This window comes from Perca fluviatilis, chromosome 11 (genome assembly GCF_010015445.1).
Source record: "Perca fluviatilis chromosome 11, GENO_Pfluv_1.0, whole genome shotgun sequence".
In the NCBI taxonomy this organism is placed as follows: Eukaryota; Metazoa; Chordata; class Actinopteri; order Perciformes; family Percidae; genus Perca; species Perca fluviatilis.
Window position 1 is genome coordinate 9,280,810 of NC_053122.1, and position 66,154 is coordinate 9,346,963.

The following is a 66,154-nucleotide window of genomic DNA, read 5'->3' on the forward strand; positions in this document are numbered from 1 at the left end:
CCGAGTGAAAACGTCACCATTCACGTACCTTCCTGTGGGAATCAGAGGTGGGAAACTCGGGCTGGATTTTGCTAATCGAGTTTCCCAGTTGGTGACGCGTTGTTGACAACTGAAGTTTAATGGAGGCGACTTTGGTTCACTGAACATATTTCAATGACAATAATATAAGTTTATTGTGGACAAATGCCTCTCCCAAGAAACATGCACAGACATAACATGTTTCAAATTATTCATAAATAGGCCTATATGTATAAAAAAAACAACACCTTATCCGTGTCTTTTCCCATTCGTTGTCCTGCAGATAACACAAACAAACACATGGCGATGTGCTGCTTGGATGCTCGTATAAGAAAACAGCAGCAGATCTTTTGTTATTGTGGCCTCCATGTTTTCACACACCTGATGCTCTAGGCTACGACCAACTGTTGGTGGCAGTCATGCAAAAAGTTGTTATGCCAAACGCCAATATAACAGAAGAAGAAGAACACGCATCCCGACCATGATCCCGACCATGGGAACGCTGCCAGTAGGAAAAACAACGTAATCATGGGGGCGGTCCCTGTTATTCCGAGGTGGCATGAACGCCCCATATACCGTAAACTCAGATGGAGTACTGAAGGAAAATTAAAATTGAGCGGAAGTACGTAGGAGGGCGGAGCCAGGCTACAAAATAAGAGCACCAGTGGTATAATAACAGGAATGTAGAGGCGCTGATCTTCACCTGATCTTAACAGTTCACTTCAGTTTACTTCAGATCGTTTTTGTCCCACAAGTAGAAATTTTGCAACAAGGCAAAAACAATAACAAATAATCACAAAAAGACATACAGACATAAAAAGTGCTGCAATACAGAATACTGTTAGGTTCTTGTGAAGACAGAGTGAAACAATAAGAATAGCAATAAGAGGCAGTTGATGGTGTATTAGAACACTTACGGGCTGAATGACAACTTGAGCCTGTTGCACCTAATTTTGGGAAGCGGGAGGATTTCAAAATTCCCTAAAGAGAAGTTTGATTTAGCTTTCCCTGTGATTTTATACAAATCTGGACTTTGTATCAAGTAGAATATCTGAACATTCAAGCAATTGCACTTTGGGACATATTTACATATTTAGCATTTTATGAGAAGAAAAGTGTTACCTACTGTTTTAATAATGAGTTTAGTTGTATTGATGTTGACACTGTACATGAGATGTTGATGATTGTAGTGAAATTTATTTGCGTTTTTAAGATAATTTATACAAAATGGAATGACATAATTCTATTATAACCAAATTAATCTGTTCATAGTTTGTTGGCCAAACTGGAAACACCCTCAACACCAGGCCCCAGTTTGAGGATTTGAGTTTGAGTGTTTTTCTTGTTAAGTCCTTTGTAAGGCCCAGTTTGGAACTGGTTAAGTCCTCTGGGAGGCCAGGTTCAGAACCTGAGTTGCAACAGAAAACAGAAGTCCTCTGGGAGGCCCGAGTTGGACTCAGTTAACTTGTTGTTATACTGCACTGTAAATTTTATTCTCATCTTTTATCTGTTTTGAATTTTTCTAATCGTTTTTAACCGCTGTTTAATGTTTTATGTAAAGCACTTTGAATTGCCCGGTTGCTGAAATGTACTATGCAAATAAAGCTGCTTTGCCTTGCCTTGCCTTGTATATTATTATATTATATTATTATATATTGGACTACACATTGGGATTGGCCTGCAGGCTAACTCAAACAATAGCTTTCTTCTGTTTTCCCCACATTCAAAATGACTAAGCGAGGATATGTTTTTCTTCTTGCCTTTTGCCGTCAGTAGGCCAAAATGAAAGGTTTAAATGCAGTAAGGTGCTGAAGGCCACGCTACATGGTGTTCATGTCAGAGCAGAGCCGTAGACGAACCCAGAGGGGCTTTGGACCCAGCTGACATCTGCTGATCGGAGCCTGGCAGCTCCTGACAGCACCTCATTTCCTCTGGTTTACAAGGTGACAGTAAGAAACAAAAGCCTAAATAAACCGACTTAAAAGTTATGGACTTGAAGGTCTCTGAGGTTTCATTGTATAGAAACATATTAATAATTGAAAATTTGTTGGGGGAGGACAGCTATGACAGCTACAGTATGAGATACAGGGAGGAGCAGCAGCGATACATCAGTGACACTTGAGATGTAAGTATCCTCAACGCTCATTGACAAGGATCCTCAGCACTGTGTACTGTATACTGTGCTCTAGATCACTGTAGCAACATGAAATCAACTCTCTTCTCATAAGTAAGTAAGTAAGTAAGTAAGTAAAGTGTATCTATACAGCACCGTATAGATTCACAGATATAAATCACAAAGTGCTTCACAATAAAATGAAATACAGTAAATAAAAGACATGAGAAGAAAAAGGAAAAACATAAGTACATTAAATCAGACAGCCATAAAAACCCTTGTCTGACTGAAAGCCTATTTGAATAACAGTCTTTAAATGCTTTTGACAGATTCAATAAGGTTATTGACTGTAAGCTAAAGCAAGTATGGCAAGTAAACCCTAACTGCTGATGCCCAATCCTCTTGACTAACACTTCAAGAGGATGTGAGTTAAGAGTTATTTATAGTCATGAAGTGAGATAAAATATTTAGGCTTTTGAGAGAGAAAAAAAAGACTTACTTTTAAATGGAAAATGTTCTTTGTGTGGTGTATTTATCAACCATGTCGAGATAGAGAGGGGTTGATGAGATACTCAATCTTCTCCTTTTTTTCAGAATGCCAACTTTTCCATTATTTGCTGTATTTTAGATTACTTTACTGTCCATTCCCACTCAATTTTACTATCTACAAATTGAAAATGTGCAAAAAAAACTAAATGTAAGCATTTCTATAGCAGCAGCTCAAAATATTGAGGTATGGCCATTGATTTGATGATTGACAGCTGAACACAAGGCTGGCTGCCTTTTTCAGCACGTCTCATGCTCATACAGTACTGCACTACTTTTTGGTCTAACTTAGGCCTATGTTCTTAGTTCTGGCTGCAATTCTTTTGGGTAATAATTACATAATCACTGAGGTAATGGCTGAAATATGGGAGAGTTGATGCCTCTAAAAAGAGGTCTAATGAGACAAGTGCCCTCAGATGATCTAGGTGTTTTAAAGACAACTCTTGGTGAGCCCAAAACTAAAAACTCAAAAGGCAATGTTATGCTTTTTTACCATATGTGGCATAAAAATACTATTCTGTTCCGCTGCAAGTGTTCCCAATCAACATAACAGGCTGCTCAACTGTTATTACATCTTCATGCATCTAAACTTTGTACAAACCAATAGAACTTTATAATAACTTCGGGTGGACAACCCAGAGTTTAAAAAACCCACATCTTAGGCTGCATTTTGGCGAAATGTGTATAAAATTATGCACAAACCATCTACATTCAGAATATATTGTCGTTTGTATATAGAGATAGAGCATCTCAGAAACCCTAATAAATATTAAATGTTGCTCTTTGTCACACAAGGTAAACACTAGAATTATTTTTTTTTTTAATTCATTATTTTGTTTCCCTAATCTAAAACTAAACTCCTTTTAGCTGATAACCTCAGGTTTTATGCACCCCCTCTCTCACACTGGAAAGCTATAATGTCTAAAGGGCTGGCTGTTTTTACCCAGGAGTGGATTGCTGTGCTATGAATCTATAATGTAATCCCCCGACATGAAGAGACACACATCACTCAAATGCTACAGTACATTACTATTTCAACCCATCAGATATGTTGGAAAGCTCATGCATAGGAATCTAAGAACTGTATCAGGTATAGAGAGAGAAAGAAAATGAGAGAGAGAGAGAGACAGAGAGAGAGAGAGAGAGAGAGAGAGAGAGAGAGAGAAAGAGAGAGAGTGTGTGTGTGTGTGTATTTGTTTGCTTGTGCATGTGTTTTACAGTATATATATATATATATATATATATATATATATATATATATACTAATGCATGTTGACATGCATATGGTGCAGCACAGGCATAGTGTGTATATGTTTGAGGTGTGTGCTTGCATGTAGGGTTTATAGTTGTGTGTGTGCGTGTGTGTGTGCATGTGTGTGTATGTGTGTGTGTGCATGTGTGTGTGTGTGCGTGTGTGTGGAGTATTTAAGTCTATATGTGTGTTTGATTGGTTTAGTGCATATGTGCATGTGGTTTAGTGTGTGTGTGTGTGTGTGGAGTTTTATAGAGAGGAACAGTGTGTGGGGGAGGAGAATGTGCAAGTGAATTATGTCTTTTTCAGAGGGGAGGGGTGCATATATGTATGTGTGTATGTGGGGGAAGGGCGGAACGCCCACTGTATGTATGTTCACTAAGTATATGTGGGCTGGTTTGTGGCGTGTGTGTGTGTGTGTGTGTGTGTGTGTGTGTGTGTGTGTGAGGGGGAGAGTGAGAGAGTGTTTGAGAAGGCATGAAAAAGAGAAATTTTATGATATCTATTTGTGTGTGTATAAACTCAGCATTGTATCAGGTTATGTTTCCAAAATGCACGGGTTTTCGACTATTTAGAGTATAATTATGTGTATGTCTGCAGGTAGTTTAAGTGTGAGAGTGGATTTTTACATTTCATATGCATGTGTGAGCATCTGTTGAAGTGTACTGAATGTGTGTGTGTGTGTGTGTCTGTGTGTGCGTGTGTGTGGGTGGGTGGGAGGGAGAGAATCTCTTTGTTTATGTGCATTTGTGTATTTATTTCCAGATAATGGAAATGTGTTGTTCTGTCACTGAAGACCATCCAAACATCCATTCTACTTTGGCTACTGCGTATTAAATAGTCTCTCTTTCTCAAACAGTCTGTTTCATTGTTTTATCTGAAAAAGCAGATTTTACACACAATATGAATTTTGCTGGAAAAATCCCCTGCCTGAAGACCATATCCCAACATGAATCTATGTGATTATGTATGCAGAATAAAATAAAAATGTGTGAAACATAGTGTTCCTCTTTAAGGCATTAATACCAAGGGTGTGGTTATGCACCAAAAACAAGTTGTCCATACTGAGGCTATTTTGCAGCGCCACCGTGGCTCTGTCTGACGCTTAGCGTGACAATGTGATTGGTTTAAAGAAATGCCAATTAACCAGAGCACGGATTGCTGTGTGGACTAGCCAGACCCTCCTCTGCAGCGCTGTGAAGGAAGGTCTGGCAATGCAAGACTATAGATTAAACCCAAACCACAATCTTTTTCTAAATTTAACTAAGTTGTTTTGATGCTTGAACATAACCAAACGGCTACCATTTCACAATGTTAAAGACATGTTTAAAATCACGACCTTTATGCTTAAAAACCGCGACCGACGTTCTGTGGTTTAGATGTGAGGTCCTATTTCCACCACCACTAGGCCTATAGGTGCTATTTTATTTCATGTAAATTAATCTGTTGGGCTTGAAATCAAATGAGGTCTTGGATTGCTAAAGGAACTGTCGACAGGCAGGAAGATGTGGCTCAACAGAGGAACAGTGGAAATGCAGGAATGGAAAAAGATGCTAAAATATCATATATATAACTGAAACACAAGATAGCATGAGCAACAGCTGGATTAACTTGTTAGCCCCACACCCCTCCAGTTGTCTGTGTATATTGTACTCTGTTCCAAATCAAATACAGTGACTACAGCACATACATAGGCCTGTCCTACACTATAAGTTCACTGCAGTTTTACTACGATTTTTGTGGTACTGAATTATTTCTTCTTTATTTAAGTTGATGCAGAATGCATGCACAATACCAACGAAGACAATTGCAAACTTAAAACTACATTTGATTTTGCTGATTGTACTTGGGTGTTATTCATGGAATTGTACAAACATAATAATAAACATACATCTTTTTTTACCAATCCTTTCTTTTCTTTTTTTTTTGCTTCTATTGAATGCTGACTGTTAATTTATAAAACAATCACTCATCCCCTATTATTGAAATACCCATTCACTCACTCAAAGTTCAGTTTATTTAGGCCAAAGAAACACCTGGCTGGACCTTTTTTTGACACTCTCTCCACCTCTAGATGGAGCACATTCTGCCGTTCAGCTCAGCTCCTTTGGATCCTGTTTGTCAAGATTTACGCAAATAGATACGTCGATTACTTTCAAAATAAAATCGCTTGCCGAACAGGATTCTGCGACAATGGCCTAATTTTGGAACCACACACTGCTTAAATGTGTGATTGTAGTTACTGTAATGAGTTCGTGTACGGTTTGAATAAGTTCTGTTTGTTTTGTCCCTTTCAATGTCTTATTTTTCACACAGACATGTGACAGACTCTGCGCTTTTATTTTGTGATAAATTGCACGTCCGGTTTTGTTCGGCTGACTCTTGCTAACTTGACGCAGCAGCTCTTTGTATGACTGGTCCGCGAGGCATCTACGCACCGAGCACACGCGCGGCAGCAGCAGCAGCAGCATCGGAGGAAAATTAAAACACAGAGTCCCAACCAGGGACAGACAGGGTCCAACAACGTCCCATGTCCGAACCAAACACCGCCACCTACAACGTTAAAAGGAGGGATAACGACGCTTTTTAAAGTGCACTATTCCCGGTTGTTTTTAACGCCAGGTATTGAAGAAGTGTGTTCACTGGGAAGTTTACTAACGTTACTTACAGCAGCAGCATGAAAGCCGGTGTGGACAGGAGAGCATCAATCTAAACTTCACTGACTCCGTAAACTCGGTTTAGGTTTATTTCGCCGAACTATCTGCGTGAAACCTGCATTATTTTCCAAAAGAAGCTTGCTTTTTTGGACTGTGGTTGTTTCTCTGTTTGGTCGCTGAGGGACTCGCCAAAACATATAACTTTGTTAAAAAAATAAAAATAAAAATAAGGTTATCAGACATTCACAGAGATAAGAGAAGAAAGACGGAGAAGTGGATGTATATTGAGCCATGGATGTAACAGTTTACCCGCCTCCTCCTCAGTCTCTGGCCGCGTCAGACCACACCAGGCTTGGGCAACTCTCCTACCCTGACCCGGCCTTTGGTACCAACAAGGTAAGCAAGGAAAGAAGGAACCTGCATAGGCTACTTCTGTTTCCCATTGTCTAGAGATGCATTTTTTTGTGTGTGATTACTTTAGCTATCGCATCTCTCTGTGTATTCATGCTTCTTTCCCTGCCAATTAAGTGGTAATTAATTGCTTTATTATACATACTCCACTTATTAACGCAGCTATTGGAGGTAACTACACTCCAGTGTTACTCATTTATTTTGATCACATCCACTCACTGGATGATACAAAGGTTTTAATTTTTACTCCCAGTTGGTCGTCAGTGATGTAATGACACCTTTAATTAAAACTTCACCACTGGTAATTGAAAGGTAATTAAGTTTAAATATGAACCGCATTACAAGAGTTAGGGTTAGAATGAAATACATGGCAAGTAAAAGTGTGAAGAACATGTAGACATTGTTAGATTTGGTATGCTTAAAATAGTTAATATTTACTGAAGTTGCTTACAGTGCCTCTCATTTCTATTTAATGATACTTAGGGTTAATTGGTGTCTGGGAAGCTCTGCTGTCTTTCTTCCTCCGGAGCTAGGTCAAAGGTCTGGGTCAGATTCACGATAAATAGATAGATAGATAGATAGATAAATAGATAGATAGATAGATAGATAGATAGATAGATAGATAGATAGATAGATAGATAGATAGATAGATAGATAGATTTTCAGAGTTAGATGTCTGGGTACCTTAGGGCACACACAATACCAATGGGACCTGGCTCATATGACAGTGATTAATTGCTTAATTATTTAACTTGCTGCTGATGAGTGCAGCTATAAGGGTAAATCACAGATTATTAACCACTCTTCAATCTTAGCGCAGTAAAATGGAACACAGTCATTTGGTTGTTTGGTTGGAAAATGCAATTTCCTAATATTTAATATAGATAGATAAATAAAAATACATTTCTATTATGCGTACATAATGTTTTGAATTTGAACTTGAATTCACTAGTTTTACATGTCAAACTGTGGCAAGCTTAATTGACATGACATGCAAATATATTTGTAGGGATGTTACCCAAATTAGCATCACGTAATAAAGTAAAAAGCTTTGCTGACTGTATACAATTCATGCTCGAATTTATCATTTACATCATTTTAGCACCGTGGGACCCAAACTGAGCCAATTGTTACTAATGTTCGCTGCTGACCCAAGGGTTATTAACATTTACAGTACTTGGGGGACCACTTTCTTCTATTTTGCTGGCTGCTTTTAAATTATAATCTATCTCTGCCATGGAGTTAGTGGATCGAATGATGTCAGAATATACTGTCATCACTGAGTGGCTGGTGTACAATTTAATGATTGATTGCATTATCAACAGGCCGGTTTTCTGATCCTACACTGCCTTCTCACATTTATTAACTCACAGCATCACTACACTACGGAGGAGCTGCTTTTCCTCTGTTGAACTCCTCAGCAACAACAACGTGTTATTGTGTTTCCAAAAACTTTGCCTTAACCAGAGACGCTGGGTTAAAACCGTAGACTGTGAAAATAACGGACAAAGCTTCCGGGCCTGCAAAGTGAAGCCAATGCAGAAGTGCCTTAAACCTGTATTCTATCTAATATAGAAGTCTATGAGAAAATGACCCTACGTCTTGCTTGATTTAACATTTTCATAATGAGTTCATGGTCTCAATCACTACTTCAAGTCTTCTTCAATACAGCATGATTTTCATTTAGTAAATTATGGTCCCTTTTATTTTCAAATAGACGATAAACCAGGGGATTAGCAATGCTAACCATGACACTGTGTACAATAAAAATAGCCGTGAACTTGTTTTTGGGTGTCCATATTTTCATCTTAAACTTAACCCTCTCACTGTGTGTTTTCACTTCATCAAAGTTAATAGCTAGCTACCGCTAACTTTAACTGGTAACTTGGGGGAAAGTTTGCCGGTTTTCTGTTCTGCCGTACACGTTTATGAATGGCGCCAGTAGCTGGAGGAACACCCGTATCGCCAAACTCGAGGCTTCAAAAAGGCAGTCCACAGACCAATAGATGACGTCACGGATGCTACGTCCACTAATTTTACAGTCTATGGTTCAAACTCTGCTAGAGAGCGCCATCACTGTCCTGACTTTGGTTCCATATTAAGTAGGCTACTCATTTTATGCATGTTTGGGGTATGTAGTTTGCTTTTAAGTGTGCTGTTAATGTACACTCCTGTTTGTTACATGTGCAACTATCTCCATATACCTCCTTGAGTGGTCATTTCAGAATAAGAAAAGTCTGCTGTCTGCTTAACAGCTGTAACAAAACAAACATTGAGTGTGGACAGACAGCTCCAGAAAGATCTTGGATAACAAAAATTTAAATTTTGCCTTGTTTGGAAAAACATTTTGCTTTGTGATATGTAATTGCCAGTGACATTCTGAAACAGTTTGATTGATGTCTGACGGAGAACCAATTATGATTTCTTGGATACTATATTATTGAAAAAAAAAAAACAGTTATATAGTAGATACTTGGAATTGGGAGCGTCTGATTTCAGTTTTGTAGCTGACTGGACCTCTGACCTCAATAAGTGCTGATTGGGCATGAACGGTATATCACATCAATGTCTTTATGAGCTATAGTTATTTACTGTTTTTTATTTAACTCTCAGTTAAGGCTGTGCAATTAATCAAAATTTTAATTGTGATTACGATTTTGGCTCCTAATATTACAGATTAAGCGGAAGAAAATTATTATTTTGCACATTACGTTTTGCAAGTGAACTCATATTTTGTCTTGTATTCTGAAAGAAAAAAGGTAAATTTCACAGTTCAAGGTGTTTCCACTGTTGATTTGTTGAACTGTTTCATTGTTGTTTTTTTTAAGTACAGTCATTGCAACACCTTTCCAAAAGACAATGAGTAATGGTGTTAAATAATCGTGATTTCAATATTGACCAAAATAATCATGATTATGATTGTTTCCATAATCGAGCAGCCCTACTCTCAGTATTGTCTGTCGCGTTAAATGACTACACTCATTGTACTGTATACCATATCTGCTGCTTGGCAGAACAACAATTGCTTAGAAAAGCTCAGAATCTAACATAACATGTAAGAAATGTTGTGCATACAGAATCCTACAGTATTGCATTGTGTTGCTGTCAGTGAGTATATTTGTTTCAGAGAGAGGGAGGAGAGATAGAAGATAGACGCTGTGGATGTAGAGAGTGAGCGAGCTGTGTGGTGTGGTTGGGGGTAGGGACTGAAGAGAGAAGGAGAGAGAAGAGGGTTGTTGGGGGTAGGGATGTTGTAGAAGAGAGAGAGAGAGAGCAAGAGAGAGAGAGAGACGGAGAGAGAGAGAGAGAGAGTGGGGGTGGGGCCACTAAGGTTTGTACTATATTTCTCTCTCTGTGTCTTTTTGATTCACGGCTGTGTCAGCCTGATAGAAGAGATCATATTACTGTGTGGGGGAACAGAGAGAGAGAAAGGCATAGCAGAGGAAAGAGAGAGAGAGAGAGAGAGAGAGAGAGAGAGAGACAGGAAGTAGGAGAGTAGAGTACAGAAGAAACTAAATGAGAGAAAAAACAAAGAAGAGGAACAGAGAAGAGAGTGGTTGAGCGAAAAAGAGCGGAGTGAGCCTGTGTGTGTATGTCCTACAGATGTGTTTATGTAAAGACATAAAACCAGTGGTGGGCTACATTTTCTGAACAATTACCTCCGAAAAAGCTATAACTTCACAACAAATGCCTCGTTTCCATTGCATGGTCAGACTCGACGCAACTCACTTTTGGTATAGGCGCTTTTCTCTATTTCATTTTCCACTGTGGATACTACCCCCTCAGTGTAGGTGGGATTCTCAGCTGTTCGCCATTGGGATGCTGCTTGAAATTGCCGTGACAGTCGCTGGATTCTTTTGTTCAGTTTTGCAGGCTGACTTTTAAATTTGTGCCGAGCGAATAAAAAGTTGTGGCTGCTATTGACGGTGGCTTGGCTATTTAAAAAAAAAAAAAAAGGGCAGGTTTGTGCGGGATGTCCCATGTCGTGCTGGTGACAACGATTCTCTCCAATCAGTGGTTTGCAGTAGGGCTGCTCCCTCTTAGTCGATTAGTCGACTAATCGGTCGTTTTGGTCTTAGTCAACTTAGATTTCTTTAGTCGATTAGTCACGTTTGATGCTTTTTTTCATGCTGAATGACTTATTTCCAAGAAACGTACGAGCACATCTCTGGTGAGTGGATGAGTCTTTGCGGAGAAACTCAGATTTACAGATCTGTCGATTAAATCAACTAATCGATTAGTCGATACAATTGAATGAGTGTTAATCGACTAAGAATTTCTTTAATCGAGCACAGGTCTAGTTTGCAGTGATTACCTCCACCTTCAAGTATCGGCTTAGCTTGCCTGGAACATTGACTGAGTGATGGTGGTACCAAAAGAAGTACCAAGTACCAGGTGCTATCCACAACTTTTGCTAGAAAACTAAAAAAAGAGTTTAGAATAGCCGTGCCGTAACATGCAGTTGAAATGCGGAAATAGTGTGGCCTTGATTTGGAGCTATAATAGATACGCTAATGTTGATACATTAGATATACATTAGCCGTTACCATGCTCATCCTCCGCACACACTCAAATATATATAGTATTGCATTGCTATAATTAGGGCTGGGTATCGTGATACGATACAGTGAATTCGATACCGGTTCCAGAGCCATACTTTTTTTGTTTTTAAACTTTAGACTTAAAACATTACACATTACGGTACAATTTTTTATTTTTATTTTTCTCCTCCTTTACACCTTTGTGATGCACACTGTAGTCAAGCCTTTCAAAATACAAACACACACACACACACACACACACGAGCCCCGTCTCTTTGCGTAACAGAGAGTTTTTCCTGCATGCCTCTATGACGTGTAACGTTAGACAGCCAATCATTATAGTATTACAGTATTATTAGATCTTGGTACAAGCATGCTTATTGGCTCACTGACTCAGATTAGATTTACTCATTAGGTATTGAAATTTGGTTTTGAATGACATTTTTTTGATACTCAATACTACGGAGGCAATTCGGTCGGTGCCTAAAAGTATCAAAGTTCGGTACCCAGCCCTAGCTATAATACCTTGTACTATTGCCTAGTTTACTGCATCTGAAGGAAGCTTTAAGAAAGAGTAATACACCGTATTCAATCACTAAAGAAATTACATTATATACTACTAAAGTTCCACTTTTATGTGGTTATGACTCTAAGCTGAGCCTCCCAGACCAGACCCAGACAAAAACGTCATAGTCTAATCATAGTCTGAAGATGCTGGTAAACATGGGGGCAGTTTTGTCAGGCGACCACATGCTGTGTTTAATAAGCTGTGCAAATCTACAAATTATTATCAATGTTGTTCCATTGAAGCAGTTGGTTATTCAAAACATATATGCTATATATATATATATTTCTATAAAACTTTCTTTTTTTTTTGCCTAATGAATCTCTTAGTGATCTTTTAACATGTATGCAATCTTAAAATCATGAATAAAGTGTCAGACTCAGTGTTGTGATGCACATGCACAGTTAAGTCACATAGAGGGCTGGTTGGATGAACTGAAGTGAGTGAGCCCCGCTGAGCTCTGATTGGACGACAGTGCTCATAATGACTCTTCACAGATGTGAATAGGAGCAATTCATTTGATACAGAAGTTAATTGATTGTAACATTGCAATATCATGAGGTGACTTTAGCATCTGTATGAAATTACGCAAGTATTTTAGGTGGAACAGTTTAAATACATAACTATTGAATTAAACCTTGTGAAAGAAAGAACAGAAAGCAAAAAGAAGAGAGGTGAGATGAATCAGGGAGTGTAGTTGAGGAAGGGAAATGTGCAAGAGGGACAGCGAGAGAGCTAGAGAGAGAGAGAGAGAGAGAGAGAGCGAGAGAAAGAGAAAGAGGGCCTAATGTAAACATGATGATTGTGAAAGCTGGGAGAGGTATTTCTAAAGCAAATAGAGAGGAAGAGGGAGCAGAGAGGAACAAAGTAGGCCTTAGTAAAGAACAAGAAAATATAGATTGAAGGAGAGCAGCAGGAAAGTAGTCAGGGGACAGGATGAGATTTAGAAAAATGTACTCAAAACTTGGTAGAGGCGTTACAGCAGGTCTAAAGGACAGTCACACAGTCATCTGAAGTCACGATTTCTTTTCAAATAATGCAAATAATTGTATTAGTTCAGCAGCATGGGGTTTAGATATGTGCATGGCTCTGTAGATGACATGATGTTGGTTTCAGCTGTTTCAGTGTCCCACTGTCCCACTGAAGTTTGGCGCTGTTCATTTTCCATGGGACACTAGTGAATCGCCTCTTAAAGTGTTATGGGATGGCAGGCAGGATGTGGGACTACTTAGCAACACAACAAAGGTAGGGGTTGAAAGTAAGGAAACCTTAACTTCATGCACTTCATTCAGTATTTACCTGCCATCTCCATAGTTACATTAGCCTGGCTCCGCCCTCCTACGTACTTCTGCTCAATTTTAATTTCCCTTCAGTACTCCGTCTGGTTTTGCGGTATATTCTTGTTTTTTTTTCCAATCAGCGAACAGAGGGAGTGGCTGAGAATTATGATGCTGAGGTCCTGCGCTTGTTTGAGTTGTAGTTCCGTAATGGCGGCGGAGAAAGATGCGAGCGAAGCCATTCGGTCTGTTGTGGCAACACTGCCGAATATCCAGAAGTTAAAGCCCGAGCAACAACAATCTTTGCTGAGTTGTGTTGGTGGCCATGATGGCGTGGCCCTCCTCCACCACAGGGTTCAGGAAAAGTTTGATTTTCCAGCTCGCTCCGTTAGTGGTGAAGGAGTTGGCTAAGGCGAACGCTAGCCATGCTAAGCCGATGTCACGACCAAACGTCAGCGATTGGTTATGGCAGATCCAGAGTGGCTCTGGGCAGATCCAATAGTTTTAAACTTCAACAGAGGACCCGCCTTCATGGAAGCTAACACTTGTCAATGGAGAGTGTCCAGACTCTCTGTACAAATGAAATGTACCAGAGTCTGGTAGGACCAGGCTATAGTTACATGACGAAAACTGACAAAGGGAAATGTAATGCAATGGTGTGACAGGAAGTTTAGTCTACCCTAACAGGAGAAGATTATTATACGCATTTGTCACAGAAGATATTTATACATAAAATGATGGCTAATTGCTATTTAGCTGCATCAGTTTCAGAGTCCTGCTATTGTTCACGCTGGTAAACAGTGCTGCTTGAGAAAGTCAGTTTCGCGGCACTGTTTAGACGCGCGTAAACACATCTGGGATTGTGTGTGTGTGTGTGTGTGTGTGTCAAACTCCGACAAACAGCAGAGGACAGAGCAGGGCGCCCGTAAATTACACCAAAACACAGTAGAGACTCAGCCTAATTTTTTATTATTATAGTACCAGCTCTACTCGGCTCGGCTCGATTCGGCCGCGGTGCCCTGTACTCCTTTTTCCATTGCAGATTTAGTACCGCCTCATGTGTGAGGCGAGCGCGGCTGGTCGTCATAGCGCCGCCGCAGGAAACTGCCGTGACCTAACGCGACACACACACACAGAGCGTCGAAGGTGTGTTGTTGTTGCCACAGCCAGAAGACACATTTTGTTTCAAAAGAAGCTGGAGGCAGCAAAAAAAAAAAAAAACACCTGCTGGCTAAACTATTTAAAAACGGCGGGTTTGTTCACTACACCCTGTCTGTCGCTAGCAATGATGACGCAGTGGTTAGTGACGATTCTCTCCGACCAATCAGTAGTCTGCAGGTTTTCACGTCACCTTTTGGTATCGCCTCAGCTCGCTTGGAACCTCGATGGAGGTGATACTAAAAAAAAAAGTACCTGTTGGCAGGTACCAGGGACTTTTTTTCATAATGGAAAACCAAAAGAGGAGAGTAGAGTCGAGGCGAGTCGAGCAGGTAAAATGTAATGGAGAAACACCATTGCTCAGTTCAAAATAGTCGAAAAAGAAAAATAATAGAAAAGAAACGTCCTATTGAAGCCTCTGCCCATTCCTTAGCCGTCGTTGGAAACACTCCTGAAACACTGCTGCTGTTCATATAGCGTTTTCTATAAACCCCGCCTCCACCCCAGCATCCACTGTAAGCTCTGATTCTACGTCACCTTGGATGATTATAATTAAACTTGGGGTTTAGTACCTGCGGGCTACACTCAGTGTTCATGTAATAATAAATCTGCCCCACACTGTCATTTGGCTGACTGCTTACTGTATATTATGATCACTGGCAAGTAGCCATGGCTTTAACAGGATGATCCGCTCGTGTATGAAAAATAATGCACCCTACAATAAACCCTCACAGCAATACTACCATTTTTAAAGAACAATTTTTGTCAGTCAGGATTACAAAAATGTATGACAATGGATTTTTCTGTATATTTAAAATGGCCTGTAAATGTATCAACGACGCAATCAGCTTGTCTGCTTGAACGCTTCTCCTGATGCTATATCTGCAGATCGCGATTTCGATTTTCGAATGTAATGGAGATTTTTTTATTTTGTATGTTATTTATTACTTGTGTTCAAAAGATTGTGAAAGTGCACTACAGCAGTGGATCTTGTTTTTGTTTATTATTTAATACTATTTAAACATTTGAATAGATCTGTTATATTATTTATTTTAAGGGGAATTCAAAAAGGGGAAGGACATTTTGACAGTTCAAGGTGTTTTCACTGTTGATTTGTTTAACTCTTTCAGTGTTTTTTAAGTTCAATAAATGCCACATCTTTCCAAAAGTCAACGAGTAATCGTGGTCAATAATCGTGATTTCAATATCGACCAAACTTGTTGTGATTATGTTTTTTTTCCATAATCGAGCAGCCCTACTCTCAGCTATTTAAAAAAGATATGAAGTAGCCTCCATCAATAGGATCTTATCTTATCCTTTGGCCCCTTCCTGGTGTTTTTTTCTCTCTGTATCACGTACTCCCATTGTCCCCTCCTACAGTTTTCTAACCAGCCAAAGTGTCGGCATCTCATCTAATTATCTATCGGAACACAACCAGTCAATCTGTTTGTCCGTCTGTCCATGTTGGCTGAACAACTAGCCAGCCCCCCCCAACACACACACACACACACTCTCCCCTCCCCTTAAGCTTGCTGATGATTGGGTGACTTTCAGCACTGTTCCTTGTTTTTCGGTGTATCTGAAAGCGTTTCAGTTGGTTGAATCATGGGGACGGAGCGATGAGGGACTCCTGGTTGGTGGAGGGATGCCAAATGGAACAGATGGGCGGAGATAGAGCGCTGTCAGGAGAGACTAATTATCAGGATTTCGTTTCCAAAACAAACATATTGCAATCAAATCACATACTGCAATCATTGCTGCATTGTTCTCTGTTTGTGTGTGTGTGTATGTATGTGTACTGTATTAGTAACAATAACTTGGATCAATTAACTTGTGGTGGAAGAGATTGGATCAGTTCCTGAGGAATTATTCAGGAGTTGTTGCGGCCCATTTTTCTTTAGCACTCCGCTTTTGGTCACGATCATAAAATGATAAGAGGTGGTGTAATGCTAATTACTGTGGCTAGATTCAAATAAATAAGTCACATTTGAAAAGCCCCCAATATAATCCTACCTGTTCTGCTCCGCTTGTGGGCATTTTCAGTCACAAAAATGTTACTCAAGAGTAAAAAGAAGAACTTTGTCGTATTAGGGGGACCAGAAACACTTTAAACTGTGGTTTGACATGAAGTTAGAAGCTAAAAAACCTCTTGCTTACGCAGTCCAGTCCTTAAGCGCACTCCATCACCAAGTACTTGTCAAATAGCTTCTGAACCCTCCTCCCTCCACACCTTTTAGACGTCAGAATTTCGGGGACTGTCTGTAATTTTGCGAAACCAGCAATCCCATATCCACACCCACTTCACTCATTGATTGGCTCGCTGTGAGGTAGAGGGTGACACGTGTTCGAGTGGATTTTCACTCCTGTCCCATCCAACTCCCGTTCCTGTGAAAATAGGATTTCTTCTTATTAGAACTGCATCTAAAAACTGACCTATTGTTATTACGATTCCCGTCTCGCCCGCTCTCGTCTCAGTCACATGATGCAAATTAAAGTGGACTTCCATCCCGCTGGAATCCTACAGGAATCCCGATACCCACAGAATTCCCCCAAAAATGTCAGCCTCTGCTGTGCGTTGGTGAGAAAGTAAGCAGGGTTTGACCTACTCTCTCTAGCTTTCTTTTTTTTGCTCATTAAATTTTTTGCTCATCACATCCCCATATGTAATTATTAATCACGTCTCCCCCCTCTATGACAGTCACAGTTATACCCTCTTATACTTTTGGCAAAGGTAGCAAAGTTGAAGTAAACCAATCGACCTCAGCTTAGTACTTTTTCTAAAACAAATTCACTAGAATATAAAGGAAATCCTCATTATTCAGTGGTGGATAGAACATATTTCAGAAACCCCAAAGACACACGGAGAGCCATTCAGATCAGGCATAGTTCACAAATATTTGAATGAAAACCCTGTCTGTCTTAAGTTAAAGCATTCTTGGGCACTTGTAAGAGATACACACAAAAAGTGTTACCACACACACACACACACACACACACACACACCACACACCACAATCCACACTACTCAGGGTAGACACAGTTTAACCAATAAAACTTATATTGTTTATATTGTTGTCATGGTGACACAGATAAGACAGATAAACAGTTGCTGAGCTGAACTACCACAGCTGTGTGAATCTCTTTTTTTTTTTTTTTTTTTTTTTTTTTTTTTTTTTTTTTTTTTTCTCTTTTTTTCCTTTTTTTTTCTCTCTCTCTCTCTCTCTCTCTCTCTCTCTCTCTCTCTCTCTCTCTCTCTCTCTCTCTCTCACAAACACACACACACACACAGTTGCCCATTAGTCTTCCTCTCTCTTTCTCCATCTATCTCTCACTCTACAGACTTGATTTATGTTCCCTGAGGCCGTTTAGAACAGTCTAGCCAAATAGTTTCAAATGCCACCCAAACCCAAAAGTGATAAAAATGGTCTCCAGCAATTTAACTGTCTTTTTTGACACATTTACACAAAGATAGCCTCACAACCCAATTTCTATCCAACACTCTGTGTGTATGCTATTATTCTGTCTGAGTTAAAGTTGAATCAGATTCACCATTTTACGCTTTAAAATCAATTCCTTTCAACAGTGAGGTCAGATGAGTGCTCTCTTTTCATTTTTTTTCAGTATCTCACCTCAGTGTCAGAATTCTTTCACTTAATAAAAAGATTTTGGGTCTGAAGAAAAAGGTGTAAAATCACACTCATCTAGTTCACATCTGACCCCCGAAACTCACTTTCTCTCTTTACCTGTTTCTCCATCTCCTTATCTTATCCTTTACATTTAATTCCTCCCAATCTCTCCCTCTTTCTCTTCCTCACGCTGCTCCCTTTTTCCTCAATACACTCTATTTCTCTCTTTTCCTTTGTCCTTGTCTGTCATCCTAATAGTCTCTCTCTCTCCCCCTTTCTCCCCCTTCCTCCGACCCTGACCCACTTAGCTGGCTGCTTGTTATTCAAACCATTGCTTTACACACACACACACACACACACACACACACACACACACACACACACACACACACACACACACACACACACACACAGCAGCAGCAGAGATGAGAGAGTGAGAGACAGAGGCATAAAGGGGAGAGAGAGAGAGAGAAAGAGAGAGAAAGAGAGAGAGAGAGAGAGAGAGAGAGAGAGAGAGAGAGAGTAATTTGATTTGACTACAAATCTTGCTATCCTCTTTAGTTCTCTCACTGGCAACACACGCACACGACACGTTACAGCATGATTATTTTCATTGTTGACTAGTCTGCCGAATATTTTATCAAATTAATTGATTAGTCATTCAATTTACTGTCATATGACAAAGAAAAGTAGCAAATCTTGACAAGAAGCTGACACCAGAGAACGTTTGGCAGTTATATTTATTATATATAATATTATTATTAGTCAATAATTTTTTTGACCTACTGAACTGAGCCTGGCTGTGACTTAGATGATCTTATTTCTCTGTGATGGAAAATATGACAGCAGTGTTTTTGGGTGTTAACAGCATATTCAAATTTACAAGGTGGTAAAAACAGTAAATATTACAAAAATTGTTTTTTTTAGAAACCACCTCATCTGTTTAACAAACGCCAACCCAAAGAAGATCACAGGATATGAAACAGGCACGCATCGCGCTAGAGCCCATGCAGCATTACACATGTCCAAACTGTAGGAGAAAAGCCAGAAAGTGCCCTGCTAACTGCTGATGGTGGCTCACAGACTGGTTCTCTTACAACATGCTCCCCATATCTGACACTATGATTGAGTTTTTTTTTGTTTGTGATGAGTACATATTTGTGTGTGCATTATACTGTATATTTTAGATGAACATAACTTTTTAAAAATACCTACAATACTCCAGACACATAGTTGAGAACTATATTTTGTGTTCTACTTATATTGACACTGGTGATGGATCCAAGAGTGTTGTGGCAAGATAACCTGCATTACTGTTTGCTGTACACCAGGGCTGCAACTGACAACTATTTTAAAATTTTAAATGTGGATTCAATTTTCTTCAATTTATTGTTTTGAAATGTAAGAAAATAGTGAAAAATGTTAGAATTTCCCACAGCTCAAGAAGGTGATTCCAATTTCTTTTATCTGACCGAAAAAAACTCATATATATAGATTAATTATTGAATTAACTAATCGTGCAGCTCTACTGTAAACTTCAGTGGTCAGTGTCGTCTTCCAGTAGGAATCAGAACAACCGTTGGACGCATGGCAACGTAACATCTTGGTGAAAGTATTTTTAAATGGATTTTGCTCCTAAAAAAAATATGACATGTATAACTAAACCGGACTTGAACCATTTGCTATATGGCAAACCAGCTATGACTCACATAATCAGCTACACAAACCAGTGGTGTTTCACAGCACATCAAAACTGATGCAACGTTTTGCCATCAAGCATTATTGTCGTTAATGGGCAAGCCTCTAAACGTTCAAGACAGTTTTGGTTGAAACTGCACGATCCCAATCTCAATCTCAATTGCATCCCGAATTTCGAGTGTTGTGAGTCCAGTCATAAATGAAGCTTACATCCGCTGAGATCCCTCCTCTGTTTGTCCGTCTGTCCCTCCCAGGACTGATGAAGAGTGTAATAGGTTCCAGTCTGCCTCTCACACTGAGCGCTTGCTGAAAACAAATCATCACTCTCTCTCTCTCTTATGGCTTTTTTCTCTGTCCTCTGTCCCTCTTATCTCTTCTCTTCTGATAGTTCTTACTGTAGCTCGAGAGCTGTATTTGTCCAGGGGATAGCAGCAACACATTAGCCACTTAGCTTACCATCTACAAATGACTCTATTTTGTAGCCTGATTCAGTTTAAGTTAACATTTGTTAGCATATTTGGCAATATGTATCAATGTCAAATAGCTTTAAAAAAGAATTTTGCGTGTTATCATTTTCTTTCTTTTTTATTTACAGTTATTGATGCTTCAGGCTGACGTTAGAGATATAAACTTAGGCAGGTTAAGCTGGTGTAGGTAAGGGTAGGGGCAGGTGGTCACACTGAAATGTGCTGGTGTGAGGGATAATACATACTGTAGGGCTAAATGGATGCATGTAGCACATAAGGTGGCAGCTATGATATCTGAATCTATCAGCTGTCTCCAAACAGTGACCGGTAGTGCGACAGGTAGCGGATCCGTTGGGATGATGTGTATTACATGTAAGGTGAAACAAGTTACTTTCAAGCAGGCAACACTATAAACATGTTAAACTGCTGTATTTTAGGATACATGTAACCTATATGTAGCCTTTAAAGGTATAATACAGGACTGAAACCCAGAGAGGAAGGTTGAAGATCAGGCATACAGACGAGACAGAGAGGTTCAAATCTCCTCCTCCGCTCTCACCATTCCTCTTACTGCTCTTATTGTTTCATATGTGTATATGGTCCATGTAAAGCATCAAAATATAACAGTTAATTCTATAAGCCACACTGAGTGTGTACTATGTCCGTCGCAACACTGTTTTAGCTTTCTGTTGACTCTGTAAACCGATACCTCATTTGCATAATACCCAACAGCTGGCGAAGGGATAGGGCAGTTACACCTGTCTGTCCACCTGTGTTTGTATTTGTGTGTGTGTGTGTGTGTGTGTGTGTGTGTGTGTGTGTCTGTGTGTCTGTGTGTCTGTGTGTGTGTCTGTGTACACGGCAGTGCTTTGCTTCTACCCACCTGTTCAAATTTTCTTCTATGTGTTTTTCAACCAAGACAATGATTGTGTACCTTGGATACCATGAGTTATTTGAATATGTTTGCTGGTTTGGTTTCCTGGTGTGGGATGTATGGTTTGATCAGAAATAAAGGGCATACTGTATATATATATATATATATATATATATATATATATATATATATATATATATGGTTTCTGCAGCTGATACTACAGTTTTCAGATTGAAGTTACCAATAGCAGTGCCGGAGTTCATCACCTTTAATTTGACTATTGCTATAACAATTAGTTTAGCTTAGTTTAGAAAAGTTATTGCCCTCGGAGAGGCAATTAGTAGAACAGCAAATACACATAGACAGGTCACAAATAAACTACACAGAACTAACGGCAACAACCCGCTGTCATCCCAGCATCCTGAAAGGGGATTAAAAGGTGTTTCAAACTAATGGTAGTCTAGAAAAGAGACAGTGGTTTGCATGAACAAGAGGTCTGTGTTAACTTTATCTCCACTTCAGATTCAATGTAGAACATATGCAATAGTAGAACAGCTGCTATGTTTTGTCGATTAATCATTCGCTTGATCGACAGAGAAGTAACCAGCAACTATTTTGGTAATCGATTGTAAAACCCAGAGAGGGGTTTCACAGTCCCTTATAGATAAAGAGATGCCAGTGATGCCCACTGGTATCTCTTTATCTAAAAGGCTCTTATTGGGAAACTACCACAGTATCAGAAGTTCTCTGTTACTCACAGGGACATTATCAGACTCGTTCTGCTCATGTTCCACGAGCTCTGAACTTGGACAAACTGCTTTTAACTTTAGTGCGTCTGACTCCTGGAACAAATTACAGCGCTTTCTTAAAATGACGTCACATGTGCCTTTTGTACAATTTAGGAATAAACTTGAAAACTTCTACTTGTACTTGCTTTACATAATTTTCTCTTCAATTCAGAAAGTTGTATTGTCTTTTTATCTTTCTTATGATGGTGTATTCTCTTCTCTGTTGTTGTTTTGTTGTTGTCTTCGTAATTACTCAATGCCATTGTAAATGAGGGTCGCCCCTCAATGATCTTTCAAGTTTAAATAAAGGTTGAATGAAGCAGAGATAAGTACTCAATAGTTTCACCTTCTTAAATATGAAGATGTAATGCTCTTTTTTTTGCCATGATAGTAAACTGAATATCGTTTTGGGCTGTTGGTTTGATAGTTCAAGCAATTTTGTAGGACCATCGTCATGGGCTGTTGGATAACAGTATCTTTCACTATTTTCTGACATTTCACAATCCAAATGATTCATTGATAATTTGAGACAATAATTGGCTAACTAATCAAATATGAAAGCACTTATTAGTTGCAGCTCCAAACATATGTGTCTGCATTTGGATGTAATAGGACTCATTAGTTGTTGTACATTTTCATATATTTCATCACTGTGCTTTAGGTCGTAAGTAACAATTAATTTCTTGATGAATTATTTTGTTAATCAGTTGTCTCTGTATGTCAAAACATCATGCCAAATAATCAGCACCAGTTATCAGCCCAAAGTAATGTCTTGAAATTGCTCATATGAGATAATTCAGTAGCCTAATCTTTTCAGCATAACTTGAATGTTGCCCAGCCTGAATGGGATGTGTGTTTCAATGTTAAGCTAGGTCTTCACACACTGGGCTTCTCCCTGACTCACACAGTGAGAGAAATGGAGAGGAGACAACACTTTTGACTGGAGATGGGTCATTATGACGAGCTCCCTTTTATAGTACAAGTACAGTATACGCGTTGACCACAAAGCTAAAAACATCTTGCATTAGCCTGTTTCAACATAGCAAAGCTAGTGTTTGAAAGAGAACTGTGCCAAAAGCAATGTGTTTCTAAGATTGTATGTGTGTGAAAACAAACTTGCAAAAATTAGAAACACTGAAATGATCTCTTCTTCATACTCGGGGCTAAAACGTGGACTAAGACTACTGACATTTCTTTAGAGTTAGCAGCTTTTAAAGGCAGACTGACCAGCTACAAGCAGTGTATTCAGTGGTAGGAAACATCTACCATACATTATTGTCTTTAAGTGAAGACTTAATTTAATAAATTAAAATTAATGATTAACTAAAATGTGTTTCCTGACAGTATATATTGTAACAGTGCACAAAAAGTAACCTTTATCATATCAGAAACGGGCTGCTCAAAGTGAACATGTGATATGGTGATATCAGAAGCTGTCTTGTGGGTACCTATGGCATGCACAGGGACATTCAAACTTTTTTATCAACTGCTGTCTGTCTGTAGTTTAGTGTAATGTATATTGTCATAGTATACAGTTTATTCTGATAGTATACAAGACCGCAAGATCATTTCCTGTAATGGACAGGAAATGATGTTAACGGGAAATTATGTATCATGTCCACTGATTGGTGTCAATCACACTTTAATTTTGGTCATTTAACAATACTGTATCAACAACAGCACAATCAAAAAATAGGATTTACTGTAATATATATATATACTGACAATTTGAGTATTCTTGATTGGGGAACTTTTCCAGCGTGAACGAACTACATATTCCAAACCTGCTTTAAAAAAACAAATGTAGGCATATAAGTATATTTTTTTAGGATGTGTACATTTTGTACACTAATACACATATGTTTGTATAATTTAATCTATAGTTTAATGTATTTTATAGTAGATAGTGTATTGATCACCACTGGATGACTTGAGACTTGTGAGTACTTATTTATTTGCCTGTCATCCCATGTGGACAAGGTAAACTGTGAGGTTCTCTCTGTGATTTTGAGCTGGAATTTGCTTTGCTGCACAATATCCTTCAATCTAATCAGTTATGCCATTATCCTGTTTGGGGGGGGGGGATTGGTTTATGGAGTGGTAAATGGGAAGGGTTTTAGAGGAAAAGCAAGAACTTAACCTGGCTACTAAGCAAATGTGGATCCTGATGTCTGAGATTCTATTGATTCTGTTAATCTTGAATTGTTTGCTTTATAGGCGGTTACCATAAAATGACCTTATTTCAGCCTATGTGTGATGGAGATGGACAAAAAGTCTGTTCACAAGAGACATTGTTTCTGGAAATGAGAGCCAGACCTTTAACAGCCACTTATCACTTAGGTCACAAACAGGGTTTTCAATATCTCAAAAGAGATGGCATACAGATAGTGGACTAATAGTTCATACTGGCTGCTACCCTGTAATCTGTTACCTCCATCTTCACTTCGCCTTGTCTCCTTGCTGGCTGTTTGCTGTGTGTGATTATAGTATGTTGACATTGTTGCTCTTGCGTTTTTGTTCTCTCCAGCTGGATGGGGACACCATGTTCCTGGGTATGCCAGAAGCAGGCCTTGACTTTGCCTCAACTAATCAGGTTAGTGTGTGTGTGTGTGTGTGTATGTGTGTGTTAAGCTATTTTCTAAATGGAACTAATTACATTTAAAGGTGTTGAAACATTTCCCAACTGAATTGGATGTGCTTCACACGCGCAGATATTACTCTTTGCGCACCAATTCAACAATTGAGAGTTGTACAGGCAGCTGCGAGTGTGAAAACAAAACATAGGGAGAGGGAAAGAATTGCACCTGGCGTTTAGGGCTGTCCCAAATGATTATTTTTTAAACGATTAATCTAGCGATTATATTATTTTAGGTACAGTTAAGGTGCCCCTAGAACCCGCGTATCCAACAGTAGTTCCGCATTACATTAGTTCCACATTACATTAATTAATTTGCACGCAAGTTTTATTTATTTATTTTATTTTATGTAGTGATGCAATCGACGAATCGTCCCAGCCCTACTGTGCGTATCAAACGAAGCAGCACGCCGCACACGCACAGAGCAACCACCATGCACCCGCGAGTGTCTGCTATGCAAGCACTGGAGGGCATACGCGCTCTCGCAGGTAAATTCTGCTCTCCAAGTTGATTTCTGCTCGCCCGAATGAAACTGACTTTTGACATTTTGGTGGCGGAGACCAAGGGAGGCAATGGCCCTCCTATGATTGGTCACTTTCAAGGCGATCCCACCCACAAACCTCCTTTGTCTAACTTGATTGACAGCTATCGTTCAGGAAGCCCGGATTTGGTGTCCTGGCCAAAGAAGTGTGTTTTGGTCTTTATTAATGATGTAGCGCAAGATAGCACCGTAAATAAAGGACTGTATAAGTGTCTCTCAGCTGTTCTGTTGTTGGGATATGTGCGAATAAAGAAACCAAAACATGTGATATTTATGAATGAATGTGTTGAAAGAAACAGTGAGACAAACCATGTTGTATCACCTGTCAGATACCTGACAGGTGATACAACATGATACCTTAGATGTGATCTCTGAGGCATTAATAAACTACTTTCTATTGTGATTATATATACCTTACGCTTTCTTTGTGTTGGAATTTTAAACTGCGGTGGATATGTGAGGACTATGGTTAACTGCTTCTCAGATCTCTGCAGGGTAAATCCAGACAGCTAGCTAGACTATCTGTCCAATCTGAGTTTTCTGTTGCACGACTAAAACAACGTTTTAACGTACACACGTTCCACCAAAACAAGTTCCTTCCCGAGGCTATTTTGCAGAGGCACCGGGGCTCCATGCGGCGCCTAGCACTGCCCAAGATGATTGTGATTGGTTTAAAGGCATGCCAATAAACCAGAGCACGTTTTTCTCCCATCCCAGAATGCTGTGTGGATATACAGTACAGGCCAAAAGTTTGGACACACCTTCTCATTCAGTGTGTTTCTTTATTTTCATGACTATTTACATTGTAGATTCTCACTGAAGGCATCAAAACTATGAATGAACACATATGGAATTATGTACTTAACAAAAAAGTGTGAAATAACTGAAAACATGTCTTATATTTTAGATTCCTCAAAGTAGCCACCCTTTGCTTTTTTGATAACTCTGCAAACCCTTGGTGTTCTCTCAATGAGCTTCATGAGGTAGTCACCTGAAATGGTTTTACCTTCACAGGTGTGCTTTGTCAGGGTTAATTAGTGGAAGTTTTTCCCTTATTAATAAAAAAGCAAAGGGTGGCTACTTTGAAGAATCTAAAATATAAGACATGTTTTCAGTTATTTCACACTTTTTTGTTAAGTACATAATTCCATATGTGTTCATTCATAGTTTTGATGCCTTCAGTGAGAATCTACAATGGAAATAGTCATGAAAATAAAAAAGAAACTCATTGAATGAGAAGGTGTGTCCAAACTTTTGGCCTGTACTGTATATTACTATGTATATTGTACTTGACAGTTGGGAATGCCATTCAAACTAGGGATGCACGATATATGGGCAATCATTTGGTATCGCCGATGTCAGTCATTCATTTTATACATCAGCATCGTTCCGACGTAGCTGCCGTTGTTTGTCAGGGCGAGGCTGGTGATGTGTGTCTGTTTTTGGTTGGTGACGCAGCACAGGATTTACATGCTGAAGACAAAGCATGTCTAAAAACACTGAATGTTTTTCATGGTGAAAAAGGAAGACATGCGAATTGCAGTATGCAGTATGTACAGAATATGATATATTATGTTTTATACAGATCATATCGACATCAGTAAGTATATATAACAGCAATGTTAATATCGGTTATCGGTATCGGCCAACATTTTCATATTGGTGCATCCCTAATTCAAACCCAGAGCTCTGATGAAGAGCCCTTCTGAAATGTCAGTAGTACATCAGAGAGGAGAAATAACATTACCATTATGCCCATGTTCAGATGAATTTACAGTGCAGTGCATTAATGATATTATTTTACAGAACATTTTTATTGATGCTTTCTATATGATCATTTGATCATGCCATACTGTATCTTTGAGCTCACCTTTAGCTATTTCAGTCTTTACAGTGATTTCCGGTTGCCTCAAACCAACTTTTCCTCCCATCCTGTTTCACAAATCAATATCACTTACTGCACTCAACCTGAGGCACAGAAAGCATTACAACGATTTTCTATCTTGAAGCTTTCTCTTTTCTTACACAAATAGAGAACTCCTTCAGTACTGTGTAGGGTTATTGAGCAGTATGAGTGGATTGCCGCAGGAGATACTTACTAAATGCAATTCCGGCTTTAAAAGTATTTCCTTTATTTGGGATGTTTGCAAGAATTAGTTTGGTTTTAAAGCAATTTACTATTATTTGCCTTTAAAGCCTTGAAAAATGGTAATCATTAAGTGCTGAATATTGTTTTTGATTGTATCTTGTGTCGCGTACACTTTTAGTTTCTGTTCATTTACACTTAATTGTAGCACAAATAGTTTATTTTTGATTGAGGAATGATGAAAAATTTTAAATAAGGAAAATTTGATTATTTGAATTTTATCTTCATGTGATAAACAACTTTACTATTCGTTACTATGTGCTGTATGTTTTTTTAATTATTTATTCATGTATTAAGCTCTGAGCACTAATCCTGTACTGAACACTTGCCAGTATGTCAGTCAGAAATCACTGTGACTCACTGACCCCATTCACACAAAGCTAAGAGTAAATGCATCTAAGAAGCGTTCAAGACAGATTGAAATCCGAGACGCATTCCCGCCAGATGGTGAAAAAGTGTAAATGCATCTGCCTCTCTCCAAGACGCACATATAATCTTTATTCCCCCTTTGGGTGTGTAACTATGTCAGTAAGCAGTCTGTGGAAATAACCACTTACTGTCTGATTTTCTGAATACATCTATGATCTGTCTCCTCTGTCCTCAGGAGCTAAAGTTACATGGAAATTGCACTTAAATGAGTATCTGCTCCCTGATCCGTTCAGACACTGAATGACTAAGACCCACTACAGCTTTAAGTCTGTCTCTTCAATGTAAACTGCAGCACAGTTAAAAGAAAGAAATTCATTGATCTGTCACTGCTTAGGTCCCAAACCCCTAGAACTTAAACAGTGAGCTGGGCTTCCTTACAGACTTCACCATCCTTATTTGCATTAATTCCAACATTGAACATGTACACTACAGAAGTGGCTATACTGAACACAACGGATATTAATCAAACTAAGAACATTGGGTAGACTTTTGTTCAACATGGCCTATGGTTAACAATTAAAACGTTAATTGTAGGATTCTAATATTCATCTCTAATTAGAAAACAACATTATTTTCAGCCCTAGCTTGCATTTTGACTGAATGAAAAATGGTAAGTAACTTAAGTGGTTATTTCTAATAAAGTTTCTTTTTGTTTTTTTTAACCGCCCAAATGCCAAATAAGTGCAGATTAATCCCACTGAGACGCTAAAAAAATTTTTCCCCCTGTTTGTGGAAAAAAATTTTTTTTTTTGGGGGGGGGGGGTGTCCCTCCTTTTTAAAAATTTTTTTTTTTTTAATTTAAAAAAAATTTATTTTTTTTTCCTAAACCAATGTTTCCCAAATTTTTTAAAAAAAAAATTAAAGCCCCCCCAAAAAAAAAAAAAAAAAAAAAAAAAATGCACTTCACATCAATTCAGACTATTATTATTACCATATCTGTGTCTAAAACGTCGGAAAACCTAGAGCAGATAATAAATAAATAACACACAAAAAGCTTAAAGACAAAGCTTTCTAAAGAAGTCCACTGGGGACCAACTGCAATCATTAGATCTGCGTCAATAATCATTGTTATTTAGTTCTGATGCTCACATTCATTCGGCTTAGGTGGTGCCCAAAACTGCCTGGGTGCTGTGCCTAAGCCTTATAATGGTAGGGAAAACTCTGTAAACAGAACAAGAAGTGTAGAGAATGGATACATGGATAGGAATTTCCACTAGAGAACATTGCGTTCATTGCATAAAGTGAAGTCAACGTGTAAGGGTAGTTGATGGTGTATGTACAGCTGTCGCGTTACGTCACCACAGTGAGATGACCAACGTATTAAAGATCAGCTGTTTTTAGATTACTAAGCAACAGTCCCAGAACAGCACTATGCAGCATAGCTGTTTTATATGGCTGTGGGTGTAACTGCATTTACTGTGTAGTTTCCAGAGAACCTAGAGAAGCCTCTAGAGAGTAAGATGTGTGTTTGTTAGCACATAATTACCTCACCGCCAAGCAAAGGCCATATTAATAAGAAACAGCACTAGAGATGCATTATTCATAGAGCACAATGTAGAGAATATTGTGTGGTATAGGAATCTATGATTTGATGTTTTATTCATAGTGTTGTGCCATAAGACGATGGGGAGTGGTGTGTGGAATAATAATTTATGGTTTTATTATTGAAGTACCATTGCTTTCATAAAGTCAGAGGTTGGTGTGATGAATGTGACCAGTATTAGTCCAGTCTGACCCTCACTCTCGTCATATTTTCAATTGTTAATGGAGCAGCAGTGTGATATTACTGATCTTACCCTGAAACAGGGAGAACGAGAGGTGGCATTACTTTAAAAGGAAGAGGCTCGATGAAACAATATCAGGGTTTTTCCTGCATAGAGGAATTTTTGGCAGGCCCAATAGGTTTTAGCCAGGCCCAAAGGAAAATCACCACCACCAAAATGATAAGAATTGAGATCAAAAATAGCAATTCAAATCCTCTTTGACTGTGTTTAATAGCAATTTACCAAACAACCGTTGAAAAGCAGAACCTAAACTTGAATAGGAGCGCTTATCTCAGTTTTATCATCCAGGTTTTATTTACTCAAGTGTAATCAACATTTCTGTTTATCGAATTTTCTGTCAAATAAGGTAACACAAACTCATTGCCTTTTACTGTACGTGGACGGATCCTGCTTACTGTCGTACGTAGTCTCAAATCAGCATGACGGCAGCACACCCAGAGCCATTTGAGCACACCAGGCTCATAACCTAAAATATAATTCTGCCATTTCCATGTCAGCTTTACAGAGTTGAATTCAAAACATTTGCGTTAATGAAACTAAATCAGGAACTACAGTGGAACCCACAGAAACTCTCCAACATATTTTATATAAAGTCATTCATCGGATTAAATGACTCAGTAGTTTATTGGCATTTCTTTAAAGGAACACGCCGACTTATTGGGAATTTAGCTTATTCACCGTAACCCCCAGAGTTAGACAAGTCGATACATACCCTTCTCATCTCCGTGCGTGCTGTAAGGCTGTCTGACGCCACCAGTGGCATCAGGCCAGCACAGAACATGCAGGTGAATGGTTCCAACTAGCCTACTGCTCCGAATAAGTGACAAAATAACGCCAACATGTTCCTATTTACCGTAACCGTAAACAAACCGGTAACTATATTCTCAGACAGGTTGTTGCAAAGCAAATCATTCTGCCAAAGTACTATATTCTTCCGCCTGAGAATATAGTTCCCGGTTTGTTTACGGTTAGAAGATGGCTGTGTCTCATGTTACGTTGTTTTTTGTACACGCTGTGACTCTACAAATCACAACATGTAAATAGGAACATGTTGGCGTTATTTAGTCACTTATTTGGAGCAGTAGGATTACTGGAACCATTCACCTGCAGGATCTGTGCTAGGCTAAGCTAATGCTGGAGCCGTCAGACAGCATTACAGCACGCACAGAGATGAGAAAGGTATGTATGGACTTGTCTAACTCTGGGGGTTACGGTGAATAAGCTAAAGTCCCAATAAGTTGGCGTGTTCCTTTAAACCAATCGCAATCGTCATGGGCGGCGCTAAGCTCTACACGGAGCCGATGCAAAATAGCCTCAGGAAGGAACTTGTTTTGGTGGAACATGTACATTCAAAAGGTTGTTTTAGTCGTGCAACAGAAAACTCAGATTGGACAGATAGTCTAGCTAGCTGTCTGGATTTACCCTGCAGAGATCTGAGGAGCAGTTAACCATAGTCCTCAGAAATCCACCGCAGTTTAAAATTCCAACACAAAGAAAGCGGAAGGAAAAGGACATCGGCGAAAACACATGCATCCAGCGGAATTTCCTGCGGCACCAGAGCAATCCCAGAAGTGGAACGTCGAGGATATAGACTAAATGGGGAGCGATATGCTGGACTATTTCTTGAGCCTCCGCTGGTTGCCTGAACAGAACCCTGTTTCCAGTCTTTATGCTAAGCTAACCAGCTACTGTCTCCAGATTCATATTTAATGGACAGATATGAGAGCAGTATTGATCTTGTCATCTAAATCTCGGCATGAAAGCGAATAAGCATATTTCCCAAATATTGAACTATTCCTTTAATCAATAAAGTGTCTGCCCAGCTTTATAGAGCTGCTCAGCGGTTACTGGGAGGCTTCCAGGTGTGACTGTATAGACCTTAACAAATGTGCACGATGGTGGTGTTAAAAAAGAACATGGTGATCACCAAACTTCTTCCTAAAGAAAAATATACCCTAAAATAAAACATGAACTATGTAAACTAATTAGCCTGTTACTGCCAGTGTTTTTGTGTGCTTATGATGTTTGTATGTGTTTGTCTTTCTTCCTCCATTGTGGCTGTACAGTACTCAATGTAACCTTTTCTTATCAGGGATTAGCTGTGGAGGGAAGCAATTTATTTACAGCCTCTCTCTCTCTCTCTCTCTCTCTCTCTCTCTCTCTCTCTCTCTCTCTCTCTCTCTCTTATCTCTTTTGTTCTCTAAATAGCTCTCTGACTCTCATTTTATTTCTCTCTCTTTCTTTCATTCTGTCAATTCACTTGCAGCTGTTAGTTGGTGTAAAAGTAAAAGCAATTTTACCCAACTATAAAGATAAAATATAATTTTGACCTGTGTGTTGGAGACTGTATGCGTCTGTGTGAGCAAGGGCTTGTGTAGAATCTCTCTCTCTCTCTGTCTCTCTCTCTCTCTGTCTCTCTCTCTCTCTCTCTCTCTCTTTGTCCTTGCTCCTCTTAATGACCTCTGACCTTTTCCCGGCTTCTGCGTCCATTTGAACTTTTGTTTGTCTTTGTTATTCTTCCCACAGTTTCGTGTGCCACAGCCCCCTCACCCTCTCAGCAAGATGAACCCACCCTCACAGCACTGGAGGAGGGACACACACATGCCTGACACACACCGTCTGCCTTGGGTAAATGCACACACACTTACAGATTACAATCCAGGCAACACTGTCTTTAGGATGATTTTATATAGGGGTGAGCTTGAATAGTCAACTATTTGAGGATTCGATCTTAGAAGACTACAAGTCTCACAGTGGCGATAAAATGTGGTTATAAACAAAGAGCATTCCATAATATGGGGTTTGTCAATGTCTGATTTTACATATCATTGCTTGGTTTCTCTCAATAAATCATGTTATACAGCCTATTTTCAAATACATTTATCAATTAGAGCTATCACATAAAAATGTAACACTAGCAGAGCGCTAAATATTTTTTTAATTAATGAATGATTCTCTGTCAAAATCAGCAGGGGAGGCACATATAACGAGCTGTTTCCAGCTTTCATTTCGCTCTCTCTCTCTCTCTCCCTCTCTCTCTCTATCTCTCTCTCTTGTTGATTGTCCCTTCACTTCCCTTTCGTTTTCCTTCAGACTGTGGATTGCTACAATGGGGGGAAATGGAATTAGGGCTGAAAGGAAAAGCAAGCAGCATAAACTGGAAGCCAATGTCCCAAATGAGAATATGGATCAGTGTGCAAAAAAAAAAAATCAAATCACAAATCCGATATGACAGGGACACCCCTAATTTTATAACACTAAAACTCACACATAAAAACTGAGCTTAAATGGGCACACAACTGTAGCAATTACACTTAACTGTGTCATTTTTAATAAAAAAAAAAGGCCATTGATTAAATGCCCCAGATGGCAGGTTCAGCCAGTATCATCTAAGTGACAGAACAGGACTTGAAGTTCTAGTCCAACCTGCACCACCTGCTGTATAGGGAAGGTTTACTTAGGTAGCAGCAGTTTAGACCTGCAGATGTAAACAAGCTGATGTGCACCATATATAGGGAATGAAAGTAAAAAGACTCTTTAGCGTTGACACTTGACACATGAGTGTTACAACTGCAGTTTTTTATTTTATAGCTGCTACTTTTTTTTAACATTAATATGCATCCCCCCAGCCTGCCTATGGTCCCCCAGTGGCTAGAAATGGTGATAGGTGTAAACCGAGCCCTGGGTATCCTGCTCTGCCTTTGAGAAAATGAAAGCTCAGATGGGCCGACCTGGAATCTTCTCCTTATGAGGTCATAAGGAGCAAGGTTACCTCCCCTTTCTCTGCTTTGACCGCCCAGAGAATTTGGCCCACCCATGAGAGAGAGACATCATGGCTTTCAAACGAGCAAAGTGGCAGTTGGTCAAGGCCACACCCCCACCCTCCACCTTGCCCCCCCCCTCTCTCCTCCTCAATAGCTACAGACACAGAAATGGCACATCCTAAGGAAAGCTCATTGTGGGACTGGCTCTAGTGGCTGTAATTCTGCACCAAGGCTGAATTTCGGGAAAGAGACTTCAGATACAGTATTAGGGGACCACTAAGGTCTATATAAAAGAGACTTCAGATACAGTATTAGGGGACCACTAAGGTCTATATAAAAGAGACTTCAGATACAGTATTAGGGGACCACTAAGGTCTATATAAAAGAGACTTCAGATACAGTATTAGGGGACCACTAAGGTCTATATAAAAGAGACTTCAGATACAGTATTAGGGGACCACTAAGGTCTATATAAAAGAGACTTCAGATACAGTATTAGGGGACCACTAAGGCCTATATAAAAGAGACTTCAGATACAGTATTAGGGGACCACTAAGGCCTATATAAAAGAGACTTCAGATACAGTATTAGGGGACCACTAAGGCCTATATAAAAGAGACTTCAGATACAGTATTAGGGGACCACTAAGGCCTATATGACAGCATCCAAAGAGTACCATGTCATGGGACCTTTAAAGAAAAAGAAAAGGCAAGGTATGAAGCTCGCTGCATATGAGAGTTAAAATTAGTGTGTGATGTGAATGGATTTGGGTGCACGGGTGATTGGCTCTGTTCTAACACCAAAATTTGCTAAGCTCTGACAGTAACAAATCCATTGTCTCTCCTCTCACTTTCTAATTAACAAAGAGCAGCTTCTCATTTATAGCCGGCGCTAACCGTCACTGGTTAAAATGACAAATGTTTCTTGTGGCAGGTCATATCAGCTGTAATTAACTTTAATTCTGTAAGTAACTTGATGACGGGCCGAAATGAAACTTAGTTGTTGACCGGTTTGTGTGCTCGCTGCAAGATTGTTTGTGAAGTAAAAGAAGCATCACTCTGTAACACCTTTTTACAACTGTGAGTGGACATAGTGTTTCTGGGGTCCCAACAACTCTAACAGAGTGATACAGCTTTTTGTCTATGCGTAGTACCCACCACAGGACTTGAGCCCACATTTTCCACTCGCCAACAGTTTTAGGAGCTCCCCAACAAAAGCCCCAGATCAGAGGCAAGTCGTCGTTGGCTCGGCACTTGCAAATCGGCACTGGAGCGCTATGTGTGAACTGCAACCCACACTTGCATACACTCATACACATACATGCATACACATTCTTTCCTGCATTTTCATACATACAAACACATGCTGCCTGCCATGTATCTCAGTCTCTTTGTCTCTGTGTGTGTTTGTATGTAGCCCTCAAAGGCTACTTTTATAATAATAATGAATGTCTGTCTCTTAGGCTAATTAGCATTTACAATCTATTTAAAATGTCTGCTTCCTAGAAGAGGGACCGTGCTGATGAAGAGAGAGGGAAGATTTACATTGCAATAATTGCAGCTGTTTAAGTAGATGGAAGTATTACTCTACAAGATATTCAAATCATCAGATCCACAACTACTGTATGTAGATAATATGCAACAGTAACACCATATAACAGACACAGATAGAAGATCATAAAACAAAAATGAGGTTTGGTCAAACACAAATTTATCCAGAGCATTTAAATATACCAGCTATCCTCTTAACTTCATTAAGTCAATATTAACAGATTGGCATACATTATGTACATAAATATGGCCAGAAAATGCAACAGTTCATCAAATAAACATAAATACATTTTAGACAATTATATGATGTGATTTAAGGACTATATGATATCTTCACATCAGTTATCTACCCCAAATGGAGACATTTCATTACCATCCTCCTATAGAAACTGAAGCTGATGGTCACACATTATTTATGTCCAACAGACATGTGTTTTTTTTTCATCTTGTATGAAACAGTCCTGAACATGGAGTTATGAGAAGTGTGTAATGTGAACACAACATGCGTGAAAGGACTTAATCCTGACTACATTAGTCTCTCTCGAAGCCCCCAGTACACATGGAACAGCCTATTGTACTGACATGAATGGAAGAGCAGAGAAAAAGAGAGAGGAGTAATTTATTCAGAACTTGAAGAAATGATGGAGAGAGTAGACAAGGGAGGGAGAGAGAGGCAGACAGACAGACAACAGAAAAGCAGTGTAATTTATGCAGAGCTCTGAGCTCCAACAGGACACTGTGCCTAAGAAACAAACTGTTGGACTTGTTGGTTTATGGTTTGGCAGGACCTGATAAACAGTGTACTATGTATAATGTTGGATACACATGACAGGGCGTTCAGGCTGAACAACACATGTTGTAGGAGAAAGGGGTCAAACACATAACTTTGGATGGCTCTAGACAGAAACTGAATTACTGGATTCATGATTGCAGGAATAGGACTTAAGACCTTGGTGGGTGACTGAACAAGAATGCAAAGAAAGAAACTTACAATTCACTTACACCTGACCTTTAGTGATATATGAGACAGTAATATTGTGATATGTAGTACACACATGTGCCTTTAGTAATTAGATAATAGTTGAATAGCAGCACATAAACGTATGGAAGCAAATATTGGCTATAGAGATTTGAATCTTAAAAGCGCAACTGATCGATTCCACCCAGGCTCGATTGCTTATCCTTGGTATCCCGGATTTTCAGTCTTCAGTCAGTCTTCAATCTTAAATTCTAGGATTTTTTTTATCCGAATGGAGCTGATTGAATTTTAGCAATCTGATATAGTTTTTGAATATAAAGTACTTGAACTGCCTATGTGAATCTGTGAACTAAAAACGTATATACAGTGGAAATTATGTTTTTGAAGTTGAACAACTTGGTATTGACCAGATGGGAATTCAGACCACATACGTACATTCAGAGCTATACATTCAATGGTACTTCAATTTCAACATTAAGATTTCAGTAGTGATTACATTTCACAATTAAGTATTCAGTAGCTTATAAGACATGTTTGGGATTGATTAGAATCTGATTACAGCACCACTGGCTCAGATGACTGGAGTTGGCCAGGGCTGAGAAGAGCACTTTGAGAAGAGAATTTGACAAATAATCTGTGAGATCCACTACATCAAGTAACGTGACATGCCAGATGGTTTGTTACACAGAACTATCTGAGAAGCCGTCATTGGCAACTGGCAGGCACTTCCAAAACATACTTGACATGTGATTGGATGAACGATCTGTCTGTTAGTTTGCCATTGTTGTTTTAAACAAACACTCGCGGCCGTCACACACACCTAAACCACGCCCATAGCTGCCAGTAGCTCCTCACTGAACGCTGATTGGTCCGGTCCGCCGCCGTTCGGACACAAAATCATTACTTAAAGCCTGACAGGAGGGATTTACATATGATATGTGATATCGCGAGAATCCAGCTGCAAGGTATTACATCAACAGCATCCTCAGGATGTAATAGTCTGTTGTCTTGTAGCCCTAATGATTACCTACAGTATGCATACAGTAGGTGAAAGATGTGAAGCACTTTAATTAAGTTGAAGGAAACTGGTTCTAGTTGTAGATGTATGTGAAGATAGACACACACACAATGGAGCTCTGACACTCTTGGTCTCCTTCCCATTGTGGCCTTTTACAGCACCACTGAAGGAGGGGAAACATTTACAGTTTGCCCAAGTCAGGTGCCCGATTAGAATTAGATCCTTGTGAATTAACAATGGAATGGGAGATCATGGGAAGCACTTTTAGTTGTTAGGGTGCAAGGTGTGATCGTTTTCCATATTGCACATTTCTATTTTCTGTTTCCTACATTTCATTTTAAAGTGGTGAAGATATGAACTCCGATCGTGGTTTAGCACAGTGGCTGTTAATTACAGAGTCAGCATAGAAATAACATAACTCGACTCCTGACTCATCACTCAGCTCTCAAGTCACGCAACTCATAACCCAACACCGCATATGGGTTTGAGATAGAGTAGAAAAGAGTATGAGAGAACGAAAGAGTGAGAGGGATGAAAGAGAAATTGAGGATGAGAGTAAGAGAGCGAGAGGGCAAAAGAGGGGAGGAAGGAGAAGGATGGTGAGAGATGAAGAGCAAAAGAGTACGAGAGGGAGAGACTGGTGTGGCTAGCCAAGCAGAAAAGGCTGTCAGTCTCTATAAAAGATCTCCTCTGTCAGATTAGTATGAGAGGGCTTCTCTATCACTGCCCCTCTCTCTTTTCACCCTCGTATCTCTCACTCTTCTCTTGCATGATTCTCTCACTCCATTTCCCTCTCCATGTCTCCCTCTCGTCTTTGCTCTCAGAATAATTATCATACACGGCACTGCTACTGGTTTTCTTTTTGCATGTCAGATTAGCATTGATACATTTCCACGCACAAAGATCTGCCCTGTGTGTATTCTCGCAAAAGGGGGCTTGTACATGTAAATGACTGTGTTCTGTTGCTGAATGAGTATTTGCTCTTTCTTTTAAGCCTGAGAATATCATTATTGATAATTAGTCTGTGATAGGAGCTGAGGAAGAATGACTACACGACACAACACAGAGCTGTCGTTCAGACTGGGTATAGCTTTCTGCGGTAATGGTGATTGGCGATGGGCAGTTTTTCCATCTCTTCCATCTGTTAACTCTGACAGTAATGTTTCATGCCACTTTGGTCTCCTATGGTCCCCTATGTATATCTTATTGATTTTCAAGCTCTATCAGGAAACGTCAGCTTCCCGAAACTTGACTTTGTCCCTCATCAGTGAAGAGTTAGTAAGGAAAACAACCATGTAGCGAATACGATTAAAAACGTATATAAAAAAGTATAGTTTAACAGGCGTCTTCAATTGTATTTTCTCCAATCTTGTCTCTCTTTAGTCATACTCAGTGCAAGGTTTGGGCGATGAGGACTTCAACATCCCGCCCATCACTCCCCCCACCCTGCCAGACCACATGCTGCCCCCCCACCTCCCCCACGATTCCCGCTCTGGGCCGTACCACCCTCTGGACCCCCCCTCCAGCTCAGCTCCGCACCACCCCTACCAGCTGCAGGGTATGGATCTGCCTGGCATGCCTGGTAGCCAAGATGGAAATGCTATGTTGAACCAAGATGGTGGCACATTCAGTCCGGATGGCGGCCCTATGACCAGTACACTGTCTGTGGTGAGTGCTCATAAATTATCTCACATATTAATGACAATCAGAGCTGCAAAGATGAATCCATTAGTTGTCTACTATTAAATGAATCGCCAGTGATTGTAAGATTCGACTAATCGGTTTGATTGATTATTTATTTTATAGAGTCCGGCGCAGGGCTCACTCCACATAAAACGCTACATTACATCACTTCCAGCAAACTTGAACAACGAAGGCAAAACAGCGTCATCAAACAGTTTTAACTGATAATTCTCTGATCTAGCTCAGCTACAGTAAAAACACAGAACACTTCATCACGTTAGCGTGTCGTTCACTATCGAGCCTGTTTGTAACCGACAATGTTTTAACCGGCTTAACAGTTGAGTTAACACACTCGACTGCCCTGCTGTTAACAGACATGAATTAATGCATGAACACACATAATGCCTCGTTCATGAACTCATTACAGTGCGGCGCTGAAGTTTTCATATAGAGGAGCGGAATTTATATAGAGGAAAAACAATAGATATTCGGCGGGGGTTTTTTGGCATAAAAAAAATATTTTTCTGGCCTGTTGGGGGTTCCCATTGACCTGGTGGTGGCCTGCCAGGCCAGTACAATTATAGGGGAAACGCTGTATGAAGGTTTAGATACTTTTATCACTGAAAAAACATAAAACGTTAATGAAATCATTGAAACTGAGATGAATTGAAGCTGCTGCTGCCTAACTGGGACTACACACTTTGAACAGTCACCTTGGATTGTGCTTGATACTGAACATTTTTTTTTGTCTTGCTCAAAGATACTTTGACTTTACTTATTGGAAGAAGATCGAGGTCTTAAGATCTGAGCTGACAGCTAGCTAATATATTTTAACTATATTCTTTCATATTTTTATTCACTTTAACTGTGTGAAATTAACTATTGCCCCGGGGCAGTGTTATTTGAATCATGGCAGCTGGTCGATGTGACATTTTCCTCATATTTTAAGTCTTCATTTCACAGTAAAGTGAAAATCTTGCTTTTAGTTGTGACATTCAGATGTGGCTGACTGTGTCATACAGTAAAGAAATGAAAGAGTCACCTTCATAGACTTGTAGTTTCTTCAACTGCCATATAATCTCAGTTTTCAGTGGGGTGACAAAGGCATATATGTGTCAGTATCTGTAATAAAGATTTCTCCTATTTTACTGAAAATGAAACTTCCCACCTCCCACTCTTGATCTTTTCAATCTTTCTGTCTGTTGTCTCCATCTCCATATTACATCCACCTGCTGTAATATGAAATGTCAATTTGAAACCTCATGAATGCCCAGACTGTGGTTGAATTAGAATGACTATAAAACACCCTAACACAGACCGTATTTTTTAATACATTTTCATTAAATCCAGCTGTTGTTCTCTTGGCGTGTGACTAACCTGTCTGTTAGCTGTGTAACAGAGGAGACAATTATTTTAGTGGCCTGAAGGAAAGGTCTTATTTTCCATCTGTCTGTCTCAGTTCTACCTTTTCTCTCTCTCCTTCTCTCTACCTCGCTTTTATATTCTCATACTAACATTCATTTACTGCCAGTCCATGAATGGTGGTTGCCTAGCAACCCTGTCTGGCTCAGCCTAATCTGGGTGGGGGGGGATAGAAAGATTCAAGTCTGTGTGTGTGTGTGTGTGTGTGTGTGTGTGTGTGTGTGTGTGTGTGTGTGTTGTGTGTGTGTGTGTGTGTGTGTGTGTGTGTGTGCGTATTATTTCAAGAAGAGGCATTTTGGGACTGCTCTTTTTTACTTTTGGCTGCCATCTCTGCGATTTTGTTCTTCTTACCTGGTTCATAATAACCCTTGATGTTTAACTACAGTGTTAAGTGTTTTACAGAACAAATGATTAACCGAGACCCAATTTCCCTATACATGTGTGTCTATTAGACTGATGTGTCCAAAAATCTTTTTAAAAGACAATATTACCTTGAATGTCAATATAGTTTTGTTATGTCAAAGTTTGAATACCTCTAAATCTATTTTGATTTTATTATAGTTTTATTTAAGAAAATGAACACATTTTGTTTCTTGAGTCTCCACGTCGCTGAGTCGGAGGGATAATAACCACAAGTAACCACGTTGGCATCGAAGTCATGATCAGCATCATTCTTATGACATAACAACAACAAGACATAACAGCTCAAATGGAAATGTTAACATCTACAATTCCACGACAACTGGGCAAACTCATTCATGAAATAAAAAAAAGAAAGATTTTCCAGTTTAAAATGAAGATTCAGAATTTTACCGCTGTACTTTTTATATTGAAATCCTGTCATCAACCAAACCTATGTGAAGATGCGAGCATCCTGTGTGTGCCAAAACTTTTTTCCTTCTCGAGACATGAGTCAGTCATCGTTACTCGCCCTGCTTTCCTCAGGGGTTCCCCCTCTGTTTTTCTCTTCGGCCATTGTCAGAAAAGTTTTTGTGACTCTCCCCCCCCAAAGGAAAATCTGATAAATATTTGTTTCCACTAGTGATGCTTTTAGTCCCAGAAGTGTTTTTAAATTGCGATATTGTTAACGTTGGCACCTAGATGTTGTTTTGTGACCTTATGACCTCCTGTTCCTCTCAACATTGTGATGCTGTTACTTAAACCAACACCACAACGGAAAAACTCCTTTCCATTTCTTACATTTCTTACTCCGCATTTTTCTTTAGTACATTTTAAGTTAAGTTAAGATTTTTTTAAATTATTTAACGTACCAATCTGACAGTTTAATCATATATTACAGTTATTATAATAATATAAAATATAATGTAGTCACTTATAAGAATTTTCAGTCATTACATTTAACCCTCCTGTTGTCCTACATTTTCAAAAAGTTTCTATATCAGAAATTTGGGTTTCTTTCAACCAAATTGTCAAAAGAAATAACATGGATGGTTCCATACAACACTCTTCACAAGTAAAATAAATGATCAGTTCACTACTTTCATTGAATTTGGGTGTTTTATTCAATTTTATAGCATTTGAAAGAAATTTGATAAAATAATGTTGAAAAAAGTGACAAAAAGCGTGAAAAAAAAAAACGTCCAAAAAAACCCCAGAAAAAATCAACAAAAACGTCAAAAAAAGGACAAAAACATTGGGGAAAACCGACATAAATGTCGAAACCAAACAGACCAAAATGTTGAAAAAAAAAAAAAAAAAGTCAATTTAAAATTTGACCCAGAAAAACAAAAAGTTGCATGGTCGACGGGAAGACAACACAAGGGTTAATCTGAGAAAACATATTTTCAAAAACTAAATGTGTTTTGGTAAAAAGACATATTTTTTTGATTGTTTTGAAGTATTTTTCTCATTCAAATAAATTCATCGTCAATAGGTCAGCTTGGTCCTCAGGTCGTCAAACAACGTAACCTATTTAAACAGTTGTATGTGCGTGAGGCGAGCTGTGAAAAAAGAGTCAAAGCTCTCTGGAGAATTATGACAGTAGGATATTTTGCCTGTTGACTAGTATGACATTTATTGAAGTCCCAACCCAACCATTGCCGAACCACAGTTATTATTTTTCAGCATTTCTACCAGCGCGTACGTCAATCTGAAACCTCTTCCCATGTTAGAGAAATGTCACTCGGTGTTCCATCTAAATACCACAGCAGTATTCAGAGGCTGCTGCCGGTAAATACGGTCAGGTAATGCCACATCCGCTATTATTTGATGCTTACTAAGAGGAAACTCTAAATACACATCATCAACCGTGTCCCTACCTTCATATTTGCGACGATTGGTGTCAAAGTTCCCATGCTGAGGGTGTTAGATATAATTTTGGTTTAGCTTTTGTTTTCCTGAGAAATGGACAGAACATCACTGATGGCTGACTCACTGCGAGACTGCTCGCAATGGCAATCAAGACTGAACTACTCTACACAGTGGGTGACAGAAGGGGCTTATGAAAAGGAAGGATCAAACGCCAAAATATACCATGAAATAACATTCTCCTATTTGTCCCAAACTAATTTAAACAGAAATAGGTGCGTTGTTGCTTCTTGCTTCATGGCAGAGACACTGTGTTATGTTAACATTCATTTTGATGTGACATTAAAAATGTCCATCACTTTATTTGATTGTATACAGATCGATTCAGGCGTGTTGACATTTATTATTTTATTATTTATTATTTGTTTTATGAGATTTATTCAAGATTTCCCACATTGTCCCTTGGGAAACATTTGTTTTGGATTGTGAGTGCATGCATGACACAGGTGTGACAGTAAAACTGTCTGGTCACTTTATATCCTGCAGTACATCAGCTTTCTGACAAATTATTGAGGACATGGATACACAAGGAAATAAACCAGTGCTTTTATCTATTCAGTCTGCGTCTGTGGACACCCAAATGTTTCCTCCAGAGAAAGTTATGAAGCAACTTCTGCCAAGTGTAGCAAATGGAGTTTAGAATCTCTATTGATGTTTTTACACACGGGCGGGAATTGATGTTAAAATTACTTCTGATCCTCTCTTCTCTCAGATCACTCTCACCTGTAATGCCTGTTGCCACGGTTACTATCACATTTCATTATTAGTGAATCGTGGACTGCTGCACACTGTACAAAACCTGTCAAGCAAAGAAAGACTCCGTGTCAGAGCCCAGCTCTGTAACATGAACATGAGACAGCTCAGATATGGGTTTTTTTTTTGCACACCTTCTGTTCAGTCCAATATGGAATCCAAGATCCAAACCTGATTTCAGGGCAAAACTGGCACTTAAATTAAGTTGATTGATTTTATTTTCCCATTTGGGGGCAGTGGAACGAGCTGTCAATTCATTGGACATATCATCTCATAAAGTTGTTATATTCTGAACATGTCTGATTAAGCACTAGGGCTGCTCGACTATGGGAAAAAAATCATAATCACGATTATTTTGGTCAATATTGAAATCACGATTACTCATTGACTTTTGGAAAGATGTTGCATTTATTAAGAAACAGTGAAACAGTTAAACAAATGAACAGTGAAAACACCTTGAACTATGAAATTCCCCTTAATACTTTCCTGTTTGAACTTTTTTTTCTCGCTCAGAACTCAAGATAAAATAAGAGTTTACTTGCAAAACGTAACGTGCAAAATAATTGTTTTTCTCAATTACATTGTTTTTGTGATCGTAGGGGGCCAAAATCGTGATCGAGATTAAAATGTGATTAATTGCACAGCCCTATTAAACACATCATATTTTGTATGTGACTCCCGTGAGTAACGCTATAATTCTAACTCTGAACAAATGTGTATTCTGTGCAGTACAGCATTGACCTGATCTGAGGAATCCTTTTTATTCACCACACAAAAAATGTAACTGCAGTTTAACAAGCCCTCCTTCAGATGAAATAATAAAATGATGGATTTCTTAAAAGACAGTAAACCAGGCTGAAATGGCACCGAATAGTAGGTAGAACCCTCGTATAAAAAACAACTTACACTGTGATGTTCTCACTGGTTTACAGCCACTGTACAATTTTGTACAGAATCATCGATAAATATTGTACGCTTAGGGGCTTTAAATGTGATCTCTGTGCCAATTTAAATTTACTGAAAAGTACGTAGCCAGCTACGATCTTACAGGTGCAGGACTTTAAAAAGCTTGGTAATGGCTATCAAACAAGCAGAAGACATGGCAATAACAACAATAGCAGAAAGCAGAAAAATAAAGATTAGTGAAGCTAAAAGTGGGTCAAACCAGAATATTGACATTGCTTTAGTGATTTCATGGGTGGCAGTTACCTCAGCCTCAGCTAGATGCTGTTTCAACACAGCTCATCAAGATGAATGACGTGTTTACTAAAAACCTGAGCAACAGAGTAGGACTAGCTTTACATTCCCTGCCACAAGACAAAAAGGTGCATGTTGTAGCTTTAAAGTGGACCAAGAAGGACCCAAGAGTAGGGCTGCACGATATGAGGAAAATATGCTATATGTGATAACGTTGTTGAATATCACGATGATATTACTTGCGATAAATAAACTGATTTTAAAGTGTAATCAGTTCTGCTGCTTTCAGTATTCTGCTAAAATACAACAAACTGCCTGTTGAATTTAAAACGAATGAAAGAAAATAATTTCCAACATTCTTTTATTGAACAAATTGAACAATGAATTGAAAATAAAAAGCAGCACTAAATAAAGAATGACAGTTACATTTTAAAGTGCAGTTTTCTACTGATAAACACAAAAAAATCACTGAGTGTCTTCCGCGATATGTCAAGCCTTTTGCGATGTGTTTATTGCACCAGTTGATATTGCGATGACGATTAAAAAAAAAATTATTACTACCTAAGAGTGGGAAAAAAAAGTTTAGCTTTGGTTTTCAATGCCAATTTTATTTAGAATGTAACCCATTTGCTACTGCCTATGTCCTGTTGACATTTCTTCAATAACGCTTCTTCAACCTATATTAAATGAGATGTCTGTGCAAGTTGTGTTATCATGATCTACATGAAGTAATGGCAACAAATATCTTGAAACCGGATTTTGATTGCACAACATAGGCTGTTGTAGATGTTTGTAGATGTTGCAAAAAAAACACACCCATCAAGTCATCAAAAGCCACATGAAACCAGATTTTTGCCTTCATATACCAACTGTCATTATCACTTGTTGTCTTTGCTACAGATGCAGCAGATGGTGAACTCTGATTCTCGGTTTACCAGCAGCCAACAGCCAATCGAAGCTGCGCTTGGACCCAGGAGCCAGTCAGGCATGAGCCAGCAAAGTCAGTTGTCCACCATCAACCAATCGCAGCTGGGACTCAGTGGAAACTCTGTTACCCATAGTTCTCCTTCACCTCCTGGAAGTAAATCTGCAACACCATCTCCCTCCAGTTCAGCACATGAGGACGAGAATGATGACGGACTCAGGGTAAAAAAACTAAACACACACAGACACTGTATCTCCTGTTTCTATGAGTCATATCTCGCTAGGCTCTAGCAACCATTTATGTTCTCTGTGTGTGTGTGTGTGTGTGTGTGTGTGAGTGTGTGTGTGTGTGTGTGTGTGTGTGTGTGTGTGTGTGTGTGTGTGTGTGTGTGTGTGTGTGTGTGTGTGTGTACAGTGCATAGTTGTTATGTTAATGTTATGTGTCATAAAAGACCCATTCTCCCTGCATATCAACTAGATGGTAATCAGCTCCCTCACTGTTAGATAACTCGCACTGAAACAAGCACTCTGCACCAATCTGACTGTTCATATTCTGGAAAAAATGAAACCATTACTGTACTAATGAATAATATTTACCAACTGTATTATTCTCATTGGTTATGTTTAGAAGAATGACTTGTATATAGGCAACATTATAAGCAGTATACAGGTAGCTGCTTCAGGAAGCACACGGAATAGTAAACAAAATTTGCTTATACCTTTATAATATACTTCTATACATCTAAACAATGGCTGCTTTTGTAAAGCTACACAACATGTAGTATTAACTGTTACTTGTGTATATATTTCAGCTCGCTTTTAGTAATTATGAGCGAATTCTGTATTTGGTAAGGCAGGTTTATTTGTATATCACCATTCAAATATTGGTCATTTAAAGGCCCACATTTGATCATATTTCATCTGCTTAACCCGACAAGTAACGGATCCTTCAAGGACAGACAATTAATGTCGCTTAAGTTAGGGTAAAGGGTTAGTCGTTGGTTACAGAAACACCCATGAGTCAACTGCTGTATTCTTCTTCTTTTCATTTAAAAAAATATTTTTTCAAAGCTTGTTGTCAGACATCAGAAATAAAGGTCTAGTAGTCCACAATAAAAAATCAAAAGGGGCAGTGGTGGCTTAAAGGTTAAAGAAGCGAGCTTGTGACCGGGAGGTAGTCAGTTCAATCCCTGCACGGACAGGGTAAATTCTGGGTGGGGAAAGTGAAAGAGAAGCCCTCCCTCATTACCACCACTGAGGTGACCTTGAGCAAGGCCCTTAACCCCAAACTACTCAATGGTGGAGATCAGACTGTGGTTGTACCGGGCAGCTTCAGGTTCCCTGAATAAATAAAGGTTAAAAAAACAATGTTGCTCTTTATCTACTACAGTTAGCAAAGTAAAGCCTCTGCTTTGTTGTATTTCTTCAGCAGTGAACTCTGGCTCCTAAAACTATGTTCTGCTCATAGACTATAAAAATAAGGTTCTGCTACCATTTTGTAAAAGGTCAAGAAATACAGAATGTATTTCATACTAGGAAGCCATTTTGGCTAACATGTCTTTTTAAGCTGTGATAGCAAGCTGAGCTATAGTTCAGCATGTATTACATAGCTACAAAACATGAGTGGGTGGTTGAGGTAAACTAAGCTGCTGAATCTGGCTGCAGTGATACAGTACACTGCTACATAAGAATGCTCAACACACATTAGACACATTATCCCTCTGACTAAGACAAATAGAGGTGAAAATCAGAAGAATGTGCATGTCTCAGTCATCCAGGACATGGCTGTCTAATTGTAGTAAATCAAAGGGAGCTGCAATTTTCAATTTGAATCAATACAAATGTTTGTAACTATATTTTTTACAGTTCTGTCATTTCCTTAATAATAATTTCTTAAAAGTACATCTACTACAAATTTGAGGTACTTGTACTAGAGTCTTTTCATTTCATGCCATTTTCTACTTCTATTCTGCTACATTTCAGAGAGAAATGTTGTACTTTTTACTGCACTACGTTCATCTGACAGCTTTAGTTACTAGTTACTTTACAAATTAAGATTTTTGCACACAAAACACATGTAGTTAATAAAATACTATGTTTTATTATAAATGAAACTACCCAACAATATAACAGCCTACAAGAACAGATGAAATGATGAGACCATTAAACACACAACTGTTTGGATCGTTTACAGTTTTTCAAATATGAGGGTTTATCTGCATCAAGTATTTTTACTTACTTTATTTTATACTTTAAGTATATTTTCCTGATGATACTTACAGTACATACCTTTACTTAAGTATTATTTTCAATGCGGCCCTTTTACTTGTAACAAAGTATTTTTTACAGTGTGGTATTAGTCATTTTACAGTAAAGAATCTGAATACTTCTTCCACCACTGCCCATTAAGAGCTACAGTATGTAAACTAATTTTGGGGTAAATATGGGACAAAGTTCTGAGGTTATTTAATGTTAGCTATTATACTATAGAAGTTGTTGATTTCCAATTCATTGTTATCATTGTCAACTGAATTCTTCATATTATTATTGTAGTATTGAATCATTTGGTTGTCTGTGGACATTTATTTCACATTTCTGCTTGGTCAGATGAACTGCTGTGCACCGACTTAAAGATTGTCTTAGCATTTAATTGGAATTCATTAGTTGTTAATTAAGTACACCAGTTGAACACTGTCTCTATTTAATTTGTGCCAAATTACATGGTTCGTTCGAGAAAGCATCCTGTGAAATTAGTAGGAAATTACTTTCACTTCACTTGCTCTTTTCGTGCAGCCACTCTTGGTTGGCATCAAAACAATGTTTTTGAATAAACTACACACACGTAACTGCGTTGATTTTGTATTGCATAGTGCAGTAGTGCTTACAATAGTCCTAAACAGTACTCTGGCTGAAATAATCTAGCGTAGACACAGACAGACTGTTGTGTGCAGGCCTGATGATTTTAAATCACTGATCTTAGACGCTGGGATCTCTTTAATTGAGTCATAGCTTGACATCAAACAAGAAGAGGTTGAGGTCACATGTCATGTGAGAGTCATGAGTGTCAAGACACAACTAGAGGTGTGAATAGTTACAATGTCAGGTTAGTAATAATAGAATGGAAGATATAGGTTTTTGATGATAATATCAATTAGGGATAGACAGATTATCGGGCCGTTTTTGGCAGTTTGAAGATTATCTGTATCTTGAGTTTTAGTTGCCTAATAAGCGATAAAGTAAATTAATTGAATGTAAATTAATTTAAAAGTCTGACTATCTTTTACTGTGTATTATGTTTAAAGTTTCTAATTTATTAAATTATTGCTTAAAGCATCAAAGTTTTGTGTTGTTAATTTTGACTCAAAGATTGACATTTTCACTGTTAATGCATATCGGTTCCAGATATCGGTTATTGGTTTCACTAACTACTAATAGAACTAATAGTTCGGTCGATCCCTATTATCAATTACTACACAGCACTTGTTTTACCAAATCGTGTTATTTACATTCCACCCAGTTTTTTAATACATTTGTGCTACAGAACTAAAGTCCACCCATCCCTCTGTCCATCCATAGTGTATATTTGTCCTTACCATACCAACCTACCTGTGTCCTACTCAACCTCCTTCTTCTCCTCTTAGCTGGGCAGCGGAGCAGAGAAGAGGCCAGCAACAGTGGACATCTCCAAGAAACCCAAAACACCAAAGAAGAAGAAGCGAAAGGACCCTAATGAGCCAGTGAAGCCAGTGTCTGCGTACGCCTTGTTCTTCAGGGACACCCAAGCCAACATCAAGGCCCAGAACCCCAACGCCACCTTCGGGGAGGTGTCAAAGATTGTGGCCTCCATGTGGGACGGCCTGGGAGAGGAAGAGAAACAGGTACATCCTCCATCTTTAATTCTGCATGTCTATGTGCCTTTCTGCTAGCCCATCACTGTTATTTGAGTCTTATTTTAAGAAGAATATCTACATGGTAGTTATTTAAATGCATTTATATTAATAAATAATGATTCACTTATTGTAAGATGTGACACAAAAATGAGGTTTGTTTAGGAAAATACTGTTAAAGTATTCGGCAATGCTAGCAGCACAGCTCTAAAGATGGACATGTTGATTGCACTTTGACTTTTTAGACTGAAATATCTAAATAAATATTGGATGGATTGCAATGGAATTTGGTTCATGTATTCATGTTCCCCACAGCAAGAATTTTAATAACTTTGGAGATATCTTTAATTTCATCTAGCACCACCACCGGATCAATTGTCAATGTGTCCAATACTAATAAAATGTGGTGGTTTATGACCAAATAACTAAAAGTATTCTATTCCTATTAGCTTCAGCTGTACGTTGTGTTTAGTGCTACTGTAAGCAGCCAATGTTAGCATGTTAACACAATAAGCTTCATGTGCCTAAGTACAGCCTCACAGAGAAGCTAGCATGGCTGTCAACCCTTCATCTTGTTTCTGAATTTTGGCAATGGCAGATGATGAAAGAAAAGGAAGAAATAACATGTGTATCCTCTTCAGTAAAACCATTAAGGATGAGCGTTGACGGACAGCGAGTAGCTACATTGTCTTTGTGACAGGAATCAACAGTTCTGCGGGTAAACAGCAGCTCTAACAATACCACTGAGACTACCAATCATTACTGGGCTAGCAAAATTGCCAGAAGTGGCATGTCAACTGCATTTTAAAAAGTTCAGAGAAAAGTTGTAGTAGGTTCCTTGGGGAATTAATTATTGTGGTTGTGTGTATTAGATAAGTGTGTCAGCTGAGGGAAGTACTATGAGCCCCATGACGGTTATACCTGAGTGCATGTTAGGTTACTGCGATTTTAATGCAGCCACAATTCTCACAGCTTGTCCACACCTACAGTTCACATAAATAAAAACAGTTACTTTACAAAAGATGCACTGCTAATTAAATTGATTTCTAGAAATTATTTTTTAAATGCTGCCAACTGTAATAGAGGTTGATAGTCCAGTAGCTGGTTGAGAAGTCAAAACGTTTGTGTTTCAGATGTACAAGAAGAGGACAGAGACGGCTAAGAAGGAGTATCTGAAACAACTGGCTGCCTACAGAGCCAGTCTGGTATCACAGGTACTTCACACACACACACACACACACACACACACACACACACACACACACACACACACACACACACACACACACACACACACACACACAATAATAATATAAGTACTTGGCATTTAACTTGTGCCTTAAAGCAAGTCTTTGAGTCAATCTGAAACCTACAAACTGATTTTCTGTTGTGTTTTTTCTTGTTCTCCAGAGTTACAATGATCCATCTGAAATGAAGCCGCCCCACACTTCCTCCACACCTTCCTCTACCTCAATGTTCACACCCAAACCTTCAGTCTACTCTGGTCACCCAGGCCAGCACCATTCCTCCAGCTCACTGGCCCACCCTCACTCCCTCCCTTCCCATCAGCACCCGAGCATGTACATGCCGTACCCTCACCAATCGCACCCTTCCAACGCCTCAAGCCCTGGCCTCAGCCCGCACCTGCCCCATCATCACACGCAGATCCACCCCCAGCTCCATGCTCTGTCCTCCAGAGGGACCGTGCCGCGGCCCAGCGTCCCCCACCAGGGAGGTCTGTCCCTTGGCAACATGGTGGCGGCGTCCACCCCTCCTCTCCAGGTCAGCCCTCCCCTCCACAGCCAGGCACACCTGGGAGGGCTGCACAGTCCGCACCATCAACACCACCAGCACCATCAACACCACAAGCACCAGCAGCTCAGTGGACACTCACTGGGAATGACGCACTCGCCCGGCATCACACAGGTCAGTCGCACACTGAATGTTCATCGTATAACTTTGTAAACTTTGTTTAATTGTTGGTTATTGATAGAATTCAGTGAGTTGGACATGACGTTCGTTTGTCTGTAAATAATTTCAGACTCCCCTACCTGTCCGTAGCACTCAGCCCCTAGCCCAAATATTTAGTATTAACAGCTGGACCCTGTAGTGTTCAGAAAAGGTTACTCAAACAGCAGGGAATTTGTGCTTTTGTTGAGGACTATTTTTAGCTGCGGATTAATCCACATTTGGTGCTCTAGTGAGTATTTAGGGCAGCAGGACGGTGAATTTGGTGTTTAGTCAAAATAAACTACAGTGTTGTTCCAGGAACATGTCACCCAGTACAACAGTGTGGCTCACTGATGTGTTTTTAATAGGTTCTGGACAACAATGGAGCTCTATGGCACAGAAGAATGAGACATATCAGGCTTTGATAACACATATACATTGTTGGTTTTGGTCTTTTCATGGGATTTTTTGACAATATGAAACATGTAGAATATTCATCAGCCTAACTGTTTAAATACTACTGTTGAGATATGGGTAAACTTGCCACTATTTGTATCTACCACAGTGGTTCTTGAGTCGACATGAAATGTATTGCATATGTCCAATTATCCATGCTTTGCGAACTTTAAAAAAACATCCAATTATACCATACTGGATTTTTCATGATTTAAAGTTTTTCTTTAGACATTTTTAATTAGAAAGATAGCAATACATGTTTTTAGGCACAGAAAGGAGAACATAAATATTAAAAGCTTCTATGTATTCAAGCAAACTAATGGTTTAAAACACAGATCAGTTTTGACCTCACAGGTTAATAAAATAAAAGGGATACAGGACCCTAAAAAAAATCCACCATCTTCTTGCATGTATACTGACTTTTTTAAGCGGGCCTAATTTTGTGACTACTCCAGCGTGAACACTTTCCTTTAGTTTGGAATTGGGAAACAGCTATAGTGTCGTCAGTGGTCTTCAATTTCATCGGGCATCAAACCATTTCTTACACACACACACACACACACACAGAGTTAGCCCATTTCCTCGAGGTAACAGCTTCTTGCTGATTTAAAAGCTGTACAGAGGTGAATGGAGATAGATGAATACATCAGCAGAGGAGACAAAGCACACACACAGTGGAAATTAGATGGGTGCTAGAGTGGGAGAGCATGCATCAGCATTTCATTTAGGACTGCAGCATTGAATAGACTAGAACGGTATTGAATTGAAAACTGAAATCTAGCCTGTCCTAACTCCGTTATATATAATTATTATCCAGTTGTCTCCAGCTTTGCTGTTGGGTTAGTTTACCTCTGTTTCTTGCTGTCTGCCTGTAGAAATGGATGTGTGATAACATACAGACTAGTAGAAATAGTATGGATGCTACAAAAAGACAACCAACAGATTGTTTTTAAAGCCCAGCTCAGACCGAAGATTCGCGACGAGACAAGTTGAAACTTGCAACAAATTGCAATGCGGAGGTCGGAAACTTGAAACCTGTTTATTTCAGACTGACTTTCAGCAACAACAATAAAGCCGACCAACAACAATGTATTTACAAGTCATATCAGCAGTCTGAAAAAGATGTAGGTGTAATGCCTACCCATTTTAAACAAATCATGTTTGAGAAAATAATAATAATTGCCTTACGTCAGATGATTGTATACAAACAAGAATAAACAAGACAATACAAAACAATCATATATACAGCACAGTAGCACAATCCAGATCCAAAACAAACAGCTTACTCATTTATCACCCTTTTTTGCCATTACTTACTTTCAGCTCAACTATTTTCATATTGTTTCAGTACATTATTGGTTAGTATAGAGTTTTGTTAAAGTTTTGTCAGTTTTGTCTCACATGTTTTCAATTCCTGATGACAGCTGTTCCATAGATTTACTCTTTTATCTGTACTAATACAATAATATTTTGCATTGGTCCTCATTAAGTGGGCCAGTTTACACAAATGCGACGAGACAGTGTATCATCTCCATAGCAACAACTTTAGTTCTAACTTCCGACTTGCTTGGCTTTTTTGTAACTGGATATCATTTACAGTGTCTTAAAATGTGAATGAGGATAGAGATAGTAAGATACAGATGTATTTCTAGTATTTCTAGAAATTGTATTTCTCTGATTCGCAGTTTTTTTTTTTTCACGCTTGACCTCCGCTGCTGCTGCTTCCTCTTTCTTGGTGACCCTCTGTCCAAAACAAAAAATAATGTAATATATATAATATTTTGACAAGCTGACTTTGCTACCAGCTGATTGGCTGTTGAAACAGGTGACGGGCACGTTCAGACCGCTGCAAATTTTCCCTGCAATGTTCGTCTAAACTGGGCTTAGTAGTAAAGTTTGGGAATCTTAAAAAAATGGAAAATCTATTTTGGCCAGACTTCTCTATTTCTTTACTCATGTAATATAGTCAGTCAATCAATCACTCTATCAGTTTTTCACAGTGAGTTGGTCTGTTGACAGTCAGCCCATCCTGACAGGAGGAAGAGGGAGACAAGTGGCTGTGATATGAAGTCTGATGTCAGATGCTATGATAGTTAAAAATAGGGGGATGGATGGCCACTCAGTCTTACTTCCCATTTGATCCCCCTTTTTATAGTGCACTTTTAAATCCCACACTCCCATAATCCCCCTTTTTCTTTTTTTCCATTTTGCATATTTTGGGCAAACAAAACAAACGAAAAAGTGAAGGAAAAGATGGAGAGGACACAGTAACAGAGTGCTAAACTTTTTTTTCTCTCTGAGTAAAGAGTGAGAAATGATGGGGGAAGGGAGAGAGAGAGAGAGAGAGAGGGAGAGAGAGACAAAAGAGGCAGATGGGGTCTTTGTGAAGGAGTGAAGGAGAAGAATTTGCTCAACAATGGATGAATAGGTGAGGTAGAGGAGGAGAGGGGGAGGAGAGGGGGGAGAACCCAACCACCTGCTGTCCTCCTCTTTCTCCTCTTTCACTCACAACACTCAGATTAACTTCCCTTTCAGCCTCTCTCTTCTCTCTCTCTCTCTCTCTCTCTCTCTCTCTCTCTCTCTCTCTCTGTTTATGTGTGTGAGTGAGTGTTTGTGTGTCTCCCTCTCTCTCACACACACACTCACTGTACCTTGTCACTGCACTCACTTATCTTTCTCTTTTCCATCTCTCTCTCTCCTCCCTCAACTATCTGATGGTTAGAGACATGCTCACCTCCTTCTTCTTCTCTTCCTCCTCCTCCTCTTCCCCTGCTTCCTCCTCTCCTCTTACCTTTTGATCTCCTCATCACTTGTCCACAGCTCGCCGCCTCCCCTCTGGCAGATGATAGAATCAGCAAGACAGCCAAGAGACTGTAATTAGTGCTGATGAACCAATGACTGATGTCTTTCTCCTTTTCATTTCAGTTGCATTCATTCATATTCGTGTTAATCAGAAACCATTTTACCAACGAGATGCTAAAGGTTGGTTTGATAAAAAAACATCGGCTGTCAATAGACTTATTCAGGTGGAAGCAGGATGTAAACACGCCATCATTACTGCGATTGCATCTCACATTCAGGCCCGCACCGTAGCTCTGTGATGAATGTAAAGGATTTTACTTTCGAACCACTTTTGCCACAAAATATAACCTGTTACATGTAAAGATATAGAAGATGAAATTCCATTTTAGATAAAGGTTATCAACTAAAACAGAGTTTTTCAAAGTTTAAAGCCGCCAACACATGATCCACGGTAAAAACCTGTTGTGAAGGTTTACATTGTTATGTTGTTTTCCTATGGAGAGAGTGGTGGAGACAACTCAAAGGAAGCGCTACCCTTGGCGCCATCGTACACCGCTCAGAATTGCCACCGAGCGCTGCGCTCAAAGTTCAAATGATTTCAACTTTGACCTTGTTGCCGCTGACTTTTCATGGCTCAACCAATAACAGAAGTAATGATGACATGACGTACACCTGCGCTGTGCTTTGCCTCTACCTCGCGCTTTTACAGTGGATCATGTGTAGGGCTGGGCAATATATCGATATCGTGATATGAGACTAGATATCGTCTTAGATTTTGGATATCGTAATATTGTGATATGACTTCAGTGTTGTCTTTTCCTGGTTTTAGAGGCTGCATTACAGTAAAGTGATGTACTTTTCTGAACTTACCTGACTGTTCTAGCTGTTCTATTATTTGCCTTTTCCCCCACTTAGACATTACGTCCACATTACTGATGATTATTTATCTAAAATCTAAGTGTGAAGATATTTTGTTAAAGCCCCAATTCTCAACTCAATTAGAATATTGCCGCAATATCGATATTGAGGTATTTGGTCAAGAATATCGTGATATCTGATTTTCTCTATATCGCCCAGCCCTAATCATGTGTCGCTGGCTTAACCTGTGTTTAGATTTGGCTTTAAAAAAATTAGCTGTTTCCACCCACAGACGTACAGACAACTATCACTGGATTACTTTGTTACTGAAGAAAACTTAAAAACGCGATGATTCTCAAGTTCTGGAGTTTTTAAGGAGCATCAATTTTTAGGAAAAATGTATCTATTTATATATTTTTTTACTGAGTGTAAACATATTGGGTATCCTGTCTGTGTGTTCAGGTTTGATTGAGTTATGACTCCGAAGGAGTGTAATTTTGGGGGGAAATTATGGCAATTGGACGCTAATTGTTCTAAAGCATTGCTCACCATCTGGTATCTCAGTCAACTGTGTCACAGCAACTGGGATATGATTCTGAATTTTCACAGCTCATGTTAGCAGAGTGCACATCAGCACATGGCTGACCAGCCGTCCTCCTTCTTTTTCCGTTTTCCTTTTCTCAGTGTGATCAGCTGTTTACACACTCTGCATACATAAGGAATTTGTATGTATAAAGTATTTTTTTTAATGAAACTTTTTTTTATTCACTAACTTTTTGGATTTTGAATTGCAGGGCTACCACCCGTCCCTCCAGTCTGACTACCAGCCAATGGGAGGAGGTATGCTTAATGGTGGAGCAGTGATGTCATCATCAGTGGACTACCATCAGCTGGGTCGACACACGCCGAACCACCACCCCTCTCTGGACTGGAGCACTGATTACCATGGCAATGGGTAGGTATTTCTAAAGAGTAGCTGAACTTTTCAAATCTTTCAAATCTTGTTTGAGTAAAAGTATTAAACTTATCGTAAATATGTACTGAAGTAAAAGTGGAAGTAGGAGAAAAAAGTTATACTGCTGTAGAGTACAGATACAGCCTTTTAATACTTAGGTACAGTAGTGAATTAGTTCTACTTTGTTACTATACATCTCTGACTACTACTAATAAACAGAACTACACTTCTACATGTTGGGCAAAGCTTCTGTTACTAGGATCTTGTTTAAATTAGCTTGTCAGCATTTTAACATGTCAAAAGAAAAGCCTTTGTCCCTTAACAAAGCCATAAAGTCGTATAGAGTAAAATGGCCTGATGTTGCCTAAAAACAAAGGGAGTAGCACAGCTACACCTCTGCTTGGATGATGTTGGAGCCAGTAAATAGCGTTTAAACTGTTCCTGTGGCTGATTTATTTTGTTCTTTATCCTGACTTTTTGTTTGTCCTCTCCTCCTGCAGCGGTCTGCAAAGAGACAAACACCTCTATCTGAGCTAGTCTCAGGACAAAGTGACACCAAACTTCAACCGAGCCCTTCGGCTGCCACACCGTGGAACCTCAGCCTCATCTCCCCTCATCTACAGGAACCCGGGCCAGCCTCCTCCCACCTACACTTAAACTAAACTCGAGTTCAGCACTTCAGACAAAAGCCCTAGCAGTAGAATAATGGGACATTTCTGTGTATTAATACTTTTGCCGCATTTCCACTGCACGGTACGGCTCGACTCGACTCACTCGGAACCGTGCTTTTTGGTTTTCCATTAGCAAAGGTTGAGGATGGTACCGGGTACTTATTTTTGGTACCACTTGAATCGAGTTTCCAAGTATGCTGAGCCGATACTAGAAGGTGGCGTTCAAACACTGCAGACCACTGATTGGTCAGAGAATCGTCACCAGAATGGGCACTTGCGCAACGCGGTATCCCGTGACCTACACAAACCCAGCAATTATTAATAACCAAGCTACCGTCAATGGCAACCGCATAAAAAAAAAAAAATTCACTTAAGTGAGACCCTGGCATGATCAGTGGACGAGGTGCAGATGTTCCTTTGTTTGGTTACTGATGAAAGGATTTAGCATTGTGTCGCAGTTGTACTAACGTCCTGCTGTTGCCAAAGGAAAATTAGCCGGCTGGCTAACACTGGCACATTTACAGAACGGTTGATTAATGTGCATTTTCCTTAGTAATAAATTAATGAAATTAAAGATAATGTCACAGCAGTTTTTGGCGGCGTTGCTGTGACCATCAGCTAAAAATCCCACCTAAATTGACGGGTACTATCTGCGCTGGAAAACAAACTCTAGAAATGTACCTGGTACCAAAAGTGAGTCGACTAGAGTCGAGCTGAGCCGCACCATGCAGTGGAAATGAGGCATTAGAATCTTCTTAGGGACAACAGGCCAGCGTTAAGAACAGGAAGAAGAAAATACTTTCTTCCAATTTCTACATGTCCCATCATGGCTGGTCTGACATCGGTTATCGGCTGGGTTTTCTTCTACTGACCATTTACAGCATAAGCCATGTACGGTAATGCTTTGAATTGAAATTGTGTGTACCAGCGATCAGAGGTGGGCGAGTCCTGTGCCATGATTATAGGTGTATATACTCCCACATCCCTCAGAAAGGGATATTCTGTCTAATTTCCTGTCTGCCCTAAAAAGTCCATATCTAGTTCCTTATTTTGTGAAGACGGCGTTTACCGTCAGTTCCAAAAGGCTCCGAAGAGCAAGTGTAAATTGCTGTATCATAATACGTTGAGCTGTCGATTTAAAGCCAATTGATTTTTTTTTCTTTGACCTCATAGCTGCTGTATCATTGTACAGCCAAAGTCGAGAAAACGCAGCACACAAACGATAGGTTGATAACCAAATACTACACAAGTTGTGTTTCCCCCGCTGGTTCTTTAATTATACGATTATAAGCATTCGATTTGATGCAGTTTGGACCGAAGTCCCACACACTGTCTGTAGATATAGAAAAAGGTATCGCAGTGTTGAACAGTGTCATAATGATTGAATTCACACTGCTTTATTCAGCTCAAGACAAATAAGAGAAAGAGGTGGAACAGCACCTGAAGCAGTTTGTTGCCTTTTTAACCAGCTGCTGGCTGTGAATAATTGCGTGTGATTAAAGAACTTTTCTTGTTCTCTCGCAGTGAGGCTCAGATCTGCAGGGTCGAAATTAAATGTATTTTACTCCATGAAATAATGAAATGTCAAACAATTCTTTGTTAAAAAAAAAAAAAAGGAAAAGAAGCAAAAATACTCCTTTGTACGATGACAGCTCCTCATCCTGGCATATGTCTGTTAATAATATTGATTTGGATCCAAACTGCGTGTATGTGTGTGTGTGTGTGTGTGTGTGTGTGTGTGTGTGTGTGTGAAGTGTTAATGAGAAGGCAGAGTGGTTGATTGGGTTGCATGGTCTCTTTTGTCATCTCTATTTCTCTGTGCACAGAGACTATTTAAGAAACTATAACTGTTGCTGGGTTGGCTGTGTTTTAATGTTTTTTTTTTTAATCAAATCAAGTTTTGTTTTAGTGTTAATGATGAGAGACAAATCCCTGTCGCTCTGTATCTCTTTGTATTAATGTGTTTTTTTTGGCAGATGAAAGGACTCTGGGCAACAACAACCATGAAGATTTTCTTATTTTTAGATTCTAATGTGTTTGAGAATAAAGTCAGTGCTGCATTGATGTGCAGCCATTACTCCAAAACCTGCCTCCGCTCTCCTTTGTTTATGTCTGAACAGTTTGTGACAGAAACTCTAATTAACTGCACATAATAATGTAAACCTTTACCACTCCTGCGACACACACACAACACACTGTGTGTTTGTGTCCTGGCCTTTTTCATTTATGCAAATTAGCTGAGCTGTAATTGCAAAACAAATGTCTCTGAAGTCTCAGAAAATATGTGCTTTTAACCTCCTGTTAGCTCAGATCAGATCTTGTTAAAATAGGTTTAGCAGAAATTTCTTTTCACTGGTTCTCAACACTTCATTGTGAGCCATGTGGCTGTGCTTGATTGCAATTTGGTATTGAATATTAATGTACAAGATGAATTTTAATAACTGTGGCGATCATCCGACTTGCTAGCATGCGGTGGACTCAAGCCGGAGATGTACTTGCTTTTAACCGCGCGTGCGTGAACGGATGCTGACTTCCTCGCTTATCCTGCGTCCGTTTGGTCTGTCTGCTGTGCAGAAATGAACGTGACGCCGTTGTCTATGTGACGCTTGGTTAAACAGCGAGTATATCTATGGCTTAACCAAGGATGTAGTCTAGTTTTGATTGTGACTCCTCGTAAAAACAGATCTAAATTTGGTCTAGCCCCAATTTGTGCCTCTTATATTAGCATTCTATTCAAGTCACAAAGCTAAGCATTAATTTTACTGAAACATAAATCCCAATGAAAACCAAAAAGGTTGTTTAACAGCACAAGAGCTACATCAAAGGTAGCAGTAATTGAAGTCCTTCCAAATGGTACAAAATAAGAAAAATATAGAAGCGCTATTGTGTGCTGCTACAGCGTGGCCCCCCAGTTAGGAGCCCAGCAGTTTGCCTTTCAGAGACCTGGTTCATGATGCAGACTTGCTGGCACAAAATCTCACAACGCATCACAGCAGTAAACTCAGAATGTAAAGCCCCCACAAGAAAAAAAACCCCCAACACCCCAAGGTCTACTTCTTAATGAGACATTCATCGTTGTACTTGTCAATATTTTTTATTTTGACAATGGATCAAATTTTGTAATGTGATAGGGCCTGCTCAGACCCACATCACAAGACACTGCCGTTGCCACCAGCTCTTGAGAGCATTGTGGTGTCTTTTAGCTCATTGTTTTATTATTAGTTTACGGTCCACAACTTTACTGACTTGGTTCACGCTCAGCGCTCTCATCATTGTCATTTTTTAGCGCTCAATGGTGTTTTTTGCCTCCAACGTCGCCTTCCAGGCCGCTAACCGTAACCTTAATCCTAAACATAACCATTGCCGCGCTGCCTGGAAGGCGACGTTGGAGGCAAAAAACACCAAACACCTTTTTCAGGAGCAGCATCCAGCTGTTTCCACTGTACACTAACACTGATGGAGACAAAAACAGAGCTAAAAGGAGAGTCTATATAGGTATAATGTAAGTGTTTGCTAACAAGTTAGCTATACCAAAATTTCACAACGTGCTAATATGTAAACAAATTTAAAAAAAATGTGTGTGATGTTTAGCTTGTTGTGAACTTCTGCCCCCAAGTGGTCAACAAAAAAGATCTGCTTTACCATGGACAAATACACAGACATTAAAATAGTAATAGTAATAGTAATATATGAGAGGTGCAAACTGGAGCTGCAATTGGTCTTATTTTTGAGAAACACTAACAAAACCAGTGGTAACATTCCCTTTCTTGCTAGTAATATGATTAAGAGCAGCTGTGGTGCATTGGTGTCGTGTTTATGGTTTAGATAACAGGAGCTCCTTTCTTGCACTAATCCTCATCTTGATGGTTATTGGTCTGATTGACTCACGCAGGCATAATGATTAATAATCAATTCAGCTACATCTGGTGTATAATGAAGAATAATGACTGTGCCAGAGACGAGGGGACACTTATAGTTTTGACATGTGTATAAATCAAGTCTATTATTTCCATTTTTCAGTGGAAACAAGAAAATGGGTGTGGGGGCGAGGCACAGCCTAACAGTCATTTCTTCTCTTGCATTCAAAATTTGCATTTCACACACACACACACACACACACACACACATGCCTGGGGGACACGGTTACATTACTGCTAACAATACAGAGTGTTGGTGTCCTGGTGTCAGTGCAGGCTGGTATTTAGTAACATCAATCAGTCATATCGCCTATCTCTTTATTTGTCTGTGTGGGGACAAAAGAGTACAATACTTTAAGTGCATTTATTTCTAACAAAGCACTTGTGTGCTGATTATCACCACCGTCAGTATTAAAACCTTAATCCTCAGCTGTTGTAACAGCTGTGTACAATCCACATTTTGATATTTGAAAGAAGATACCAAAGGTCAAACACTGGTTTGATTCTGTTCTGTCAGCATTTCTTGAATTAAATTAGTCTTTGTGTAACATAATGTGTTCAAGCATATTACAGGTAAGTGCTTTTCTGCTTTAATTACATTATGTGTCCAGGAAGTGTCATTTCTGTTCTATCCCTGTCATGAATCAAAGCTTACAGGCTGCCTCTCTCTGTGTCAGCAGGTACACACTGCCCCCTAAAGGCAACAACCAAGAGCTGCAGCTAGTCCCACTCTGTCTGGGACGCTCCTCAAACCCAACTCCCTGTAGTGTAGCTTATTTGAAACTTGTTTTGGGTGACGGATCACTGTGACTCCGGGTTCTGCAGAGCAGAGGGTTGAGGAAACTAGCTCTAGTGAAGATGCTCCGACGGTAAAGGTTTGGTAAGTGTACACCGAGCTGTCTGTAAGCAGCATTTAGAGGTCGCCAGTGTGAACAGTGAAACCCAACACACTGCAAACAGCCGTCCTGGTGCCAAAACTGAACCCCAATCCAGCGGTAAGACAGAGAAGCCTCGGCAACCTGCTACAATCAACACAGAGGTCAAAGTCCCTGCTGTTTGAGTTTGTTTCCTGTTCAGGTTCATGTGCTGCCTTAAAGTCACTGAACTGTCTCACTGCAAGTGCATCTCACTGCTGTTTTTAATCATGTCTCAGTTTTTGGTGTTGTCATGTTACTGGATATATTGTACTTTAAGGGGACCTATCATTCTCATACTTGTATTTTGGGTTTCTACTAGAACACGTGTCAAACTCAAGGCCCGCGGGCCAAATCCGGCCCCTCACAGATGTTGATCCAGCCCGCAAATCAGTTTAGGTTCACAATAGACTTTGGCCCACATAGTTTTTGTAGTTTTTTCCGACTTTTTCCAATGTTTTTTGGACGTTTTTGTTGCTTTTTTTTCAACTTTTTTGTCATTTTTTCTTTGATGGCTAAATTACTTTTTTTGCTGACTTCTTTGGGTCTTTATGTCTACCGAGCTGTAAGTGAGAAGATTATATGAGACATGCAATAATACAATAAAAGATGCTTGACTTTTATGATGAAATAATAGCATGTGAATAACCTAAACATGTTTGGCCCTGGATGTGATTCTTGTTTTGCAGTGTAGCCCTTTGTGAAATTAAGTTTGACACCCCTGTACTAGAACATTTTTACATTCTTTAATGTTTAAAAAACATTATTTTCTCATACTGTCTGTCTAAATATACCTGTATTCACTATCGATCTGAAATGCTCCGTTTTAGCACCTGTCTCTTTAAGCCCCCCTCTAGAAAAAAAACAGTGTTCTCTGATTGGTCAGCATCTGCGCATCAGCGCATCTGCCCCCTCTGAGTCTTTGTTCTGTCATTGCAGCCCGGGGAATGACTGTAACCTGCACTGTATGGGCCCTTTTACCGATGTATAGTATAGTTGTGTCACCAAACGGAAGTCCTGACGGCTCGTTTAAAGGCACCTCAAGCTGCTTTATAATCAAACAAGACATGATAGCTCACTTTTTACTATATGGGACCATTAGGCTGACCACTTGCATCCAAGAGCAATCATAATTTGAAAATGCATACATACAAAATATTATAATTTTTTTTTTTCACAGATGATCTGAATCATGTTCTACTGTCAGGATATATCGACAAAAAGGTTTTTTTTTAATGAAAAGTTACCAACTAGCTTTAAGGTGAGATTTATGTCAACTGATACAAAAGTCAACAATAAACTTTGAAACTCAAAAATAACACCTAGGTTTTTTTACTCAGTGTTTACTACACCAAACATCTGTAAAACGCACAAAATTACATTTTTAGCAGTTCGTAACATCACATTAAGAACGTATGAAGGCATCAGTCTTTTCTTCACCTGATCTAAGACTAAAAGGGCTTCTTCTGACTTTTCGTAAAACGCTACTGCTCCATAAAGTTTCAGCCATCAAATATGATGTGAGCAGCTAGCGTATCTTCCTCTCCAGTGCAGTGGGTGGTCGGTCGGACGTCTTCTCGGGAATCACCAGCCTCAGCTTCCTCCTGGGGGAGGATCCTTCTTCCTCCGACAGGTACTCCTGCTGCAGCAGTGCGGGAGCTCCAAATCCATCCCCGGTGGAGGATGTGCTCTGTGTAGACGTTATGGGTGCAGGGACACCTGATACAGACGCATCTGCTGCCTGCATGATGCCTCCTGACAACCCTGCAGCAAGTCCATCACTTAGAGCCCCTCCCTCAGCTGACATGTGGGCGGTGGACCCACCATCCACACGCCCAGACTCTGTCTGACTTTTATTGTTTGACACATTCTCCACAGTGGTCTCTGGTCCAGGAGCCTGAGGGGTCACCCCAGATAAACCATCCACACTTGGAGGTACCTGAGTTTGGAGAGTGAGTCTCTGAAGTACTCCGTCCCCAGTCTGAAGGCCCGGTTCCTGGCCTGGAACAGACATCAGTCTTACCGCAAGAGGAGAGCCGTCAGGAGGCGGCTTGCTCTGCGAGAGGGACTGCACGGGTGCAGGATTTGCTGCTAAACTCGAGGCTAGTCCTGCAGGCTGGGAGATATGAAGAGCAGAGGTATGCATCGCACTTGCTTGCAATGGGTTAGCAAGTACAGCGTTAGCTAGAAGAGAGGTAGCAGGAGACACGAGGCCTACTCCGGGTTGCCTGCTGAAGCTGTCTGGGGCGCCGCTGATTGCTATGCTAGGAGCGACAGATTTAGCCGGGCCACTGGGGAACAGGGCCTTAGATCCTGAGGCCATGGTGTTGAGCAAAAGATTCCCTCCTTGAAGAGAGAGGCTGCTGCCAGTCAGTTGTGAGCTTGCTAAACCAAGCAGTGAGAGGTTGGTAGTGTGATTCCTGTCAGTGGCAGACAGCGATAAGGGATGCTGCGAAGAGAGCTGCGAACTCCCCAGAACCAATCCAGCTCCCTGAGACTGAATACTCCCACCCTGCAAGTCTTGTCCCTGTCCAATCGCAGGAGCACAGGCTGATTGGTCAGCAGTATTGGCGGTATCGGCAGGTTGGGAGTTCTCTGGGTGTGGATTCTCGCCCTGGTTAACTTCTGTATTTTCCTGCTCGTCTCTTTTCTGCTTAGATGATTTTTTGCTTTTCTGTCCTCCTTCTCCTCTGTCTTTTTCTTCCTTCTCTTCCTCCCCACCCTCGGTCGATCCTTTAGTCTTGGTGGATTTCTTTACCTTCTCACTGTTACCCTTTGTTTTCTCCCCAGACTTTCCTTTCCTTTCCCTCTCCCTTCTTTCTTTTCCATCCTGCCGTTTATCTTTACTCTTCTTTGAGCTGCTTTCCTCTGAGTGGCCCAGCTCATTTTTCCTCTTAGGATGGACTTTGCTTTTTAGCAGCGGGTTCAAATTTAGTTTAACCTTCAGTAACCGGCTCGACTGGACTTTAGCCTCGTGTTTTTTTGCTCTTCCTTTCTCCTTGTCTCTGGAGCTCCTTGTTTCCTCTGTCTCCCTCTGGTCTTCGCCTTGACTGCGTCCTTGCTCTAAGCTTCTGGAGCTCTTCAGGTCAAAGGTTACGTTTCTTGGTTCTCTTCTCAACTCCGTGTTCTTCATCATGTCAAACTGGTTGTAGTTATCATATCTACCCCTGTCGATCTGTCTGTACTGAGAAGGGAAGCCATCAAACAGAGCAGAGTCTTTCGTCTTGGTGTGAATCGTCCCGTGTCTCATGCTCTGCTCTGGTGGTCTGTATGTCCTGTGGCAGCCCTCACAGTGTACAGTCTCATGTCCTTTGGTCTTACCTTCCATGTCAGTCCTGTAGCTCTCTCCCATTTCTCTGTTTGTCTGATTGTCCGCCAGGGTCTCTGCTCTCTGACTAAAGGTGTCTTTCCGTGGATGAGAGGAAGAGTTGGTGTTGCTGTGAGAAAGAAGCTTGTTGGGAATGTCCCTGCCTGATATTCCCTTCTGAGTCCCAAGCCTCCTCCTTTCTTCCTCTATCATCATCCTCATTCTCCTCTTCTCACCTTCCTCCTCCTCTGTCTCCATCCCTCCATTAATCCTGCTGTTCCCCCTGGCTCTCATCTGGTCCATCCCTCTCTGTCCTTTGATGCTGCAGTCCGGGCACCCAAAATGGCCATTTTCGTCAACTCTGGACCTATTCTGCCCACCGTAGACATCTGTCCTTGCAGCCAACATCTTGTCTTCCCTGTCCCAAGGCTGGCTTCTTTGTGCTTGCAAGAAGAGGTCCCTCCTCTTTTCACTGGCATCTAGGTGATTGGCATGGTGATTCACCCCTGTGCTGCTTCCCTCTTCTTCTTCTTTCTGTCTTTTACTTTCCTTCAGTTTCTTCTTCCAAGACACTTGATAGCAGATCAGGACTACCAGCAGGGTCAAGCCAACGCCTCCTGCAGCACAGCAGGGCAGGTAGGATTTTAAACAGTGATGTCTTTAATGGTTATTCACATTCATTTTTCTCTCCAAATAGTGCCCAAGCTAGCTAGCTAGATATATTTCTAATTGGTGGTTAGCAGGTTAGCTAGCTTAGCAAGCTGCTTTGTTTTGTAAACTAACTTGTATGTTAACAGTCAGCTTCCTAGCTACCAACCAGTGTGCTGACCAGTTAAATAATAGAGTAAAATGCAGTTAACTAAAAACAGTTTATTTCCCATGTAATGTTGGCACTGTTGCCACTGACTAAGCTAATGGTACAGTTGCACATAACAGCTAGCAATTGCAAACATACCAATGTTAGCCACTGCACAACCCACGTCATCACTTTCTGACTACTTCTCAGATAATCATAATAGCTTCAAAAAGTAGAATGTAGAATTGTTTGGTTTAATACACTCTAAATTCAACATTTGGGTTTGCATCGTTTTCTAGTTTTCTGCCCTTGAAGTCGGAGAAGTTTCCTGCTGTATGGGTATGCAGTCAAAATGTTGTTGTTTTTCTGGGCTGTTGTTATTTATGAGATAATAACTTTTTCTGATGAATTAATTAGATTACATCATGGCACAGCCAAAAATATCTAACCGTTTGCATTCATTGTACTGTGCTTCATTCTCACCAATGAAGCAGAC

The 66,154-nt window shown here is 39.8% G+C and overlaps 2 protein-coding genes across 3 annotated transcripts in view; one reads left to right on the forward strand and one right to left on the reverse strand.

The window, feature by feature from the left end:
- Positions 1-6,343: 6,343 nt before the first annotated feature.
- Positions 6,344-58,809, forward strand: tox (thymocyte selection-associated high mobility group box). The gene is made up of 10 exons (XM_039816590.1): positions 6,344-6,982; positions 24,519-24,584; positions 32,054-32,155; positions 38,222-38,506; positions 45,122-45,367; positions 48,787-49,023; positions 50,166-50,246; positions 50,443-50,958; positions 55,893-56,053; positions 56,554-58,809. Exons 1-10 carry the CDS (start codon positions 6,878-6,880, stop codon positions 56,588-56,590), a joined length of 1,836 nt encoding a protein of 611 aa, XP_039672524.1. The 5' UTR covers positions 6,344-6,877; the 3' UTR covers positions 56,591-58,809.
- A 3,958-nt stretch (positions 58,810-62,767) lies between these two features.
- Positions 62,768-66,154, reverse strand: part of lrrc53 (leucine rich repeat containing 53) — an 8,588-nt gene continuing 5,201 nt past the window's right edge. For both annotated transcript variants that reach the window (XM_039815911.1, XM_039815910.1), the window contains exons 8-9: positions 66,142-66,154; positions 62,768-65,479 (exon numbers count right to left, since the gene is read on the reverse strand). The exon at positions 66,142-66,154 is cut by the window's right edge and continues 180 nt beyond it. In XM_039815911.1, the coding sequence (XP_039671845.1) occupies positions 63,084-65,479; positions 66,142-66,154 (2,409 nt within the window). In that variant the 3' untranslated portion in view covers positions 62,768-63,083. The remainder of the gene's footprint in view (positions 65,480-66,141) is intronic.

Excerpts from the sequence above, each read along its gene's own strand:
- tox (XM_039816590.1), top strand. The coding sequence starts at position 6,878 with ATGGATGTAACAGTTTACCCGCCTCCTCCTCAGTCTCTGGCCGCGTCA. Across the intron at positions 6,983-24,518 it reads CGGCCTTTGGTACCAACAAG|CTGGATGGGGACACCATGTT; the intron begins GTAAGCAAGGAA and ends TGTTCTCTCCAG. Across the intron at positions 45,368-48,786 it reads AGAATGATGACGGACTCAGG|CTGGGCAGCGGAGCAGAGAA; the intron begins GTAAAAAAACTA and ends TTCTCCTCTTAG.